This window comes from Anolis carolinensis, chromosome 2 (assembly GCF_035594765.1).
Source record: "Anolis carolinensis isolate JA03-04 chromosome 2, rAnoCar3.1.pri, whole genome shotgun sequence".
In the NCBI taxonomy this organism is placed as follows: Eukaryota; Metazoa; Chordata; class Lepidosauria; order Squamata; family Dactyloidae; genus Anolis; species Anolis carolinensis.
Genome location: NC_085842.1, coordinates 275,876,616 through 275,938,416, shown reverse-complemented (window position 1 = coordinate 275,938,416; position 61,801 = coordinate 275,876,616). Strand labels below are relative to the sequence as shown.

Genomic DNA, 61,801 nt, shown 5'->3' with positions numbered 1-61,801 from the left:
ACCTTTGGTGTCCACTAGTGTTTGGTTCCCTGGTACTCTGTGGATAACAAAATTCCTGGATACTGAAGTCCCATTATATTCAATTTCATAATTAAATTGTGTTCCTAATGCCTAAAATATCGAAACCAAGCTTTGCTTTTTGTAACTTATTTTTAGAAAAACATTTTTAAGTGTCAGCTGGCTGCATCCATGGATGTAGATTTTGTGGATACAGATGGGCAGATGCAAATATCAATACAATCCGCAGAGCAAATTATCCTGAGTCTTTCAACAGAGGCAACCCTTTTTAGTTCATTCTGCTGCTTCTAAACTATTTTGACATGTGCACACTTTATATTTTTAATTTTATTGACAAAGGCTTACTGTGTTTATAGACAAGTATACCTCACCTGTATACCACATGCAGAGCTGGAAAAATGCCACTATTTGGTCTACTACTGGTATTTCCAGAATTTCCCCGTATTCTATTCCAACCATGCAATAATGAAAAGTCAACCCCAAGCCAACTTTTGAAGCAGTAATTGCCCCCTCTTACACCATTTCTATGTTCCGGGAAGCAGGGGAACATATACAGATATTTCCTTTTTTCTATATTTCCTGATGCAAAATATTGGCCATGGTTTAAATGAGCCACAATACCGATGTTGAATGATTTCCTTCTATTTATTACCTTGGAAAGGGGGCAATTTTCCCTCCCTCTTTTATCCCATAGCAGGGCCAAATGCATGTGCATTGGTGCTCATCTTCCTTGACAGGCTTGCCGGCCTTTCTTGCAAGTGGGCACCAACAGTCCAAACTGCACAACCTCTTTAAGGTAACTTAATTGCTTGGATTTCTAACTTCACATTGATTTTTGAAGAGGTGTCCCAGAGTATTTTTTGCTGGGCACAGAAAAGAATCAGAGGCAGGTCACATATTTGTAACCATGATACTGAATTCCAACTGATAACCAAAATGAGCAAAGATTTCTTGTAGTAAAACAAATACATTGAGCTTGGTTCAATTGTCAGTCTCCAACAATAGGAGACTTACTGAGTCTATGAATCTCATAAAGGGTCTATTCTAGTAAGGACTAACAACTGAACATAGGCCAGATCTACACCAAAAACTTTGAAGGCTAACTATCTTTATCACCTATGGGCCAGGGATGCAGGGCCCTCATTAAATTAAACCTTTAAAATACTATTTTTTGGGTGTTCCCCTACTTAAATAGTAAGAGTCTTCTCTCAGGTGACTGGGAAAGACACAATGCCAGTTGTTGCAAATGATAGCTGCAATAATGCATGTTGGGCTCCTCTAGAGCTTCATAGCAGCTAAAATGAGATGTTGCAGCCGTTCAGGCTGTGGAGTGTGCCCATCCCTGCTTTAAATGAAGTGATAATTTATCCTCTCTTGAAGACTTGAAAATCATAGATGATTTATTGAGTCACGAAGACAGAACTTGTTGGGTGGGCAAAGTAACTTCGATATTGAATGGGATCATGGGCTAAGTGGTGAAATATATCCTAGGTGTTCTGGCTAGACAGTGATCAGATGGAGTATATGACTGGTTAATATATCAAATAAAAACAGAAACTTAGCAGGTTAAACAATGGCAAGGGGGATGGAAAAAATTGGAAAAAAGTCTGAGAGAAGGGCTGGTATTAGAGAAGGAATGAGGAAAGGAACTGCAACAAGAACTAGGAAGAAAGGAGGAAATATTCAATTAAAGCAATTTAAAACAATCTCTTTCTGGATGTTGAATTTCAAGAAAGCAGCAAATCAAGGCTGGTGAGCCCCTGGTTGAATGTGCCTTAAGGTTAAAAGGTAGAGCTGTCAATCATTCAAGCTTACTCCCCTAAGCATACCTTCCCATCATCTCAGCACATACAGAAAAATGAAAGGACATTATTTTTATTCTTCAAAGCAAATCATGAGCAATAATCTATTTTACAGTGGTGGAACATCAACTCTCCTCAGCATTCTTACATGGAGGTCTGGGAGAGCGCCAGTTGCCTGCTAGGCACTGGCACATGGGAGCTTTCCTGGCACACCTCCTCCAGCCGATCAATGTCTCTGTGGTTTGAGGGGATGGAGTTGCACCTGGGTACAATCCACCAGTCATTGCATAGCCTGGGGAAAACCAGTGCTTTAGGAGATATTGGAGATCTTCCATGCAGAACTTCACAAAAAGTACTAACATAATACCCCAGAAACATTACCAAGGATTCTAAACTCCTTTCTCTTTTCTCAAGCCTCAATCACTAATCAGAGTTCCCCTTGAGATTAGCTCTATAGTTCTGTATTCTAGGAACTATCATCCAACTAAGCAATTTTTCTGATTTCTGTTTTCACTAGACTATGCAGTTAAATGTACATTTAAGTACCTTTCCCAATCTACGGTTGGATGAAGATCTGCTTGCAAATTCAAACCCTGTTGACAGTAATGCAATTGGGACAGGCTGCCTCTAAGTTGTATACATCTGATACATGTTCACTGTTTCTGATACACAAGCACGAGCCTGCTTTGGATCAGGCATGTATTTTAAATGTGACATCATTGGCTCCAAAGATAACTCTCTTCATTTCCACAAAGCTTAGTGTTGTATATTGAAAGAGATACAAATTCATATAGTTTTATATTATATCCAGAGTTTCATTTGAACATTTTTGTGGAGTGGAAATTCTGTTTGCTAAGACAATCATCTTCAGATATACTATATTTTTATCCCCCTCTGTGGTAACCCATTCCCACATCAGGCAGCCCCAGAACCACCTGCAGTTTTAGAGCTCCTGTGGGGAGCGTCTTGGCAGTTTTACTTCTAATGCTTCTAGGATATATGCTCCATCTCAAAGGCAGCCTGGCAATTCCTGCAGGGTTTCTGAGAACCAGCAGCAGTATCAAGGGATGATGTTATTGAAAGATGATGTACAGATGTGAGGCATAGGGTCCCAAGCGGCAGAAAATGTGTGCACAAGCCAAGCAAAATGAAGACACACATTTGTTTTAGTTTATGAGCTGCTTGAGCTAGATTGTTCTGGAGAGACTGCTGCACATACAGCAGATGTAATGCACTGGCCATGTTTTCTAATTCTTTTGTTTTTAAAGAGCCATAATCTAACTGTAACAGAATAACAAGCTTGGTGTCTTTATTAATATTAGTTATATGTTTAAACCTCTGGCATGGCTATCTGCACAGTGTTCCCTAAATGACTAACAATGATAACATTTAATATTAAAATATAATTTTAAAACTTTAAAAAAACAAAAGGAGAAAAAAAAGCTAAAACTGTACTTTGATGACCCTGGAGAGCTACTTCCCTGAAAACCCAGATAAACACTGGCATCAATATTTTGTGAATATGGAATGGTACACAACAGCGGTCTTTGTTCTAGGTGTCTAGAGGTCAGCAGACTGTATAATGACAACTATCTGATGAAGGCAGTCTTGGAACTACAATGGCCATTATATTGTAAAATTAAATTCCAAAGCTTTGCAAGAATCAGAGTTTGCCAAGGCCATTGGTCCATCTAACCTAGTATTGTGAACTCTGACTAGCATCAATGATTATTCAAGGGCTTTGAGAATGATTCTTTCTTAGCTCTGCCAGGAAAGTTTGATATTATTATTATGGAATAGTAACACTACTGAGTTAGTATGAACAGGCCCATGATTGTCTCTCCCCATACAAATACTAAAGAAGCCTGTCCTGGCTTAGCTTCTAAAATCAGATAGATGTCTTCAAGGTGGGATGATTGTTTCCAAGGTGGGTGTTCTCAGTCTTCTACTGGACTTTTTAAGTCAATAGTCTACGTCTCCTGCAGATGCAACTATTCCTGAATCAGTTATGCCTCTAAGGATCTCATCACATTGATGAGGTCCTGTGGGCTGATTTGCCAGCCTCTGTGGTGAATTGGTGGGGCAACAGAGCAATCCTGGCACCCTGCGCGCCACCTCTCTGGCAGTAATATTTCCCCATTACATGTGGGGAAGCGACACCATGTGGCCTCCCCTGCACTGGCCCTGTGGTTTTCAATGGTACAATGGGAAGTCTCCTATGTTCTGGGAGCAGCATCGCAGGATGCTTGCGTCTCAGTTGGGCCATGAAGCCCCACCAGAAGTGAGCCTGCATCGTCTGATGGGTGACATGAGGTTCCGTGACTCAACTGGGGTGAAAGCATCCTACGACGCTGCTGAAGACCAGTGTGATGAAGCCACAAGAGTTCATTTACACTGTAGAATGAATGTATCAGATTTAATGTTTAACACCATTTTAACTGCCATGGCTCAAGTGTTCTGGTGCCTCACCAAACTACCACTCCCATGATTCCATAGCATTCATGGTGTAGATGCACTCTTAGATAGATTGGCAGTAGCCCATGATTATAGAACTCCTTGCTTTGATCCATTTGGGAGGCACCCTTCATTGTATGACTATTGTTGAAAGCATTCAAGTACCACTGTGCCCCATTACAACAATTTCTTGTGTTTTCTTTCTTGAATGTTCTGTATGGCTTCTCTAAAGACATAGGACAGAGGGAATTTATGGGATCGGCTACTTCCTACTACGTTTGTCAAGTTTGATGTCTTTTTTGAATAAATCATTATAATGTTTACATTTTAACATTTCTCCTTGCTGTCAAATTCATTATTTAAAATGCTCAAGTTCTGGTGGAAACCTAAAACAGTAAATTGCAATGCAGAATTAGTAATGTAAATGGGTTTTCCATAAACAGAGCAAACACCTTATTTTTCTTAATATAAAATGTGCTGTTTAAATTGCATTCTAAATTAATCCTTTTTAGCATATTTATTTATAAAACTGGGCTTTAATATATTAAACTTATTAAAGTTATGAATGACATCTGTTCCTAATTTCAAATTTGACACTGAATTAATTACATTATAGGCTTTGAATCAAAATTTTTCTACACTTAGATGTTAGTGCTTAAAATGGCATTGCCTGGTAACACAGCTTCATAATCCACAACCTGTTTCCCCATAGCTCCTAACAGAAAACATTTTTATTTAATGTTTCTTTGTTACATATTTATCCCATTTTCCCTTCAAAGGCCCCTTCTACACTGCCCTACATCCCATGATCTAATCCAAGATTATCTGCTTTAAACTGGATTATATGAGTCTCCACTGCCAGATAATTTGGGATAAGAAGAAATTCTAGACTCAGATCCTGGGATATGGGGCAGTGTGGGAGGGGCCAAAGAGGTTTCTTCTGCTGTTTTATCCTGAGAGGTTGACTTTCCCCAAGCTTAGTTAATCAAGTATAAACCACTTTTGCTCTTTGAACCAAACTTGCAGAAATTGAAGATTGCTGAGGGGAAAGGGGGTACATGAGAGCAGGTAGGAGAATGGGGGGCATTTAAAAAAGGATCTGTAAAATCAGGAATGCAGAGGATTAATCGGGTCCATCCATATGAAATTGGAATAGTTGGAGACTATGCTCAGGGAGCTTCATAGTCAAACATGAATTTAAATCCAAATTTCCCCAGTCCTCAATCTACAGTGCATCAGTAGTGTAGTTGATGTTTAGGATCAAGATGCATTTCTATTTACCATTGTTTTAAAATGAGTGTTCCTATTTCCTGCTTGCCACAGAATAAATGGGGCAAGTCAAACAACTGGATTACCCTAAGACATTTGTATTATTTAACAGCAGTTTACTTATGTGTGTGATATATCCATTGCAACTGGGAGCCATAGAAATAAGGTTAGCACATCTGTTATAGAGTAAGTGGCTTGTTGCTCATGGGACGAGTCCTTGATGAACTGTGGCAGATTCCTGGAAATGAAACTTTAAGAAGAAGAAAATTCAATAACTTCCTTAAACAGTATATAACTAGGGACACAGCAAGTTTGAAAGAAAATTCAGTCCATGTATCTCTTGACCTGCTTTGGCAATCTTGAAGACATTTTTTTTATTTCCAAGTATTTTTCCTTGTATGATGCTGGGATCTGAATAGCAGAAGGAAGGGGAATGAAACACATTGTCATCATGAACTTGTTTTATGAGCTTTGAGGACCTAGTCCGGAATTTGTGTCAGCAAAACTAAACAAAAACTGTTTTTTGTTCAGTTCTATTTCAGAGGATTTTTAGAAGAGCACATTTTATCACCCATCTGGTAATGCTTGTTGAGTTTTATGCTGCTATATATGTGGAATAAATTTCCCAGTTTAGCACCATGTATGATTTGCCTTGACATTTATTTCTCATTAGAAAAAGGGAAGTGACCATAGTGAGTTCTTGCAATGAACATAGCTCTATAAATTGCTTTCAAATTTGTTTTAAAGAGACATTCTCACTTTTAGTATGGTTGCCATGCACACAGTGGTTTCCACCTTACAAAAGAGTTTAATTAAATATCGAGCAAGTTCTAACACTGGAGAGATGCTGTAATGGCTAGAAGATTGGATTGAAACTTGGGTGATTCAAATGCATGTCTTCACTAAACTCTGCCATGAAACTCACAAGGTGACCCTGGGTCACATATTCTCCTTCAGCCTGATTTTCCTCAGATGTAGAATTCATGTAACTTAGACATCACTCTCACCACTATGGCACAATCTCATGGAATCATGAGATTTATGGTTTTATAAGGTCTTTAGCCTTCTCTGCCAAGGAGGGCTGATGCCTTACCCAACTACAAATCCGAGGATTCCATAGGATTGAGCCATGGTAGTAAAGGTATTTTCAAACTTCATGGATTCTACAATGTAGATATGCCCCTCACTGGTTTACTGTGTGGATAAACTGTTGAGGAGAACAGCTAAATGAGCTATCTTGAGCATTTGGGAGGAAAGCTGATAGCACAGAATCATAGAATCATATTATAAAGATTACCATAGATTTTATTACAGAACCATACAATCATAACAAAGTTGGATGGCGTCCCAAGAACCATAAAATCTACCCACCTCCCACACATGAATACCTAACTAAAATTTTCCTTAGAGATGGCTATTTAGATATCCAATGAAGGAGAGTCCACCATCCTCTCAGTCTGTTCACTGTTGAACAGCTCTTATTGTCAAGAAATTATTTCCTTTTTTTGCAATTTGAATATTGGTTAAGTTTCTAGTCTCTGGAACAAAACAGAACAATGACATATCTTCAAATATTTAAGGATGGCAACCATGTCAATTTTCAAGCAAAACATAGTCAGCTCCCTTTGTTGTTCCTCATAGGGCTCGGTTTCCAGCTCTTTTACCAGCTTTATCACATTCTTCTGGATATGTTCAGCTTTCCAATACCCTTCCCGACCTGCAGTGTTTAGAACTGCAGACGGTATTCCAAGTTCTAGAAAAGCTAGCCAACCAGTCAAGTCAATAAAGTTTTGTTTTACCACTAGTAGAAGTCAACTCAGTGTTGGCAGATGCTTCAGGAAAATTCCCGTTGGAGAAAAATATGATAATATATTGAAAGCAAGGAAACAATTAAAATGATATTGGGTCCAGATGTAGTGGTCACTGAAATCAATGAAGCACGTTAGTCATGACTTGCTTACTTCCTCTAACTTAGCTATGCCCTTAATCCAGTGTTTCTCAACCTGTGGGTCCCTAGATGTTTTGGCCTTCAGCTCTCAGAAATCCTAACAGCTGGTAAACTGGCTGGGATTTCTGGGAGTTGTAGGCCAAAACACCTGGGGACCCACAGGTTGAGAACCACTGCCTTAATTTAATGGCTACATCCAATTACAGCAGGCCTGTTGAATCAGCGACAATTACTATTCAGCATATAATTCCACAAATCTATTGTGGCTGTGAGCAGCTATTGGGTTTAATCTGGATGCATTTCATAATTCTAGTACTTTTTTTAGCTATAAACGTGAATGTAGAAAGTTAATAATCTGAAAATCAAACTTTGTTAGGAACATATCTGTTACTAAATAGATATATTTAAAAGTGTGGTTCCTTCAAGCAAGTTTCAAATCTGTGCAACAATGGATAAAGATTTTGCTGAGAGAGTGAAGAAAATGTTTGGAGTTGATTTGATCATACCCTCGACCAGAGAGCCTGACATGAAATTGCTACGTGCCAGAGTGGGAAGGATTAATAGATTTGTGGGCTGCACAGAGCTATGGTTAATGATAATAAAAACCCCTATTTGTGTTAATCAGTTTGCACTTAATGGATTGCAAAGTTAAACAGTTTGTTCTCTGGACAAATTATTAAGGAGATGAATGGATTGAGTCAGATTGTCATAGGTATGTGTTAGGCATGGAGGTAAGGGAGAAGTGGGAACCGAAGAAAGCCTATATTGTTCAGCCAGTAATATAGTGCTAGGAACGGTTCCTTGATTTTCCTCCCAGTGGACTTCAGTAGCATAAGTGTTTAGCAACTGAAGCTTACATTGGACATCATGACATACACATGCACATATGCACATCTAGGGCTTGGTATAGATTTCAGTTTTGCAATATTAGTTTTCTAGGGTAGATGGGGAAATCTCTCTATGCATAGAAAGACTAAATCAGTATTTTTATATCATTATTCAACCACCAAAAGATCACAAAAATGAGCAAGCACTGGAAATCACCATAGCTCTTCATCAGGCAAGATATTAAAATGTATTGACAGGAAAAAGAAACTGACTCAATATTCATCTGAGATCCTGTATCAGGAGACATATTATAATGTTCCACCCAGGCACAACTATATAATGTTTCCTTCTATCCTTTCTCAGGAGTCATCTTCCTCCTGTGGGCTCTCCTCTTCCCCCAAAATAACCCTTTCAAGCTTTGCTAAGCCTCCCTTCTACAGCTGCTTGATGCACACCAGATGACAGCATCTCTTCCCTACCTTTGATGCCCTAGCAAGGCCCAACCTCTTCTCTATGCTCAAGACTGACACAGAATGATGCATCCTATTCTCTCTTTCCCTTTATCAATTGTTCCATCTTTCTGTCTCTACATTTATCCCTTCTCCTTTGTATAACATCTGCTGCATTACCTTCTACTTTCTGTTTCTAGACCCCTGAACATTACTCCTGATGACACAACTTTTAATCCTCCAGTTCCAGCTTACTCTGCTTAATCTTTCTGCTGCCTTTGATACAGTTATTCATTCTTCTTTGATTGTCTTTATGCCCAACATTCCAGGATTCTGTTCACAGTTAGTTCTCCTACCCATTCTTTTACCATTGTTTTCATAAGTGGAAACTCTTTTTCTGCTTCACCCATTCTCTCTTGAGGTCCTGCTCCTGTTGTCTCTCAGTTATTTCTCTACATGTTGTCCCTGGGCATGAAAGTCCATAATTTTCATTACCATCTACAGTGAAAGGCTGTCATAAAGAAGAGGGAGCAGGATTATTTTCTGCAGCTCTGGAAACTGGGACTCGGAGCAATGGGTTCAAATTACAGGAAAAGAGATTCCACTTGAACATTAGACAGAACTTCCTGACTGTAAGAGCTGCATAGCAGTGGAACTCACTGCCTTGGAGTGTGGTGGAAGCTCCTTCCTTTGAGTTTTTTAAACAGAGACTGGATAGCCATCTGTTGGGGGTATTTTTTTGCTTTTCCTGCATGGCAGGGGGTTGGACTAGATGGCCCATGTGGTCTCTTCCAACTCTATTATTATGTGGTTCTATGATTCTATGACCACAATAATTCAATATGGCTCTTTATAGCCATTCCCCTGAGCAAGTATTCCTTGGCTTCTTTCTTTCATATTAAATTTTGTAGCATCCTCCATACCCCCTACCACTTTTTTAAAAAGTCTCTTAGTATGTTTTGATTTGATGATTGGCATGCCCAAGGAAGAAGATAATAAGATATTCATTGTTGATACACTTCTGGTTCTTCTGCAAAAACATGTTTCAGTTTCATATCTTTTCCATTTAGCTAAATAAAATGCCATTGTTAGATATAATATCCTGAGTTGTGAACAAAAGGAATGTCACAGAATGGCATTCCAAATTGGGCAGGATTATCTTATTGTTATTCTGTGTTTATGATTCATTTTGACATGATATTAATTGTGCCAGACTTTACTAGCGCTGTGGTACATCTGAGGCCTTCATGGATAGCTTAATTTATATAGCCTTTTATTCATTTTCAGCTGCTGCACTGTCTAGCAAATGTCCCACAGATAATTGAAGTCAGCCACTTTATGAGCATGTTGTTCAAAGCTTAGGCACACTTCCTTTATTAAACTCTGTGCTCTGCAGAGGGCAAATAACACAATGAGAACATCTTTTAGAGCTCATTTTATGAGGCTATTTATTCTGTGCCACAGCATAAGGGGACAGACTAACTGCTGTTGGAATCTCTTACAAATGTGTCTCCAAACTTCACACAGCAAATGCACCCTGTGTACTGTGATATTTCCAGAGCTTGGAAGTAATAGTTACTAATGAGAATTTAGTTTTAATAAATCCCTGCTCCTATCTCTGCAACATCAAGGGTATGACTGCATTACACTACAATGGTAACTTTACTCAAGCTTTATTCCTTATATAATATAACTGCAACTTTTAATCTTTCTTTTATAGTTATGGAATTATGGTCGTGGTGGATTAATATCACATAGTTTAAGCACTGGTTTATATTATGTTACTAGCTGTGCCCGGTCACGCGTTGCTGTGGCTTTTTTTTAGTGGTGTTGGTTAATCTACATTGGGTTTTATTTTTGTTGTGACCGTCAACAAAAATTATACAGTATTATTTATTCATTTATTATATTAAAGACATATGATAGGATATTACGCTATAACATATAATAGTATACGACTATTTCACAATGTTAGTAGATATATATATATATAATTATATTGTATTGTTATTAGTATTATATTGTAGTGTATTATAATATTATTAGTAGTATTATATGTATATACAATGTATTGTATTATTATATATATTAATATATTGCAAATTGGCCCTAGAGTACGGAATGGCCTTGTAGTTTCAAAGCCTGGATGGTTCCGTGTGTTAGAGGGGGGGAATGCTTTGTTGGGAGGTGCTAGGTGGTCCTGATTGTTTCCTGGATGGAATTCCAGTGTTTTCAGAGTGTTGCTCTTTATTTACTGTCCTGAGATGAGAGAGTGATGAGTATGGAATGGCCTTGTACCTTCAAAGCCTGGCTGCTTCCATGCCTGGGGGGGAGAATCGTTTGGTGGGAGGTGTTAGCTGGCCGTGATTGTTTCTTGGATGGAATTTGTGTGTTTTCAGACTGTTGTTGTTTATTTACTGTGCTGAGATGAGAGAGTGATGAGTATGGAATGGCCTTGTACCTTCAAAGCCTGGCTGCTTCCATGCCTGGGGGGGAGAATCGTTTGGTGGGAGGTGTTAGCTGGCCGTGATTGTTTCTTGGATGGAATTTGTGTGTTTTCAGACTGTTGTTGTTTATTTACTGTGCTGAGATGAGAGAGTGATGAGTATGGAATGGCCTTGTACCTTCAAAGCCTGGCTGCTTCCATGCCTGGGGGGGAGAATCGTTTGGTGGGAGGTGTTAGCTGGGTGTGATTGTTTCTTGGATGGAATTTATGTGTTTTCAGACTGTTGTTTATTTACTGTCCTGAGATGAGAGAGTGATGAGTACGGAATGGCCTTATACCTTCAAAGCCTGGCTGCTTCCATGCCTGGGGGGGAGAATCGTTTGGTGGGAGGTGTTAGCTGGGTGTGATTGTTTCTTGGATGGAATTTGTGTGTTTTCAGACTGTTGTTGTTTATTTACTGTGCTGAGATGAGAGAGTGATGAGTACGGAATGGCCTTGTAGGTTCAAAGCGTGGGTGGTTTCCTGTGTGAAGGGGGGAATCCTTTGGTGGGAAGTGTTAGATGGCCCTGATTGTTTCCTGGATGGAATAGCTGTGTTTTTAGAGTGTTGATCTTTATTTACTGTCCTGAGATGATATTGTTGTGTATTATTGTACCACAGTAATTATTTCATATTACAGTAGAATCTCACTTATCCAACATTCGTTTATGTAATGTTCTGGATTATGCAATGGAGTCTGCCTTTTAATAGTCAATGTTTTTGGAGTGAGTGTTTTTAATGTATTGTGATATTTTGGTGGTAAATTTGTAAATACAGTAATTACTACATAGCATTACTGCGCATGGAACCACTTTTTGTGTCAAATTTGTTGTATAACATGATGTTTTGGTGTTTAATTTGTATAATGATTACCTAATTCGATTACCTAATTGGTTTTCCTGAATCCCTTCTTATTATCCAACATATTTACTTATGCAACGTTCTGCCGGCTTGTTTATGTTGGATAAGTGAGGTTCTAGTGTATATTTATAATGTGATATTATTTGTTTAGAAGTGGATTATATGAGGCGCCTTCTGTTATAATAATAATTATTATTATAGTCTTGAATGATTATCATTGTGATAAAAATAATAACTTACTATTTATTATTAGTTATTATATTGTTGAATGATTATCAATGTTATAATAATAATTATTAATTTGTGAATGATTATCACTATAATAATAATAATAATAATAATTTTCTATTATTACGATTTGTTAATACATTGTTGAATGATTGTCAGTGTTATAATAATAAGAACTGACTATTATTATGAATTATTATGTTCTCGAATGATTATCAGTATTATAATAATAATAAATTAGTATTATTATTGGTGATTATTACATTCTTAACTGATGGCCAGTTATTATTATATTAATAATTATTACAGGGAAGGGAAAGGTGAGGGCGATAGGGTTTGAGAGGGGATAAAGGGGGCTTCTGAGGCATTGGAGGGGTTCTAATTTGTAGGTGAGAACAACAACAACAATAACAACAACAGAAAAGGGGGAAGCTCAGCCTGGGCCAACTGGGGCCTTTCCTTGACTTGTTTTGGGCGCCAACTTCCACCCTTCCTGGCCTGAGGCTCTTGACTTTTCCCCCCATCAGCCGTTTAACCGGGTGAGGGGGAAAAGGAAGGGTCCTGAGGCCGGGAAGGGCGGGGGTTGGCGCCCCAAACAACTCGAGGGGAGGTCCAGGCCTGCTCGAGGGCCATGCCCCCCTCTTCCCCCCTCACCTTGAAGAGCTTGAAGACCTCCGAGAAGAACCGAGAAGGGAGGAGGAGGAGAGAGGGTGAGGCGGGGGCTCCGCGGGGCCTTCCTCGCGCTGAGGGGAGGGGAGAGGGGCGGGAGGAGGGGGCCAGAACGACGACCGGGGCCCTCCCTGGGCCCTGAGGGGGGGGAGATTGAGGGGGAGAGGGCAGAGAGCGACGTGAGGCCCGCACCTCCCAGCGCGGCCTCCTCCATCCCGCGCCCACCAAGGAATCGGCCTTCCTGCCTTCCTTCCTTCAGCTCTGAGGCAAGGTGTGTGCGGTGTGTGCGCGCGCGCGGGAAGGGATGAGGGGGGTGCGCACAGGCGCACATCGCCTGTTGCAGTTTTTGGCCGTTTGTGCCCCGTGATTGTGTTTGTCATATAAATGTGTTGTATCTTACTGGAGCCGTGGATGATGGGTTGTGTGGTCAAATTTGGAGGTTGGGGGACCTGTAGATTTGCTGTTTTGTGCATCGCCGTGATGCCATCAGTCTTTTATATATATAGATATATGTTGAGGTAACAGTGAGGTACAAAAGAATAGTGTTTAGTACCACAGAATAGTGGTATTTAAAAAGTAGCCAAATGTAATTTTCATTATGTTTGATTAATTGAAAAACTGCAACAATAACAGCATCTAAGTACTGTAGGAGCCTTGGAATGTAATTGTATTTTTTACTGTATGCAAACAGTATATTCATGAATATATTTAAATAAATAAGAAAATCTAAGAAATAACCTGGCTTCCACTGAGGTTTCTTTTAACATATATAGAAATGTAAGTTCTTTTCCTGCATGTATGTGTCTTCTGTAGAAAACACCAAAGTTAACACTGGTATTTCCTAATATTATAACATGGGATACACATTTCTCTTATATCCAATCCTGAATTCATACATACTATTTTTCTTTATTGATAGAATAAATTTAGAAGTAAGAGCCACTGTGAACACCTGTAACAAATATCTCTATGATCATTTTATTATTGAAAGATCTTCATGAGAACTTACAGAATGATTGTTAGGAGCAACTGGAAATTAAAAAGTAATACACAATTTAGGCAATCACAATATTGAGGCTGTAAACTCTCTCAAGATGACTAAACCATAGCATTGTCTTATTGAATGCTTATGATCATATATAGGCCCACTGGGAAATTTAGTTTTAGACTTCTTTATATAGATGCTGACAAAGTTCTCCTATGTTCAGCTTAGGGAATAACTTTGGAGACCCATAAATGCCTGCCGCAAAAGAGAAGCGAATTTTACAAATCACACAGCTCTTCCCTGGTTCAAATCAAAATCCAAGTTGGAGAAGAAGTACTGGCATCCTTCACCACTAAATCTCTACTCTTCTGGATTTTTTTCTTTCCTTTTTGCATCAAACTAGTGGGAAAATGGAGGTATGTCTTTTGTAGCATGTTCCATATAAGATATGTTTCCCCTTCCCTGATCAGGTACAGAGCAAGACCATGATGCAAAATAAAGAACTGGGCCAAGAGGCGTGATGCAGTTCACTTTAATCACAAGATGCTCCTCATAATGAAGATGTTACCAGCAGAAATTTCTGGAGATGTTAGCAATAAGAGATGGTTGCAAAAAGAGTAATGCTGTAGCCAGGATCCTGTTGGTGACACATGCAAACTGTAAACTGTACTATGTATATGGAGTGATTTTTTTGGTCAATATAGAATACAGTCAGCCCACCACATTTACTGGGGTTAGGGGCATAGGACCCCCATTAATGTGAAAAAATATGAATAAATAAATAGTTATTTTCTTACCTAAGAGAACACTCTTTAGGATTTTCCAGTTCTTCCAGTATGACTCTATAGTCAAGTTCCACTGGAAGTTGGCCATAGAATTGCAGTGGACGACTTTATCTCTAGAAATTACAAACTCTTTGACATGATTAGAAGAACTTGATCATAAAGTTTTAATGAAGGACCAAGAGATTCCTAGAAAGAACATTTTAAATAAAAACTGTGAATGATCAAATGCACAAAATGAAAACTGCAAATATGGAGGTATGATTATAAATGCATCCAGGAGATGGTGGCAGGAGTAGAGTTTCACATGCAGCATTGTTGCACCACTAGGAGTGGTGTGTTAATGCACTTTGGCTCTAAAGCATTGCATACTGTCATTGTTCATTGCACAGTGAAGTGACAGTTTGCACATTCACAGTTTTTAATATATTCAGCTATAGAGGTATTCAGTTTAGGGATCTCACAATGTGAAAGCATAACATAACCTCCAGGAAGATATTAATGCTATGTTGACATGATATAGGGTCTTGGCCTATCTCTGAGCTGAAGTGGACAGATGCCACTTAGAGGTGCAGTGAGAGGGAAAGGGTAAGGTGAGGGGGGTGTTTTGTGTATGATCTTGACAGAATCAAAAGCTAGAATAGAAATCCCACCTGACCTAGGAGGTGCAGCTTGACTATAACTTTAATTCAGTGGATTCTTGCTAATCTGCAGCTAAGGGCTAATACAAAAACCTCACTTCAGAGCTTAGGAGGGATAATGTGGTGTTACAGAAATGGCTCTAAAGTCTCTCAAGCACAGTAATCTTGTAATACGTGTAGCAGGAAAAAGGAAATTGTGATTAATTGCTGCCTAAACTGCTTAGGATTATACTTTGAAAAATGTTTTAGATCTTCCCTAGCTTCTTTAAAATGCATTTTATTAATCTCTTAAACAATATTTTTCTATGGTTTGTACTGTACATTGCTTTCAATTGCTATCTCTCCTCATCTCTCTCTATATAGAGAATATTCTGCACATTGATTTTAATAACATTAAAAAATCTTCTAGAGCTCTGTTTTAGTTTCAGGAACTTGGAAAAATAAAGAGGGATAAAATACGACACATAACTCTTTCACTACTCAAATCAGTACTGTTCTTGTATATTGTGAATTGTTTAGAGTATAACAGAACAGTACAGCAGAGTGTTTATTATTCATATGCATACATAATCTGCAGAATATTTTTAGCGTACAATGTTCATTTCAATGTTTATTCATTTTCAGAATAACCTTGTTTTTCTTTCTCTAGTATTGCGGAGAATTGCCATTAAATTGAATTATATCAGTTGTACAATTTTCCACCATCATTAGGCATACATTTCTATTGAAAACTTTCTGTTTGTTTAGTGCAGCAATAATAATCCAGTTTCTCAAAGGATGCACAGAGTACAGTGTATAGGTGTACAATTTAAAGTTGAAGCTAAGCAGGACCTAGGGTCCATCCAGACAGATAAAAAAGGAATAATTTGTGACAACGCAGAAAACCCCCCATCTCGCACCCACAGACTGCTGCAACACCCAGAACAGTAGGAGACAGTAAGAGTGGCCATCCAGTGGAACAGAACTGGATTTCACTCCTGGGTAGTCAGGACTCCCTCTTATCTCTGCAGCAACCAAAGGCATGTGTGACTGTGAAAACCATTCCAGGAATTGTTGCACCCCTAGGCTGTGGAGGCACATCCAAACCACACTGGAGACCCAGAATATAAATAAAGCAAGCTGTTTATTGAAGATTATATGCAAGCAGTAGCAAATCAAAGTCCAAAGTCAATGAAATAAGGTTTAAATCCACTAGGAACAAAATACTTGAGAATCTTGAAGCAAGAGTCTATAAAAGTCACACAGAAGACCAGAGTCCAAACAGGATATCAAAATTAGTCCAAACAAGGTATCAAAATTAGTCCAAGGCATAGGATCAAACTGAAACGCAGGAGACAAAGCTCTAAGATTAGTCCAAGGAACAGGATCAATGCTGGAACACAAGGCAGGATCTTGACTGGAGCAGGAATCCAATCTGCAAACAACTGGAACACCAACTGGATACCCCAAAATCCCCAAAAGCAAGGGCAAGACTGGAAGACTCAAGACACAAGGCTGCATGAATTGACATGGAAGTTCACAGGAACATGGAGCATAAAGCAGGGATCTCACTCTCAATTAGCAAAGTTATCACCTCTAAATCTCTCACAGAAAACAGTTCCTCTTAAGGGTAAACTCAAGGCCTCTTTCCGTGGGAAGTCTGCTCATTATTTTTTCTCAGTAACAATTTCTGGCTGCGCCAAAAACCCTCCCTTTCTCTTCTCTGCTGATAAATCACTTTCTTTCTGTCAAGCTCATTAGCCTTATCACAACTAGAATACCCATCTAGCAAAAGAAGGTCCAACCTTGACTCTTTCAAGGAATGCGGTTCAAGCTGCCAGTTTGAAACCATTGTGTGCTTCCCCAGAATCCTCCAAACCAAACTCTGGCTGGCCTGGGACAGCAGTTTCCTCCAACTGTAGCTGGATAGGAATTTCAGGCTCAGACCCAGAGTCCTTTGACAAGTCAGGTGCAGGAGCAATCACAGAGTCAGGAGCAGGAACGATCACAGGTTGAACAGACCCAACCTCAGGCTAGGCTACAACAGGGATGATCTTACATAGACCATGCCAGATCAGTAAGGGCATAACCGGTTAGTGTAGATCCAGCCTAACTAACAGTGAGAGCCGGAATCCTAGTTATGCAATTATGCAGTGAATTCTGAATGCACAACCTAATCAACAATTATGAGGAAGAAGCTGGTGTGATTTATGGGGGTCTGCATTGGAGGAAGAGACACAGAAGACTGGAGGGATGAGAGATCACATCCCAATATTCTCTTTTGGACTAATCAAATCAAAGACACAGCTGATCCATTAGGCTCCCTGAATGCTTATCCTCTTGGCCACTATCCTTTGCTCAGGAATAGAGCTAAATTGACCGTTTGTGTAGGGATGGAGCGGACATTGAGAATATTCAAACAATGGTCACAAATGGGTTTCCCAAGGATTGGAAAATGAAAAGCACTGACAAGGAGAACCTTAGACAGATGAGGATTTTCACAGAACAAGACTTATTTTGTATGAAAAATGTTTATGCAGACTTCCGGTTGGTGGCTGCAGGATGGCTGACGTGCCTCTTTGGAGCTCTGAGAGGCAGCCAGGATACTGAGCTAGGGTGGTGTTTTCCCCCTCCTCTATGTGGCGGATCGAGGCCCAGGAGGTGCGACCCTCACCGCACGACTGGGGCGCCTCCCTCAAGGAGACGTCCCCAAGACGCCCGGCAACAGCGTGCAAAGAGGGGCAGCTTGGACCCTAGGCACAGGAGCCGACAGGCTCCCTTCAGAGCCACTTGCTACCAGCATAAGCATTCAGGAAGAATCCTTCTAAAGGAAAGGAGGCATCACAATCAAAACATTGACCTCGGAGGGAAAAACCCGGTTTTGCTGTCAGCCTTAAAGAAGCAAGGACACGTGTCGGATTTCAAGAGGAGAAGATATTTGCAAACCGGAGGTAAGGAGAGCGGTGGGCAGTGAAGAGGAGGAGAGGAGAGGAAGGTGGAAAGCAAAAGGGAGAGACACCCACCGCAAGAAGCTGCGGATCAATCTCACACCCGTGAATCGCCATTGTAGTGTCCTTGGAATCTTCTTTGTTTTGTCTAGAAGCTCTGTCTTTATAAACAACTGGCGCAACGAGAGGGGTGGCTAGAAAAACAGGAAGCCAGTGGATGCAGCAAGAGGGGAGGACAGAAAAACAGGAAGCTTGCGGATGCAGAAGAGGGCTGGAGGACTGGGATTATATGAGTGAAAAAAGGAGGAAGGGAGACGAGGAAAAGACGGAGAAGCTGGATGGGATGAGTTTGGAAGGGTGAGTAAAAGAGGAAGATTGCGGAGGCCTCGGGAGCCAAATGGAGAGAGCGGGAGAGAGAAAGGACGACAGAGAGGAGCGACGATGGCAGTGTGCTTGGGAAAACAGGAAGAGGTCAGCGAGGGATGAGACAAAGGTGAAACTTAGAGCTATGGAGTGCTACTAGAGGTATAAAGGGAAGAGCAAGCTGATGAAATAAGTCACCTCTACCCCTTTGAAGAGTGCAACCTTGTAAAGTTCTGAGCAAAGCAAATCACCCCCCCCCAAATTAAATAAAAAAAATCTTTTAAAACTGATTATCAAAAACTAATCTATAATCAATACACATACAATTCTACATTAAATCCTATAATCAATTTATGTCCTGATATTTATCAATTACTGCTATCTGGATAACCCCCCAATAATAATAAAATATCGGTTATACTGAATTGATTGTCAGATATAATCTAAAGGACCCATAGAATTACTTAAGAGTAAAAGGAAGGTCTATTGAAAATAAAAGAAAAGAGACTGAAAATGCAAGGTTCAAAGGGAAAGCCTTTACAAACCTCAAGACTTCAGACTAAGAGAGACTCACTTCCAGAGGAGATCGGGTTCAAAGAGATTCTACTTGAGATGCAAAAAATAGCACTCAGACAAGACACGCAATTTCAGGCCTTACATGAAGAAATTCAAAGTTTTAAACAAGAGTTAAAAGAGGAAATGAAATCGATAAAAGAAGACTTAGAAAACGTGAAGAAGGAAAATCAAAAAATGATTAAATTGCATGACAAGTTGGAGTTCAGGGTTGAGAAATTTGAAAATCTGAATCAAAAATCCCAGTTACAAATGGAAATGATAGAAAAAAGAGAATTAGTATATCAATTAAGATTCAGGAATTTAGAAGAGACAGCAAAGGAAAATTTAAAACAAATAATAACAGATATATTAGCAGAATTGATGAACACCAGTACGGAGGAGATTGATCAAAATTTGGATAGAGTATACCGAATTAATACAGGTTACTCTAAGAGAAACAAAACAAGAGATGTGATAATAACTTTTGGTAGGAAATGCATAAGAGATGAAATTCTAAGAGAAAATGCAAAAAGATCGATCTTCTACAAAGATAAAAGGGTGATTATCATGAAAGAAGTCTCGCAGCAAAGCCTGGCCAGACGTAGAAAGTATAATTTCCTGACTGAAGAACTGATTAAAAGAAAGATCAAATTTAGGTGGGAGAAAACAGAGGGTATTACAGTGACTCTTAACGATACAAGACACTGGCTCAATACTGAGGAGAAGGCTAGAGCCTTCTACACAGCACATATAAAAGAGAAATCACACACGCAATCGACAAAAAGTTACAAGACACATGGAAAAGGTAAACAAGCTAATATGCAAGATAGAAAACTGGCCGAGAAGGAGACAGTAGAAGAGGAAGATGATCTAGAAGAAGAAGAAGAGAAAACTAATAATGCCAAAAGTGAGAGAAACTTTTCCACTTGCAATCCCTTTCAGCCTGAGAGACGTTAATGTAAACTCTGGTATATAGGTATATAAAATAGGTATAAAAAAAAACAAGCATTTACTGATAATAATCAGCATTTGCCAGGCTTGCTAAACAGGTTGATTTTCTTTTTGTGAAGTACAGCTGAAGTATCTTTTGCAGAGTTTACTGTGAACATTGCACAACAGATTTGTGTAAATAGACAGCCACTAGGTGATATTCTGAAAACTTTTACTGTTGCCAAATTCTTCAGGACCCCGACATTGAGCTAAGAGGACCACATTTGGGTTTGGGACCCACAGTTTAAGAAGCAATGCAATAGAGGACAGTTTCCTCTCCTTTATTCAATCTACAATCAAACAGCAGTTTTCTTCTATATATGGAATGTGGACAGATCATTAGCTCCTACATTTCCTGGGTTGTGTAGATAGATGTAAAGAACATTCGTGAATAACTCAGAACATCATTTAGAGAAAATATTTTGAACAGTTATGAGATTTTATTGTCCCTAAACAAAAAAACCAGCATGTTTTTCATCTACTTCTAAAACAGCAAGAAATGCACAAAGCACAGGTTTATTTTATTAAAAATGCATTTCCCCCTGAATATATTTTACTCAGAAGACTTTTGGGAATTTTTTTTGGCAAAATGGCTCTAAAATGTGGGAAATCATTTAAAAATACACCCAAGTGAAAGAAACTTTTCAAATTTTTCATTCTCATAAGAATGTAATGAGCAAAAATCCACATCCTTAGTTCTGTAATGATGGAAATGGTATGATTGTAGTTTAGGTTCCACAAGGCCAGATCCATTACCTAGATTTTATTTATTTACATATTTATTTTAAGAATATCTTTCTTCTTGCCAATTTTTTATAGTTTTAATCTACAGATGGACAAAATGAAATGTCTTTGTCAAAAATTCCACTGAATAAAAAAGAAAAGTAAACACCCCTGAATCCCATGTCAGACACCAATAAGCTGAACTTGGACTGGACTGATTGGACTCATATCAAATTGCCTCATTTGGCTGAAAGGCAGGATGATAGGAAAATCATTGTATTTGGAGGGTGGGATGGAGTCTGCAAGCACTGAGACAAAGCGGAGTGTGACCTGGCATTTGTGCTTCTAATGTAAGTGCAGCAAAACAGGCCTGTTCATTATTTTTATGGCATGTACAGCTTTTAGTAATAAGCATGAGATCAGTCCATCTGTGCCTTTCCCCTATTGCTTCTGCTTAACTTTTTTTTTTTTTAAAAAAGAAGACATTTCTTACTGAAACATATAGCAGCATATGTTTCCATATTACTGAATGTCTTTGTCAAAGCTCTGCTGAGCCCACATGTTCAAATTCACATGTAAGAAGATCTGTTGCAATGAATGCTTTATGTTGTTTTTCGTCTCTCCCTCCCTCTCCCTCCTTCCCCCCCTCTCTCTCTCTCTCTTTTTCTTCTTCCATGTAAAATGGGCACTTGGCCACCATTCCCATGGTGATGGGCCATCTGGACTGAAAATCTGATTCTAGCGTTGAGGTTTACCTCATTGTCACAAGGAAAGAGGAAATAAATTTGAGAAACATCTGTTTTTCACCTTGGACAAATTTGTCAATTTGGATGCAATGATTCACAGCTGTTCTGACTTTGCTTAGGCAAACTCTGGTTTCCTCCCCTACTGCAGATATAGAGAACATAAGAGATATTTACCAACAGAAAATATCCTTGAAGATAAGAAATGGGTTGTATCTGATTCTGAGACTGTGCAGCATGGGAATTGCTTAACACATCTTAGAAAATATGTGGTTGTTTAATTGGGCCCTGAGAAAATACGGGAGACTTCAAACTTTTTAAAACAGGTATTGAATTAGCCTTGTTACTCATGTCTTCTCAGGAGTAAGTTAACATGGAGGGTTAAGATTATAGAACTGATAGCAATTGCAATTAGTAGATTTACTGAGATACAGTCTGCTAAGTCTTCATTTTCCATGTAAAGAATTAGAATAGTTGGAAAGGGATTTTAAAATCAAGGCTTGCAGACAGGGCTTGACCTTGAGGGGCCAATGTCTTGTAAGGGGACCTTTGGGACAAGATAGGCACCAATTCAGATGGGCCATTAATTTTAATGGTTCAAAGAATTGATCTCTGATGTAAGCAAGACAACGAATTTTGGGAGAGGACAACATTGTCGTTGGTCTCATCTTACCTGTTGAAATATACTTTTGTTTCTATCATCTCCTCCATATTCTCCTCCAAGTAGAATGACTCCAGATGAAAACAATATCCTGGAATAGTTTATTTACATAAATTGTATAGTATTGAGTGGACATAGCAAGACAACTACTTTCTTCCATTCCTAATTGGTCTTAAAGAGTTCTTTGAATTCCAAAACCATCAGATTCTAGCACAAAACACATTCAATAGCAATCTTCAACTGAAGATTGAAAGTACAGGTCCACAGATGAATTTCCTGTATATCATGGGGTTGTTCAAACAAGTAATTTATAGCCTTAGCCAACTCTATTTTTGTTTTATTTCAGACTTGGAACCATTATGTAGAAGTGAGAACTGTAGTGAAACCTAAGGATTTCTGCTATGTTTTATCACTATTTTATTTAACTAGTTTAAAAATGAGTGAGATGCCAAGATTAGTTTGACTAATAACTTTCACAGGTATAGAAATGAACAGAGGGAATTTCTGTTTTAAACCTTGGATAACTGCTCAGGAATGGAAATATCCTTCGTACTTCTTATTTTTTATCACCCAAAAAGTTGTGTTATGGCTGAAGAAAGGCATCTTAAAGCTTAAAACTCCCTTTGTGGGGCTGTTTCAAGATTTTAATAGGTTCTCTATCCTGAAAGAGTCACTTTCTTCCAAAACAACTAGATAGGTAACCAGCCATGATAAACATTTCTTTGATTGTCACACTTCATCGAAGTGATTATTATCCCTTTCGGTCAGCAAAATGGTGACTATGTTGGCATGGCTCTCTGGGACTTTGAAGGAGCCAAAATGTGATGATGTGGCCTTTTGGCATCTGGAGCATGCCCACTCATGTCCCAGAATGCTCCAAATTGGGTCCTACCATTGGCAGTACCATGACAATTACACTAACCTTCTATGGTGTCCTTTCCATGGAAATGTCAGTACTCCATTTCTTCTGCCAGTCCAAATAAACTTTCAGCCTGCCTTGGTATAGACTTGGTTTGACAGTCATCTTCCTAGCAATTGAAGTTGCTGAAGCTATCTGAAGAAGATGGTACACCAAAAGTTGCACAATGCCACCTGATTAGTAAATTGTTATAACTAATGCACACTTGCACATTTGGTGTTCACCAGTGTTCTTCAGTATGTTGCCTTTCTCAAACATGATGCAAAATACAAAGCTGGAAAATTAATATAGGTGCATAATAATTACCATAACAATATAGCATTGAAGTTTGTTTCTTTCAAATCCTTCAATCAAGGCCTTAAATCAAGAAGGCTTATCCATGGACCATCCGATAACATTTAATTTAAAAAGCATTCAGCTAAAAATATAAGCCATAGCAGAAGCAAGATAAATTCACTTTACAGTGCAATCCTATATATTTCCACTTTAAAGCCAATTGATTTCCCAGGAAACTGATAGGATTGCAAGTTTTAAAAAATACAGCTGCTTCAACCCTGCTGTCCATTAAAATAATGTGCCTTGTGGCTGTCATTAGGGAGGCTTGTTTCTTCCTATCTTTCTGGCATAAGGGCAGGCTTCTGCTCTCACTCTGATCATCTTTCCCCCTCCTTTCTTTGTTTATTAAAATACTAGCTTGGGAACACGGTGATGCCCGGGTTATTTGATAAAGGCATGATTTGTCTTTGTTTGTTAGGTATTCTCAGTGGGTGAACTACAATTCCCAGAATCGTGGGTCAAACCCTGCCAGTATTCAAAGTTGTCCATTTTGGGTCTGTGTACCAAATGTGGTCCAAATCTGTCGTTGGCTGGTCATCGCCTGGTTGCAGTGCTCTTTAGATGGGGGTGAACTACTACAACTCCCAGATTCCCGGGGCAATTGTCCCGAAATACCTGTCAGTATCCACAGCAGGCTATGTTGAGTCTGTGTGCCAAGTTTGATCCAGATCTGTCGTTGGCTGGGTTCAGTGCCTTTTGGATGCGAGTGAATTACATCTCCCAAAATCAAGGCCCATTCCTACAAACCCCTGCAGTATGTTCAGTTGGTCATGAGGCTTCTCTGTGCAAAGTTTGGTCCCGGTCCGTTGTCGGTGGGAGTCACTGTTTCTCTGGAGGCAGGTGAACTATAACTCAATTTCCCCCAAACTTGTCCAATATACTCTTTTGGTTACGGGGGCTCTGTGTGCCAAGTTTGGTCCTGGTCCATCATCGGTGGGATAAATCCCAGTACCTACTACTCCCAAATCTCCAGGCCAATTCCCCTCCAAACCTAACAGCATTCAAATCTGGGCATATCGGGGTATGCATGGCAAGTTTGGCCCAGACCCATCATTGTTTGGGTTCATAGCATTCTGGGTGTAGGTGAACTACAACTTCTCTACATTCCCCAGTAGGAGTCACAGTGCTCTGACTTGATGCAGGGTGAACTACAACTTCCACCATGGGGAGTCAATCCCCCAAACTCCTCCAGGAAGTGTAGTTGTGCTATGTTTGTTCTGCAGCCAGATTTGAAAGGGAAGGGCAGTGGGTGGGGTCATGAAATTTCACACCAATGGAGAACCCTGGGATGCCTGCCTGTGGTGGAGGACAATGCAAAATCTAGGATGAAATGGTCCCCGAATGAAAGCATTCCTTGGGTGGTGGACCGTAGTGTTTGGGAAAGACATTGGCAGGGGTTAGGATACATGTTGATGGAGCTCGCTGTAACCGCAATGTCAGTGAAAAAGAGTGACTTGGTGGCTCCTTAGCACTGGGAACTGTAGCCTGTTTGTGGAGGCCGGAGGCTGTCTGTATGAACAGACACCCATACCACATACACACATATGGGTTTTCACTTTTATTATGGATGGATATAGATATAGATTTACATCCTTTCCTATATTATGTGATCTTAGAGTGGCATATGATAAAATCAGTTTAACCAATTCAAATAATATAAAACAGTAAAAAACATAAACAGACCAAAAACATGCTAAACAATTTGACAAGTTAAAAGAAGACTGTTAAAATTGGTTATAACTCTTTAAAACAAATCAAAGCTTCAATCCATGTGTAGATTTGGATAGCATTAGTTAGGACCCCAAAATACAGAATTATGGAGTTAGACTGCAACTTTATTCTCACTGTGAGAATAGTAGAGTTGTAAGAGACCAAATGGGCATCTAGTCCAACTCTAATCAATGCAGCCACTTGCCAACTGTAACAATCACTTTGAGGTCTGAGTACCAGACCAAAGGAGCAATTTTAGGAGTAAAAGGGCAAAGGTTGGAACTAAGGGGTCAATGTGGATATAGAGAGCCCATCCCAGGGGACTGGACTGGACTGGAGGGGAGGGGGTGCAGAGAAAATTATACAAGTCTTGCTTCTCTAACTAGAAACAGAAGAGGACTATCTGAGGATCTAATCCTGAGTGTTCCTTCCAAGGTATCCTTTCTAACACCAGACTAGAGAAAAGACAGCAAAACAATTCTTCTGAACTTAAGATGAAAGAAGAGACACAAATTATCAAAATAATAGAAAGGATAGGGCTGAATTATCACACACATTTCCCTGAATATTCAATTTCCCATTTAGTCAGGATGCTTGTGCCTGCACTTCATGATGAAAATACATTGCCCTGGCTCAAGTCATTAATTCATTGTTTTTGAGCTACTTCTCAAGTTTTGTGAGAAAAATGCACAAGAGCATGAACTATGTGTTAACAGCTCAGAAGCAAACAGATGATGGCAAACTGTTTTTGAAGTGACACCATCATGAATTTGACAGAGGCCCCTTCTACGCAGCCATATGATATCCAGATTATCTTCTTTCAACTAGATTATATGACAGTGTAGACTCATATAATTCAGTTCAAAGCAGATAATGTGGATTATCTGTTTTGATAATCTGAATTATATAACAGTGTAGAGGGGGCCAGTCATTTAACTGATATGCTATCAGATTTTAAAATATAATTTTGTCTAGCACCAAAAACAATGTATTCTTGCTTATACTGTTTACAATTATCAGTATAAGTTTTTATTAAAACTTATTAAAAGAGGAAATGGGTGAGCAAATATACTGTTGCAATTTGAAAGAAGTGCAATTACATCAGGGATGAACTTGGCCTAGAAATTCATAGGAATGCTTCAAGGTGCCATTCTACACTTTATTAGCTATATTAGAAAAATCACTCCAAATTTGCTTTGCCAGTAAAATGTATGGGAACAATAAAATAGTGTTGAAAAAGTTATTATACATCAAGATGTAATCTGTTTTATATTGGTTTCCTATATCACGAAAAAGAAATTCTTACCTTCAGCCAAAATAATACTTCATTATGCTTAGAACTGTGCTTTGAAAGCTACAGGCTATTCATTTACAAAGTAATTTCTCTATTTTGTAAATCAGTGCCCTTGCAACCAGCATGTTGGTACAGCCAGACAAAACACTGCAATGAAATATGTGCTTAGTCTTGATTTGTAGTTGTGGATAATGGAAATGACATTTTAACATTTGGAAATGCATATTTTGGATGAAATGGTAGCATTGTAAATAGACTAAAATTAACATTTGGCTAGATTTTGCTCATCATGTATGCTGAGGCAAGGGTGCTTATTAGATAGATACTAGTTCTTATTAAAGGATCAAATTAAAAGTGTTTATTTCAAAAGTTCTGGTGACTTTAGTTTTAGTTAATTTCATCATTTGCTTCGCTTGAGACAATTAGGAATTAGAAAAACCATCCCAACAGACTTTTCGTTCTTCATTGAGATTGCTCCCATTTGTGCTCACACCATTATTAACCTAACTTAATACTTTTTTATTTTTAATTGACCCGCCATTGTTATTAAATTAAAAGCTAGTATACCCTTTCATTTCACTGACTTCATACTGAGTAAATCTAATAAGCACCCGAAAGAAAATATTAAATGAAATCTGTGATCCAGTCACCTGGTGAAATATTTTATAAACATAAACTATATTGATTTAAAATTGCAGGCACAACAATGAGTGTGGGGGTTTGCATTTAGTTAGAATGAACACAGACCATGTTATATTGGAACGGAAGACGATAAACCTTAATTGTGTATAGCTAAATAGTCTTGGCCTTCAGCAGTGGCCTATGTCTAGGTCCAGGTCCAGGTCCAGGTCCAGGTCCAAGCATTGGTTAACCTGCCTACTAGTTGATGACAACCCATTATTTGTTTGAGATGTCAGCCAGCCAGTGGAAACTCATTGACTCAGCCTACTTGCTGGATAGCACTGGAATTACAGCTGTGGGAATCCGTTAAAGTGAAAGTCAAGGCTTGGTTGTCTGCACAGAAAGAGCATATCAGGAGGTTATAACACTGGGCTACTTTGCCTCACACCAGTGATAGCCATTTCCTCTATAGCTTCCAGTGAATGTGTATTTGGCTGTTGGTTGAAGGGATTCTTATGTACTTACTAAGGAACACATACAGGAGTCTTCCATGTGAAGAGGAATCCTGGTTGACCCAGGATTAATGCCCTATGTATACATGGTGATATGTGCTTATGATGCCTTTATATCATTTCTCAGAGTGTCAAACATTCATATAATCATTACAGGGAAATGGGTTATAGAATCATAGAATCATAGAATAGTAGAGTTGGAAGAGACCACATGGGCCATCTAGTCCAACCCCCTGCTAAGAAGCAGGAAATCGCATTCAAAGCACCCCCGACAGATGGCCATCCAGCCTCTGTTTAAAAGCCTCCAAGGAAGGAGCCTCCACCACGGCCCCGGGGAGAGAGTTCCACTGTCGAACAGCTCTCACAGTGAGGAAGTTCTTCCTGATGTTCAGGTGGAATCTCCTTTCCTGCAGTTTGAAGCCATTGTTCCGTGTCCTAGTCTGCAGGGCAGCAGAAAACAAGCTTGCTCCCTCTTCCCTATGACTTCCCTTCACGTATTTGTACATGGCTATCATGTCTCCTCTCAGCCTTCTCTTCTGCAGGCTAAAGATGCCCAGCTCTTTAAGCCGCTCCTCATAGGGCTTGTTCTCCAGACCCTTAATCATTTTAGTCGCCCTCCTCTGGACGCTTTCCAGCTTGTCAACATCTCCCTTCAACTGTGGTGCCCAAAATTGGACACAGTATTCCAGGTGTGGTCTGACCAAGGCAGAATAGAGGGGGAGCATAACTTCCCTGGATCTAGACGCTATTCCCCTGGATCTAGACGCTATCTAGTGCAACATAAATAATTGAAAACACAAATAATCCTAACATAGAGTATAATGGTGCTGGGGCTCAGATTGATAAAAAATTTGAAATTAAGGTGGGATCTGCCACTTTAGAATACAATATAGGATGTCAATCTGAAGAACGCCACAACTGAAGGATAATCCAGACCAGAGAGGAAATTAGGAAGCAGTACTGAAGCAGTATTGAAAATAAGCCCCAGGACAGGAAGAAGGGGGAAATGACAGCAATGGATGGGAGTTAGGATAGTGAATCTATCATAGTTTAAAATGAAGTAACTGAAGTGCTGAACTCTTTATTTATTTATGAATTTGTTTTACTTATATCCTGCCTTTGTCTCAATATAAGGTACTCAAGGCACTTTGGATAACTCCTTTAGAATTTGTCAAGACCCAGGCTGCAGAGCACCAATAACCATACACAGAGGCCAGAATCTATCTAATATCTTTATTGAAGGAATATATAAAGTTAATAAAAACAAGTGTAGAAAATAGTTCAGGAGTAGACCTTTCAGGAAAGGTCAGAATTAGTCCAAAAAAGCAATGTCCAATAAGAAATATTAAGGTCCAAAGTTGTAATCCAATAACCGAAACACTCACTTTGCCAAGCAAAGTGAGGGGAGATGACAAGGTCCTTTAGTCCATGAAACTTGAGCGAGGCTAGGAAATAACTTGATACTTGAAACAAGGCTTGAACGTGGAACAAGGTAACTAAGAACAAGAACAAGGTCCGTGGAATAACTTGATAAAATCCGTGGAACAAGGCAAGGATTGATCCTGGGAAACAAGGCAAAGTCCGTGGATAGACAAGGCTGGGTAGCAAGGCGAAGGCTGGATAGCAAGGCAAGGCTTGAGCAGGAGCGAGGCTTGAATCGGAGCGCGCAGTCCAGACACAACTCGCTCCGTAGGCTGACGAATTGACTCCGCGAAGTTACTACGCGGGTAAAACACCTAAATAGAGTCTAGCTTTCCCGCCGAAGCAGTTCTCTGGGAATCAGAACCGAAAGCTAACTCTGAGACCAGATGTGAGACTCCCCAAAGATTCTCACGAGAAGCAGTCTTAATTGGCCACATTCTTAGCTGCAATCCTCGCACTCCTGCGCGAAGCTGAATCCAAACTTCTCTGTTGTTTACAAAACTCCCGGCGCAAGAATACGGGAGAAGTAGGCTCTGGGCTTGTTTGACATACTTCTGGGAGACAACTTTCTTGCAGGTGCAAGGTTCCCAGATCTGCCTGGGAAAGATCTGGCTGAGAGGAATCCAGTTCAGACTGGGAAGGTAAAAAACCCAAGTTTTCATCTTCATCAGGAATTTCAATGTCTTGAGCAGGACTACAAGGCCCATGGGTCATCACACTATCCCCCTCCTCAAGGCCCCTCCCAAACTGGGGCCCTCTCCCCGAGGCGCGAGGTCGTGGTTTGGTGGGATAGGTCTGATGAAAGCGACGGGTTAGATCAGGAGCATGGACTGTGGAGGCGTCTTCCCAAGAGCGTTCCTCAGGGCCAAAACCCACCCAGTCAATGAGATATTGTAGGCGGCGGCGGTGAAAGCGAGAATCCAAAATGTCCTCAACCTCGAACTCCTCCTCCCCATTCATCAAAACAGGAGGGGGGGCCGGTTGGTCTGTATCAGGTCGCACACCATCCGCCGGAAGGAGCAGGGAACGGTGAAACACTGGGTGAATGCGCATTGAACGCGGAAGTTGGAGTTTGAAAGTCACGGGGTTAAATTGCGCCACCACTGGATAGGGACCAATGAAACGGGCATCTAACTTCCGGCAAGGGCGGTGGGAGGGCAGAAAGCGAGTGGACAGGAAAACCCGATCTCCTACCTTGATTTCGGGGCCCGGCTGGCGATGTTTGTCAGCGTGGCGTTTATAGTCCTCCTTGGCTTGGTCCAGTTGCTGGAGCAAAAGTTGTTGTACCGCTGTGAGTTCCTGCAGCCAATCCTCTGCTGCGGGAACCTCTGAAGTTTCAATGACAGGGGGGAAGAAACGTGGATGGAAGCCGTAGTTTGCAAAGAACGGCGTTTCTTTTGTAGAAGCTTGAACTCCATTGTTGTAGGCAAACTCAGACAGTGGTAACAGAGAAGCCCAATTGTCCTGTTGATAGTTTACATAACAGCGAAGATACTGCTCCAAAGTGGCATTGGTGCGCTCCGTTTGCCCATCTGTTTGGGGATGATGAGCTGAAGATAAGCGAGAGTCTATGCCCAATAGTTTTTGTAGTGCCTTCCAAAAACGAGAGGTGAATTGAGATCCACGGTCTGTGACTAAACTCTTGGGCAATCCATGTAGTCTGAAAACATGTTGAAGAAATAGATCCGCAGTTTCCTTGGCCGTGGGGAGGCCTTCGCAGGGAATGAAATGGGCTAACTTGGTGAAAAGGTCCACCACCACTAAGATCGTGGTGAATCCACAGGAAGGTGGTAGGTCAGTGATGAAATCCGCGGAAATTATTTCCCATGGGCGAGATGGGGTAGGAAGGGGGTTTAAAAGCCCTGAGGGCTTCTCCCTTCGTATCTTGGAGCGCTGGCATACTGGGCAGGTGTTGACATATTTTTCCACATCCTTGCGGATCTTGGGCCACCAAAAATCCCTTAGGATCAAATGCATAGTTTTAAATAGTCCGAAGTGTCCTGCTGGTTTGCAGTCATGACACAGACGAAGCGTTTTTTCCCTGCCCGGTCCGGGTGGGATATAAACATGATTTCTATAGCAGAGCAGCCCATCTTTAAGCGAAAAGGGAAAGTGCAGACCTTGGCGAAGTTGGTCCTGCGCCCAGGCATCTGCTTGCTGACTAGCCCTGATTTCTTGAGCACAGATGGGTCCTGGAGTAGGGGAAGTTGAACCAATGGGAATGGATTTGGTGTTCCCCACCGTGAGCGTGGCAAAGTTCTCGGGTTGTAGCAGTTGGGATTCAAAGGTCTCCTTGCGTCCTGCAGCGTATTCCGGTTTACGTGACAGGGCGTCTGCTTGCTTGGTTTGGGCTGGGGTCACATAATGGATCTGGAAGTTGAAACGTTCAAAGAATAAAGCCCAACGTTGCTGCCTCTGATTTAGTTTGCGGGCAGTTCTTAGATGTTCTAGATTACGATGATCAGTGTGGACTTCAATGGGAAATTTGGCCCCTTCTAGCCAATGTCTCCAAGTTTCAAAGGCTGCCTTTATGGCCAGTAGTTCTTTTTCCCAAATGGTGTAATTCCTCTCTGGTGTGGTTAGTTGACGAGAATAAAAGGCACAGGGATGGAGGTGATCTCCCACCGGTTGTAAGAGTACAGCCCCAATTGCCACATCAGAGGCGTCCGCTTGCACCACAAAAGGGGTTCCAGGATCTGGGTGCTGTAGAATTGGCTGGGAGGTGAATAGTTTCTTTAGTTGCTGGAACCCTTTCTCTGCTTGATCAGTCCAGCGGAAAGGCTGCTTTCCACGAATGCAGCTAGTGATGGGGTCGGACCAGCGGGCAAAATCTGGAATGAACTTGCGGTAATAGTTCGCGAACCCCAAGAAACGCTGCACCTCTTTCTTGTTAGTTGGCGCCCGCCATTCCAATACTGCTGAGACCTTGGCTGGATCCATGGAAAGCCCTAGAGGCGAGATGCGGTAACCAAGGAAATCTACCTCTTGTAGATCAAAGGCGCATTTTTCTAGCTTGGCATAAAGTCCATGATCCCGCAATCGTTGTAACACCATTTTGACGTGGTTCTCATGTTCTGATTGTGATCTAGAAAACACCAAAAAATCGTCCAGGTAGATTATCAAGAACCTGTCTAGATAGTCCTGAAAGATGTCATTGACAAAATGCTGGAACGTTGCGGGGGCTCCGCATAAACCGAAATTCATAACTCGGGACTCGAATAATCCGAATTTGGTCTGGAAGGCGGTCTTCCACTCGTCCCCTTCCCTGATGCGAACTAAGTTGTAAGCCCCCCGAAGATCCAGCTTGGTGTAAACCTTGGCTCCTCGAAGCCGATCCAGTAGATCCGAGATTAAGGGCAGGGGATAGCTGTTTCGCTTGGTGATATTGTTCAATGCTCTGTAGTCCACCACCAAGCGTAGTTCCCCTGACTTCTTCTTCACAAACATCACTGGGGAGGCGGCTGGGGATTGAGAGGGTCTGATGAATCCCTTGCGAAGGTTTGTCTCTAGGAATTCCCTGAGAGCTTCTTGCTCTGGTTCAGTCAGGGAGTAGAGATGCCCTCGCGGGATCGGGGCCCCCTCCACCAAGTCAATGGCACAGTCATAAGGTCTATGTGGGGGTAATTTTTCGGCTTCTTTCTCATTGAATACATCCCAATACTCGGAGTACTTCTTTGGCAAGGTGATGATGGGCTCGGTGTCTGTGGCGTGGCATACCTTGGCTACGAGGCAATGGTTTTGGCAGTACGGTGAAGCAAACTGCAGTTCTCTGTTGGACCAGGAGATGTTAGGGTCGTGGAGAGTCAGCCATGGAATTCCCAAAATCACAGGGAAATGGGGAACCTCGGTAACAAAGAAGGAAATCTCTTCCATATGTTCCCTTATCCACATTCTGGTGGGTTCCGACCACTGACTTACGGGGCCCGTCTTGAGGGGGCGGCCGTCTATGGCTTGCACCACACGGGCATTCTTGAAATCATGATATTGTAATCCCAGAGAGTCGGCATACTCTCTATCGATGAAATTGTTGGTAGCTCCAGAGTCTATCATGGCGTGGATCATGACGGGTCCCCTTTTTGCTGACCATAATGTGACCACGAGAAGGAACAGGACCCCGGTTGGCGGCTCTTGGATGGATTTTTTGACCGGGTTGGCGAGCCTCTCTACACCCGGTCGTTGGCTTCCCCCGCCGGCTGTGTGCCAGTCGGCTCAGACGTCTTCGTCTCCGTGGAGGACGCCGCCGCAAGACGGGCGGCAGGCTTCCCTTTGGCTGGACACTCTCTGGCGAAGTGGCCCCCGTTCCCGCAGTACCAGCAGAGGTTTAAGCGTTGCCGACGGGCCTTCTCGGCGGCATCTAGTCTGGGACGCACATTGCCCAACTGCATCGGCACCTCCTCGCCTCCTCTGGGGTATGGGGTTGGTGGTGGGGGTCTCCAGACCGGACGTGGCTGAACGCTGGCGGGAGCGGGGGGTTTTGCCCCGGCTCTACCGCCCTGGCCTCGAACCCACTGTTTCCTGTTGGCAATCATGACTTCAGCCCGTAAACATTGATCAATGAGTGCCTCGAGGGTCTGGGGTGGGTCCACCTTGGAGATTTCTTCCAGCATTTCAATGTTGAGACCCTCCCGGAATTGTCCCCTGAGGGCTACATCGTTCCAGCCGGTGTTGTGGGCCAGCACTCGGAACTCGGCTATATACTGAGACATAGGTCTGTCTCCTTGGAAAAGGCGACGGAGTTTGTGACCGGCTGCCTCCAAATTGTCCTCGATTCCCCAAGTCTCCTTGAGGTGGTCCAAGAAGCGTTGCGCTGATCTTAGGTGTGGAGAGGCTTGGTCGTACAGTGCCGTCGCCCAGCTGGCCGCTGGCCCGTCTAGAAGACTGTAAACCCACGCCACTTTGATGTCTTCTTGGGGAAACTCGGCAGCACGGGCCTCTAGATAAGCTTGACATTGGCGACGGAAGACATGAACCTTAGAAGCTTCTCCAGTAAACTTGGTTGGCAACGCCATGGCCGGAAGACGAATTCCGCGTTCCTTCAAACCCCTTATTTCTCCATCCTGTGCATTAAGCTTATCACGGATTCGGTCCACCTCCTCCTTGTCGATGGTGTAGGTAATCGGCTGGCCGCTCGGCCCAGGTACGACTCCGGTAGACATTCTGGCCGAGGTTAATTGGTGCTTAGGGTGGCGGAGTCAAACTGTCAAGACCCAGGCTGCAGAGCACCAATAACCATACACAGAGGCCAGAATCTATCTAATATCTTTATTGAAGGAATATATAAAGTTAATAAAAACAAGTGTAGAAAATAGTTCAGGAGTAGACCTTTCAGGAAAGGTCAGAATTAGTCCAAAAAAGCAATGTCCAATAAGAAATATTAAGGTCCAAAGTTGTAATCCAATAACCGAAACACTCACTTTGCCAAGCAAAGTGAGGGGAGATGACAAGGTCCTTTAGTCCATGAAACTTGAGCGAGGCTAGGAAATAACTTGATACTTGAAACAAGGCTTGAACGTGGAACAAGGTAACTAAGAACAAGAACAAGGTCCGTGGAATAACTTGATAAAATCCGTGGAACAAGGCAAGGATTGATCCTGGGAAACAAGGCAAAGTCCGTGGATAGACAAGGCTGGGTAGCAAGGCGAAGGCTGGATAGCAAGGCAAGGCTTGAGCAGGAGCGAGGCTTGAATCGGAGCGCGCAGTCCAGACACAACTCGCTCCGTAGGCTGACGAATTGACTCCGCGAAGTTACTACGCGGGTAAAACACCTAAATAGAGTCTAGCTTTCCCGCCGAAGCAGTTCTCTGGGAATCAGAACCGAAAGCTAACTCTGAGACCAGATGTGAGACTCCCCAAAGATTCTCACGAGAAGCAGTCTTAATTGGCCACATTCTTAGCTGCAATCCTCGCACTCCTGCGCGAAGCTGAATCCAAACTTCTCTGTTGTTTACAAAACTCCCGGCGCAAGAATACGGGAGAAGTAGGCTCTGGGCTTGTTTGACATACTTCTGGGAGACAACTTTCTTGCAGGTGCAAGGTTCCCAGATCTGCCTGGGAAAGATCTGGCTGAGAGGAATCCAGTTCAGACTGGGAAGGTAAAAAACCCAAGTTTTCATCTTCATCAGGAATTTCAATGTCTTGAGCAGGACTACAAGGCCCATGGGTCATCACAGAATTTGGGCTAAAAAACCAGTGCCATGAAAGCCAACAGTTGCCACTGGCCAATTGGACTGGAGAGCAAATCAGGATTGCTGAACAAGGCCACAAACAGAAGATAACACATGTTATATCCCAGCTACCTTTGGCCCCTGTACCTGACCCTGGGTTCACCTTTGACCAGGATGAAGAATATGTTAATATTTCTCCGAGTCAGCAAGACCCGATGAATTTGCAACTGCCACTTGTTGATGATACACAGCCAGCTCTAATTGAAAGGGAGAGTGTTGTGGATAACTCTACTCCTTTGCCAGATATCTCTAGCTCACCGGAGTCTGTGTCCTTCAACCGGAGAGAGTATCTAAACAAGCAGAGATCTGAGAAACAAGCGTGGAGAAGTGCCCGCTTGGCTGAGTGTGGAGACTCTCTCTAGAAGCCTTTCCCTTGGGAACTTTGGGGAGGAAGGCCCCCCTTTTGGGGGGAGACTCTGCACTTCAATAAAAGTTTTGCTCGCAGTAGTTTCCCTTGCAGTGTCAACGTTGCTTACCACTAAGAAAGTGCATCGTCTCCAGTTTCCAGCTCCTTGACTCAAGTGGCCAGCAGGTGCCGCGACTCACGAGTAGACCCGGATTTAAGTCTACTTTCCTGTCTTTTCGCGAACCAAGATTTATTTCCACGATCTCAAGTTCCTGCCTTGCTTCTAAGAACTATTCTTGAACATTTGGACCTTGCTCCTCTGCCTAGCTTGCTGACTTAATTCCCCATTAAAGAGGAATTAAAAAAAGGCTATCATCAGCTTTGAGTGTGTTTCGGTTTCCTGACTTTGGACTCTAATACTGGACATATTCCTTGATATTTCTGGACTATCTTATACCTTTTCTTAAAGGGCTATTGCTTGCTCAACTTTTCTACCATTTCATTTTGGGATTATTATTTGCTTTAATAAAGATATTAAAAGATTATTGGTCTCTGGGCTGCAACAACACAGTTCAATCATGTGATATTTCTCCTCCACCATTTGGATTGGCTGTACCCCTGTCATGGTGAAAGTAATTAGGCAGTTACAGTTATACTACAAAAGGAGTGGAATTATCTGTCATTAAATGACAATTGCAATGGGACATTGTGATTTCTTAATTAGTGGGGGAAAGAACCAATGACATGTAGTTACCTATTCCTTCCAAGCTGTGTAGGATTAGTTGCAATAAGGCCTTGGTACTTTTCCTGTTCAAAGCATTCTGGTAACAATCTGTCTTAAAAAGAGATGATGGTTAAGAGCTCCATGACAACTAGACATTCAGCAAGTAAGGGTTTTCACAAAGAGGCCATGATATTGAATTTTCTTGAACAGAATGCGGAACCTGCAGTGTAATCTACAAAGACAAAATGAGTGGTAATCCTAGTATGCATTGTAACACTATGTAGGATGAAAGGCTGAATTGATAAAGTATACCTTGATTGCATATATATGCTCCAGGGTGTATGTATGTAAACTCAGAGAAACACCAGGGCTGAAGAATGAAGGTAAAAAATGAGCGCTCTTTCAAAGTGACATGAAATAATATATTGTGTAACAATCAGGCATTTGAGCCAACATGGGTAGGTTTGATAAAAATGACCTCAAATCCTTGCAGGAAGAACTGGTGACCTTGAGAAAAAACACAGCAGAAATGAGAACAATAGGTCTTAGTCCTGAGGTGAGATCTCACTGTGTAAAATTAATGACATCCAATTAGCTAGTAATTACAGTGTCACTCACACCTGCCTCCACTCAGGACTGCTGTCTAAGGATGTAACTGAGCAATGTCATGGGGACGCACAAGCCATTTGGTGAAAAGACAGGTTCAAGAGAAACTGGCAGGTGCAGGATCAAAGAAGGAGAAGGTTACTCTCTTTGTTATTATCCCTCTTGTACTTTCCTGGCATTATGTGTCAATTGTAATCATGTTGGGTGAAGTTAGAAAGGAGGAGGCATAGAGTGCACATACTACCCTCCATGGCTAAAGTTTCCTAAGGCCTTGAAGATTACAAGGGTTGAGCATCACTTGAGGAATGGAGAGGACATGTTCTCTATTTCCTCCACTGCATATCTGTTAGCCCAGGTCTGCATCCATCCATACAGTGGAGGCAATATGAAGAGGAAAGCTCACCTACATTGATAGAAACTATACCTTCCTTCAGACATTATTGCGCTGTAGCTCCCAGCATTTCCTGGCACTGAGTTTGCTGGCTTGGGTTGATGGGAATTATATAATATCTGGAGCACCTTATTCAACTACATCTGGACAACAAGATGATTCTTATATTTGCTTGACTTGCTCCCAGTGATCAATGATAATAATAATAATTCTTTCTATTTCTCCTTGTTGGATTTAAGATCCTGTCTTACAACTAACAAAGTTCAAATAACGTTTTTAAAAATAAATATGAATGTTTGCTAAAATGCAATGCAAGCTATACATATAACTGACAGTACAAGACAAATTAAATGTGTGGTTATCTCCTAAAGCATGTACAATCAGATGAATTATTAACAAGGAAGTGGGAGTCAACTTGGTCTCCCATGAAGGGGAATTTCATAAATAGGGTGCCGCTTGGGACACTGATTGTATGAGGAGTCAAGTCATCTAAAAAAATCTCCTGTCTCCAGGTCTTCTGTTCCAACATGTGGACAAGCTGGCAGTTCACATAGGGCTGTAATGAAGAGTGCAAAATCATAAACGTGGTCCTGTTCTGCCCTTCACAAAAAGGTGATTGTGAAAGGCATGAATGCCTGAGCTACGTATAAGTGGCCATATGTGGTCCATGAAGTTTACTTTCCCATTGCATTTTTTTGTTATTTTGACAAATTTTATTCTTTTTTATGATGGACTATCTATTAAAACAATACATAAAGGTAGTCAAAACATGAACATAATGGCCAATATTCTTGATCAGAGGTCTACCTATATTGTGGTAGCTAGCTACACACATCCTCTTGATCTGATCCAGAGCCATAGCCAGAAAAAAAAAATGGCGGGGTGGGGATGGGGGATTGAAACTTTTTTTTAGCAAATCATGAAGAGTAGTTTCATAATGCAAAATAATTTAGAATTCAGGCTCTATCAATAAACTTCAGTGGACACTCAAGACAGATAAACTTCAGTGGGCACTCTTGGGGATTTGGTTAATCAATTAAAATTCATGAGTAAACCATGTTTTTTTTTTAAAAAAAACCTTTAACTTTTTTTGGGGGGGGGTTTGAACCCCCAAACCTCTCCTTGGCTACAGCCCTGATCTGACCCTTGAAACTACCTTAAAGGGCACCCAGCGACACTGAGCAACAGCATTCTGAAGTGCTTGTAAGCAGGGTACTGCAAGAGGATGTGAATAACAAGACCCCATAGACATCGCTGCCTTTGTTTCCTGGACCATTGCTCACTGGTGGGAGTGGGTTGGACATATTCATCATGCCATGCCCTGCTTGTTAGCACTGCAGAACTTTTTTGCATAGCACAGCTGAGTGACTTTTAAGGTGCTTTCAGGGCAGTGGCACCATGTGCATAAATGTTAATAGGAATCAGTTAAGTGGTCATAAGTCTAACTTATGCTATTGGAGCTAACAAGATGCCAACCAATATTATGTATTTATATTATATTTAGGATATCATAATATTATATTTATATGTAGGCATGGTTAGGGAATACCATATTTACATCTCCTTTGTGTTTAAAAATCCCCAAAGTGTTTATAATAAAAACAAGTTGTGATAAAAATGAATAACTAAAATAGTTACAATACAAAGAATGTGTTTATAAGGTATTGCTTAAAGTTAAGCCATGTTTTAGAATCAGGTTCAAAATGGGTTAGGGGATCAGTGACAAAGAGCCTGATAATTAAAGTTTGCCCTTTGTATCCATATGTTCTGCATCCATGGGTTCAACCAACCATGGCTTAAAAATAGTCAGAAAAAACCCATGAAGCATGCCTTGAGTTTCCTGCAAGTTGAGAACTACATTGACGTGTAAGCATAGCCCACTGCCCCCTCTCTACAATTTCAAAAATGTCCAGGCTCTCCCTGGCATTTGTTTGAGTAGCTTGCCATTTTATATAAGGGATATCATTTTATTATTCCATTGTATACAATGAGATTTGATCATTCATAGATTTGTGTATCTATGGGGGATTCGGGAACCAAATTTTAGAGGATATTAAGAGCCCACCATACTGGAAATAGTACGTTAACAGGGTTTGAACATAAAAACCTCATGCTCCATGATTTTATGATAATAATGTTATCTACTGAAATAACAGACCTTGATTTTTCTTATGTAACATTTTTAGCACATACCTGCTTCATTTTGTTCACACAATGAACTCAACTTCTTCAGGACTGGCATTCATCACAATCACATACAGTTCACATAAGTGTCTTAGATGGACACTTTTGGTATTTATTATTGGTTCATTTTAATTCTCTTGGCTTGATTCTTAACCTCTGCCCTTTCTCTGTAGGAATAAACCCATCAGCATTCACATCTTTTTCTTGCAAGTCCTGAGGCAAGTAGAGCTGAGTATAGTTACGTGTCCATTCAATTATTAATCACAAATATAATTACAGATAAAGACTGTACATACCCATGCATATTTAAAATATAAATAATTAAACATCGTGCTTCAAAGCACTTCTACCAAAAGCTGCCAAGATCACAATACTGTGGCTGACTGAAGAAATAAAATAAGATTCCAGATGTTGGACACAGGCACTAATGATTTACTCAACTGTCAAACCCATTTCTGTACCATTTGCTTGTTATGGTTCCATCTTGCTTATAGGATACGTTTCTAAATATTTTTGTTAGTAATGTACCCTGCCCTTACCTATAATGAATGAGTCAACAACTTTTTCCAAAGGGAAATAAACCAACTGAATTAAACTGGAACTTTAATAGGACACTATGGAGGCTGTCTTCCTAATGAAGGACTCCTTTCTCTTGCAAAACATCTTCTGTGCTCTCTTTAAATTTTATTTACCATACCACAGCCAATACATGTAATAGGATGCAATCTATATCTGTAAGCCATGACTATAAATTGTTGCTTTTGTAATACATTTTTAAATTTGTTTTTATTGTTTTATAGTGTATATAAAAAACTGACAATGAGAAAAACAAAAAAAGAAAAAAAGAAAAAAGAGAAAAGAAAAAAGAAAAAAAAGAAAAAATACAACAGAATAAGCAAGTTTATAAAATAGTATACAGTCTGCACTCATTAAACTTGTGAAAAATCAAATTTGGCTGTATGGTTATTATACCTTAACTTTTTAATTTTTCTAACCCCACACCTGTGACCCCAACCCCCATGACCTCTGACACTGCTCAATATGGATCACATAACTAACCAGCAACTACCCATATGCCTTCTTTCACTAAATCCCCTTTATGGCAATCTTCAAATCTACTTTGTCTTCCTTTCCAGATACCCAAGTACCAGCCTCCATTTGCTTACAAATTCTTCATTATTTCCTCCTCTGCTGATATTTGTCAGTTTGGCCATTTGGATATAATCTACTAATTTATCTCTTCAATCTGTAATAGTTAACTCTTTCCCCCCCTTCCATGTTTTAGCTATTATTAGTCTCGCAGCAACAAAGCGATATTGACAAATTTCTTCATTGCCTGAACTAATACATCTTCTAAATAGTCCTAATCACATTTCTGGGTTTTTCTTGGCCTTTTTGTTTATCATATTGTCAGTTTCTTTCACCACTTTTTTTCCAGAATTCTTGAACAATATTACAGGTCCACCATACGTGGAAAAAAGATCCTTTCAGTTTCCTACACCTTCAGCAAGTCCCTCGTCCTGTTTTCTCTATTTTGGCCAGTAGCTCTGGAGTTATGTAAGTTCTAGAAAACATTTTAAACATATTTTCTCTAATTGAGCCAGCCACTGAAAATTTAAACCCCTTTTTCCAAAGAAGTTCCCACTCTTCCAAATAAATATTTCTACCTACATCTTTGACTCAAGTAATCATAGCAGTTTTTATCTGATTGTCTACTAAGTTGTATACATGCCAGATTCAATGTGTGTAGCCGGTCTCTGGATTGCTTCCAGTGGGTGCAGCCAAAAGGGTTTTTTTTTTTTTTGCTCTATCCCCTTCTTGTACCTTTTCCATGTTGCTAAAAGGCTGGCTCTTATTATATTTCCATGTAGGCAATTCTGGCTTTTTTTGCCTTTCCAAATGAATTTGACCAGATGTCTCTTTCATTTTTCAAACACCTTTACTCCCTTAATAATTGGTAAATTTTGAAACAGGAACAACATTTTGGGTAATACCATCATTTTTATTACTGCTATCCTCCCTAACCAGATAAGTTGAAGTCTTTGCTAATTTTCAAGATCTCCTTTGATCTCCTTCCACGTTTTGTCATAATTATTTTGGTACTTTTGTATGTACATGGTGGGATTGAAAACAATGTCACCATTAATATAAATATTTTTAGTCCAATGGAATTCAGACCAGTGAAGACACAGAATAAAAGTTCTAAAAGCAAAAATTCAGACTAATCTCAGCCATCATCATCTATTGTCATTGGGAAGTAAAGGTTTTGTTCAGTCTCCTTTGGAAAGTAGACATATTAGGTTCAGCACCTTGGTTAGCTCCTTGAAAGTTCAGACTCTCAAGAAAAAGTATTCATTTCTCTCTCAGTTAAGATGGATCCACACTGCCACACCATGCAGTTTCATAATGAGGATTAACTGCAATGAACTGTATCATATGGCAGTTTAGATCCAGCCTTTCTTGATACTATTGTTATTATGTGCCTTCAAGTGATTTATAGTGATCCTATTACAGGTTTTGAGAGCCATTGTTTTATAGTATTTTGAGTGTTGGAGTAGTACAATGAGAGACCAGGGTCCCAATACCTACTCAGCTGTGAAACCTTACTGGGTGACCTCAGCAAGTCACACTCTCTCAGCCTTAGAGGAAGGCAAGGGCAATCTCCTCTGAACAAATTCTCCCAAGAAAAAAACCATGATAGGTTTTCTTTAGGATCATAGTAAGGTAAAAATTGCTTGAATGCACACCACCACCACAACAACAACAACAACAACAAAAACAACAACAAATCATTGGATTTAGTGGCAAGGTTTATTCACAGAAATTTTCCAGTTGCCTTCCCCTTAGTTAGAAAGAAAGTAATTTGACCAAAATTACCCAGATGGTTCCTGTGACTGAGTCAAATGCTTATTTCCCAAACTTCTGTACACTAGTCCTATAGCTTGGTGCTGACCAGAAGTTGATCCTCCACAGTCAGGTGACACCCAGGGACCCCCAACCTGTAATGTGGGGTAAAACTAGTTAACCTGGTTTGACCCCACATTAGCAGAAGTCAGTGGACATGCAAGCTGGGAAATCCCTTAATCACTTTTCCAAATTCAACTTGCTCTTAATATTTGTGTTGATTTCAGTCCTAATGCGATCATGGACACAGAGAATGACACCATGTACCAGTCCTGTAAAAATATTCAACAAAGAGGTTTAGAAATACTTTGTTAAACAAAAGCAAACATCACAATTCAACTGTTGTTTAGGCTTGATTTGTAATGTAGGCCTGTGTTTGTGTATGAAGCTCAGTACATGGTGCTTGGACAGCCAATTTATCAGCAAACAGCAATACAACTGTCAGGTTAATTTGTGCACAAATGGCCCAAACACTGCTTCCAATTACAACCCAGTCCCTCCAGTGTACTCGGTTGGAGTTGTCCAGATGTAATGAAAGACACCATTTGGTCCTTTGCATCTCTCTTCTAAATACACTTACAGCAATGCTCAACCTCCTTGTTGGCTCTGTTCTTTGATATTGAGTCATTATATTAATTTGTTTATCATGTTGTGTGTTCTGATAACAGTTTCCCTTCATCCTGAGCAGCTGCCCAAATGGACAACAGATGCCAAGTGTGGGAACTAGCTGTTATGAGCAGATGGCCAGTATGAAATGTCGCCTGCCTCTGTAGGGTTTTTATGAATTTTTCTTATAGGAAGTGGCTTGGAAAAAAAACACTTTTCTCTTTTGTACAAAAGAGCTTCTAGGATAATACTCAGTGACCAATCCAGAGGTGACTGAAAACTGGATTATCCAACTTAATTATATTATAAACCAGAAGAATGTATTTTAAAAAAGAGTACATAGTTAATACTGGAAGATTCTGGAATATTTCTTTGCCCCTAGAACGATATCTGCTCCTTCATTGCATCATTGTTAATATATAACATTATAATGAATTTCTATAATCCAGTGAAAATCGGAATTCACTGACTAAACTGAATTTTCTGAATGTCTCAAAAGTGATGTTTATACTTCTGCTTTTCAGGCACTCATGAATAAATACTGATGATCACATTTGGTCGATAGGCAGCACTTCTCAGTTTCAGGGATTAGCATTCTTTTAAAGCATTCTTTTAAAGACTTAAAGATGACTTAGGGTTTTGTGTAATAATGTAATAATGCCATCTTTTCAAAATGTGGAAAACATTACCCTATATCAGGAGATATACATATGTATATGAGTGTGCATGGGTGTGGGAGATGTAAGGAACAAGGCCCAAACATTATAAATTGTGATAAATCCATGATGTCTTAGACAAAATTCAAAAGTACCCAACCTAACCACATTCAAAATATGTTGTCATTATTACTGGCAACACTATTGGTAAAGTATCAAGACATTGTCATAGCAACTATGCTTTGTATTCACAATCGTGGCACTTGCCATGATCATACGTGCCCCTGAAATGGGACACTTCAAGATGAGCCAGCACCTTATTTATCGTATCAGAAGCAAATTGAGAATACAGTTATAATGTATAAAAAACCACAAACAAAGTCAAAAACTTGGCATTATACTAAATTTCCTTTTGCCAAAAACTGGCTACTTGGAGTGCCTCTGGTGTCTTTGTAAGAAGGTTCTCCATTGTGCATGTGGCAGGGCTTAAGCTGCATTATAGTAAGTGGTCTGTGGTTTACTCTTCTCCACACTCACATGTCATGGACTCCACTTTGTAGGCTCATTTCTTAAGACTGACTCTGCATCTCGTGGTGCCAAAGTGCAGTCTGTTCAGTGCTTTCCAAGTTGCCCAGCCTTTTATGTGCCCAAGAGGGAGTTTCTCATCCGGTATCAGCCACTGATTGAGATTCCAAGTTTTAGCATGTTACTTTTTTACTCTTGCTTGCTGAGGTGTTCCTGTGAGCAGGCATCCATTCTCAGGATGGTCCGCGAGAAGGCCTTACTGGTACTGGTTATGTTTATTCATATCATGATCTGATCACCATGCTCAATATATCCCATATGCATGGGAGTATTGGGATAACGATACAAAAGGTTTGCTAGGGTAGATCCTCTCTCCCTCAGACTCAGCCCCCTCCTCCCCTGAATCAAAATCCTGGCTATGGGCCTGCCTGTGAGTATCTCTGAAGATCTTAGAAAGCTATTTCTTGATTTAAGGCAATGAGAAAACACAAGATTCTGTTGACCCCTTAGGTTATTTGTAGCTACATTTACTTAGCTGTGATGCAGGTTCTTGGCCATTCTTTGTATAGATGTGACTTTTGAAAAGAGATACTTTTCAACTGGTTATCTCCTATACATGGGGATCTTTTATTCCTTCCATATCTCTCAAATGTATTTTTGACAGACCTGCCTTGCCTAGTTTTATAAAAAAAAAAGGAGTGAGGCCACAAGTGGGAGAATGATTAAAATCTGTCAAAATCTGGAGGATGAAAAATTCCTTCTCAAGCTAGTTCTTTAGTTGTATGATCGGAAGTATTAAAAAAAGGTTCTTACAGCCCCACAAGACATAACAAAACTTGATGTAAACATCTATCACTGAGGATATCAGATGTTCTAAAATCAGAATTATAAGTAGATTGAAAATGACATTATTTCATTCTAAGCACTTTGAAATGCATTGCTTAACTAACTGCTCATCTTATCTCTTTTGACAACTAGGAAACTGAATGACATAAGTTGTTATCAAAACAAATCCACATTCAAGACAGTGGTGCCTCCAATTTTAAAGATCTTTTCTTGTGAGAATACGCATTTGTTTTGAAATTTCTGTAGGAGGTACATCTGGTGACACAGTTAAACTGCTTTGAAGGAGACAGGAAATTGCACATATCTTTTAATACACTTGGTAGATGCCTATCCTTTTATTTTCCTGATGGTTTCATATAAATTGGAATAATCTGATTCCACATACTCATCAGGGGCCTAAAATTAAAATCTAGGCCAGTCAGAATGGCTTTTGGTGTAACATATTTAGATCAGGTGGGAGACAAATAAGTACTTTTCACTCTAATCAATTTTGTTTAGGGCAGCATTTCTGACAGATGATTGAGTCAGTCAGCAGTAGTTTATAAATAGCAGATTAAGTTTAGCACATAGACAGATTCTTTTGGGATGTGTGTCTCATTCATTTTCTTCTAAATCCATTTGTAGTCATACTTTGTCCCATTCCTTTTTGAAGCAACATTACTGGTTTGTTCCCCCGTAATCCCTAGATGTGTGTTTGTGCTTATTGTCTTATATTATTAAGCAATAAATATATTATTTTCCTCCAGATTTTTTTTATGTTTTCATTTGCAAAAAGGAACTGAGATGCTTAGGAGAATCACTTTTGATTTGACCCCTGATTTTCTTTGTCTGGCTAAATACAGTTATTGTCCCTGAATAAACTTCTTACAGAAACAATAGGGAACAAAAGCACAGAGCAGTCTATGAAAGCTGATGTACAATAGTGCTAAGAGAATGACCTGCACATCAGAAATCCCTTGTGTGATGAACCACAATCTAGATTGACCTCACACTTACAGGCCTTGTGCTTCTATCATTGACTTTACTCATTTATCCATACAACCATTTCTTTGATATGGTGATTTTAAGGTTACATTTATCATGGATAAGCAGATGTTTTGATCACTGGGTTCAGTGTAGTAATGTGTGGCTAGTCTTTCTTATTAACTCTTAAACCTGGCAGGTTCATTATCTAAGAAGCAAGTTAAACATTTAGCCAGCTGCTGGTTTCATACACAGTGTAAAGTAGCTCCTTGGATTAAAATAAAGCGACAATTTAAAACACTTTCTCCTAGATCTCCCAGCTCTCACGAAACTGAAGTTCCCTCTCTCCCTTACTAACCTAGTGCCTCATCACACTAGAGCATGAATCCACTTTAAATCCAGTTTCTGCCTCCTGGAAAAGAGAAGGTTAAGAAGGGACATGATGACATTGTTTAAATATTTGAAAGGATGTTATATTGAGGAGCGGGCTTGTTTTCTGCTGCTTTAGAGATTAAAAGTTCAGGAAAAGAGATTCCACCTAAACATTAGGAAGAACTTCCTGATGGTAAGAGCTGATCAGTGGTGATGTATGCTGCCTCAAGGGTGGTGGTGTTTCCTTTTCTGGAGGCTTTTAAGCAGGAACTGGATGGCCATCTGTTGGGGTGCTTTGATAGTGTGTTCCTGTGTGGCAGGGGATTGGGTGGGATGGCCCTTGTGGTCTCTTCCAATTCCATGATTCTAATTTTTCAAGATTTAATCCATTCCTACCTGACCCTGGAGGTGGCAGTGAAACCAATGGACGGAGCTTTTGCCTACTCTTGGCCTTTCAGAACTACAAGTATAAGCACTGCACTGGATGAGTGAAAAGAAATTGAAACCAAATACAGATAAAACAGAGGTGCTTACCACCTCTAATTCTAATCTGGGGATGAAGGTGTGTCAACCAGTTCTGGTTGGAGCTACACTTCCCCCGAAAGACTGTGTTTGCAGGTTGGGAGTGCTCCTGGACCTGTCTCCAAATTTCAGCCCAGGTAGATGTAATGGTCAAGAGTACTTACTATCAGCTGCATCCCTTCCTAGATCTGGAGAACCTTAAGATGGTAGTGCATGTACTAGTAACCTCAAGGTTGGACTTCTGCAATGCGCTTTACATTGGGCTACCTTTGTACCAAGTTTGGAAACTCCAGTTGGTTCAAAATACAGCAGCCAGATTGGTTATGGGAACATCCAGGAGTGAACATATCACACCTATCCTAAAGTCACTCCATTGGTTGCCAATTAGTTTCCAGGTAAAGCACAAAGTGTTGGTTTTGACCTTTAAAACTCTGCATGGTTTGGGTCCAGGTTACCTACAGGATTGCCTTCTCTCATACAATCCACCCCAGACACTGAGGTGGCATCTGCTCCAGATTGCCAGAACCCAACTGGCAACCACCATCCAGAGGACATTTTCATTGGCTGCCCCACAACTGTGGAACAAACTGCTGGTGGAGCTTCAACAGCCAGATCAACTGTCTCAAAGTAAAGACCTATCTCTTCTGGCAGGCCTACCCAGACAGTTTTAATTATGAATTTATACTTGCATCTCATGTTTAATCTCTGTTTTGTGTATTTTAATATATATTATGTGGAAATATATTTTAATATGTTTATTTTAAAGAATGTTTTTAGGTGAATGTGTGTTTTACAATGTTGTAATCTGCCTCGAGCTGTGAGGAGAGGTGGGCAAGAAATAAATGATGATGATGATGATGATGATGATGCTGATGATTAATCTGTTGTGTTCACTGTGTGAAATCCATATCACCAGGTTCTTTCCGTACATCCCCATCTGCTGACCAAGCCCTCCCCCTTTTTGGATAAGTAATATTGACTAAGATGCACTACTTTTAGTAATCTTTGCTGGTAAGATCTGGAGCATATGACCTGTGCAACCATATTCTTCTGTTGGCTGTTCTTGCTATAATTTGGGTGAAGAAACACATCATAGACATGTATGCTGTTCCTTTGGATCAGAAACCTGCAGTGCGTCCTAAGAGCAGCTGCCACACAGCATTTAAATTGAAAATGGCAAGTGGAAACTGAGCAGGCGTTGAATGGTTGCTGCATCTGCTTGTTTGTTGACTAACCAAATTAGGTTTTGCTCATGTCTAAACTAAATTGCATTTGTAATTCCCCTAAAAGATTATAAACATTTGAACTTGCATCCCACATAAATTACAATCATACCTCATGTTGCTCTTCTCTTAAAGAAACAAAAGGCACACCAGGCTAAGTTCAATAATTCCAGTTATGCTCACACATCACTCCTGGTTTTCTCTGACTTTCAGTAGTATCACACATGAGGGTGCACACATCTATATGTCCCATTCCACTTTTTAAAGATTTTAAATTAACATTATCAATATAATTATCTCAGATTATGACTTTTAAAAATGCAAATGTTCATCTCAAAAATATCAGTTAATGAAAATGTTTAAGATTAGCTCAGTAAGCTCAGTAATCTTATATAATCAATATACTCTGTGTTTATTTCCTGGTTAATTACATTGCAAGAGGCATGCTGACATAAAGGAACTGGTGAATGGCTCTCTTATGATTCCAAGAGTATAACCAGAAATCACAGACTTTTGGTATATCTATACTGTAGAATTAATGCTATCAAATCCTGGGATTTGCAGTTTGGTGAGTCACCAGCACTGAATACTAAAACACTTTAAAAACCTTTTCCCCATGATAACTCTTTTAAGAGTGAATTCCCCTTCCTAGTGGTAGATTTCTCTCACTTCCCCGTTCTTAACTATGAGTCATTTGTAAGTCAGATGTTTGTAACTTGAGGACTGCCTGTATTATGGACTTTACTAAACAATAAGGACAGCTCCGAATGATTTGTAGTCCCCTACAATGACAAAATTGACTTGGGATTTGAAAACTACTAAAGTATATGATTTTGAATATTCATTTCACTTGTATTTGTTTGATATATGTGTCTGGAATTTCTAATAAAATAATAATGGATACGCAGATTTTTAAATTGGAAGCTGTTTTAGGCAGATATTTGGGACAGACATGGTTCAAATAAAATAAATAACAGATTATTGTCCTCTAGGTATGAACAGAAATTGCTACAGCTAAATTAGGGTTTTTATTATCTTAATGCTAGCATCTTCTTACCAATTTCTACAGTATGTAATATTTCTAATATAATAACTCTGCCTAGCTTTAAAGAAATTCAGGTGAGGGCTTTCTCTCTGCTTCACCGCGATCACAGGTATATTTCTTGAGGATAGAGAAGATCCTGTTCAGCAAATGCTCTCAAATTAGCATGGGGTTCAGTTCACCATGTCTGTTTTTAGTTTTTATCATCTGGCAAAGGCTTTTTATTTAGACAAGGTTTTGGCTTTTACCTTACTTTGGCAAAAGGATTTTTAATTGGTTTGTTAAGCTTTTATCCTTTTTTTAAAACTATGTTTCAATGTGTGTCTAATATAATTTTTAAAAATTCTTTCAAATTCTTTAGTTGTACTTTGTTTTAATTTGTCCCGTATTAGGACAAAGGTAGGATATAAATAAAATTAATAAAATGAATATAAATAAAGACAATAAGCATGGTTTTACTCAGTGTAGAACAGAACTACAAATCTAGAAATCAGGTTTTGACTCCTTGCTTGATCATGGAAACCCACGTGGTTTTCTTGGGGAAACACTGCCTGAAATAATCTTGCCAATAATCCTGCCAAGAAAGTCCTGTTAGAGGTTCACTATAGAGTACTCCAAAGTCAGAAATGATCAGAAGACACAACAACAATAACAACAACAACAACAACAACAACAACAACAACAACAACAATGAAAGAAGGATCGGAAGGGGAAGGGAAAGGGAAAGGGAAAGAGAAAGGGGAAAGGAAAGAAGCCTGTAAATCATATTCAGCATCAATACAATTTTGGCAGTCACTGAGTTGTCCTAATGGCACTTGTGGCAGAATATTTTCCTTCTAGTTCTTTTTTAAAAACTACTTCTACAGTCTCTTAAAAGTGGGGTTTTGAATAAAAACATAATTTACCCCCCTCCAGTCCCAGGAAAGTGAAAAAACCTACACAAAACAAACACTCAAAATAGGTTTCCCAGATTCAGCGCCATAAGCAGATGTGAACCCCATCCATTGCATTTGTTTAGGGCTTTAAAAACAAAACAAAACAAAAACAGGCATTTCTGGGCCATGTGTGGTCCATTGTGTGCTTTAAGAATAAAAATTGACCTCTGGACTATTGGAGGCTGCACTTACCTGCTTTAGCAGTAAGCATATACATCATAAATAGAGGACTGGATTCAGAAATCCTATGCATGTTTCATTCACAAAATATTCCACTCACGAAAGGAGAGATGGCAGTTTTCATCCATTTCTTGCAATACTGTATTCTCTACTTCTCAAATGTGCTCTTCGAAAACGGCCATTCCTTGCATTAACGGTAGCATATGAAAGGTCTACACAGGATCCAAATCCAGTTGATTAATATAAATGTATTGAAAGTATTTAATTTTTACTCTATATCTAAAGATCTCGGGGCAGGACAAACTACTTGAAGCAATTTGAAACAAATTAAAACAATTCAACAATAGCCCAAAGGAAAACAAAACCAAGACATAGCTACTGAACCTGAGATTCTTGGGTAAACAGCCAGTTTTAATGTGGTGCTAAAATGAGGCCAACAGTAGGGCCAACTGAACCTCGACTCTGAACAGTCGTGTGCGTTTTTATAAAACCAGTTTTAAGGAAAAGGCTATAAAATAAATATGGTCTGGCAATGAGAATTGCCAGGCTAGTCAGAAAACAGACAGTAGTACTAACTTTACACATGCGTATAAACACATTAGTACTATTCTCTATTGCTACTATTTCTTAATATCTATTTATTACTAAAAGCATCAGTGTCGTTGCCTATTGAGAGAAAATGGTATCTCTGCCCAATTTTATGAGAAACAGTCCTATCTGTTCACTCTCAGATTATTTTGATGTTTATTTACAGCACTGAAATAGTATCTTAATCAGTTTCCTCGCTTGTTTCTTTCTTTGTATTTTAAAAATATTATTTAACTGCATGGTCCAACCAACATAAAGACCGATTAACATATCAAGCATGAATGTTATTTACCATTATGCCCTTTTGTGTATCTATGAGAACAATCATACTGACCAAGTAACATGGGATGAAAGCGACAGAGGCAGAAGCAAAGTGAATGTGCTGCTGACCACATGTAAAGTGCAGGGATTGTGTCAAGGTAGTGCTTATATGTACTGGAGAGTCCGGCTTTGACCCAGTTCCATGATCTGGGCTTCAATGGAAGGACTGATTTCCTCCTCTATTTTGACCCGTAGCCTATTTCAGCCCATTCTCCCTTCTTTTTCCAAATAGGCTTTTCAAACCTCCCAGCCACCCATACTACTGCTGTGCTGATGCGACAAAACACTGCTCTAAAATAATAGTTATTTTATTAAACGAAAAAGATTGCTAATTGGTTTTGCATTGTATAGTAACCATTAGGTTCATCATCAACCTCTTTCTGATGGGATTTTGTTGACAGAACACTGAAGACAGAAACAGAAACAGATGTTAACACAATAGTTTATGCTCAAAAGGTAAATAGCTTTTTGTAGCAGTTCAGATATGAAACACATTGCAATATGAAGATAAAATGTCTTTTTTCAAGAGAAGAAAAGAAATGAGAAAGATATCTCAGCCTGGTGCCAAACTGAGACTTCAATCCAAACTATAACTGAATTTAGAAAAATCAAGAAAATAAATATAATTCTACATGTTCATAGAACTCTTTCTGCCTATGAATCATTACCTTGTGCTTTGTTAAGGTTACACTGCTTTAGTTAGAATTTGAGTGATTAAAGCTTTTGATGGCAAAGTTTAGTTCGGAAAGCATATGTGTTTGTTTTTTCCTAAGATGTTTAGATAACTTTTCTAATTATGCCATCCTTCAGGCATTTAGTGGAATAGGACTGAAAAACTTTAAAAGATTTGTAGGCTAGAAAAAATTGATCAGTCAATATGCACAAACAAAATGCCTCTCGTTTCTCTAAAATGAGATAATTATGTGCAAAGTGTGATGCCTTACACTCATCCTTTAATGCTATCTTTATTTGTGTTATAAACAGGAAGGAGAAAGACAGCTTCTACTTTCTACATAAAGAGACCTGCATTATACATTTAATGAAAATTAGTCTCATTTTTATTCTATTAACTGACAAGGCAAAACATTTCTGCCAGCCTTCTGGCATGCATACAACTGTATGCCTAGAAACTGACAGTCTTTGCAGATCTTTATACTATACATGATGTGGAGAGTCTTCCTGCTGGTGGGAGAGATATATTTGGGAAATGGTGGAGAAATGAAGGGAACCAAAGAACAATCAGCTTAAGAGAAGAAAATAAAAAGGCTTATATAAGTGGGAAGCTCTTGATTTGTTAAAGAGGAAGAATATACAAAAATATTGGTTGTTCATTTGCTATATCTCCATTCTTATAACCTTAGTAATAAGGTTACAAAGTAATAAGGTTATAAGTGAGACTCAAAGTGTCTCACAAGTAAAACCACATGTAGTTTTGTATGCTTCATAGGACACACAATATATTACATGTCTGACACTATCTAGATTCTGGAGGCAAGGAAATCTTTCTGTCGCAGTATGTTTGGTAGATAATTAGTGGATAACTAGGACAGCAGATAAGAGGATCCATGCCTGGTGAACGTATGCTAAAACAGATAGGACAGGACAGAGAAACCAACTCACCAGGTTGAAGCCAAGCCACAAAGATTTATTACAGTTTGGCCAAAAAAGATGCAAGTACAGCAATTTGCTTAAGAATGTACAAGCATGAACATACAGTAGAGTCTCACTTATCCAACACTCGCTTATCCAACATTCTGGATTATCCAACGCATTTTTGTAGTCAATGTTTTCAATATATTATGATATTTTGGTGCTAAATTCATAAATACAGTAATGACTACATAGCATTACTGCGTATTGTACTACTTTTTCTGCCAAATTTGTTGTATAACATGATGTTTTGGTGTTTCATTTGTAAAATCATAACCTAATTTGATATTTAATAAGCTTTTCCTCAATGCCTCCTTATTATCCAACATATTCGCTTATCCAACATTCTGCCGGCCCGTTTATGTTGGATAAGTGAGACTCTACTGTACTAAGAAATACAAGACATATAACACAGTTCTGACAGCTATTCAGACTTCCCAGTCCCTCCTGATTGGCCAGAAAAGAGGCTGGCTAGGATCTATGCCGTGATTGGCTGGGAATGAAAATAGCATCCAGGATTAATCATAGTGAAGGACCAATCAGCTGCAGAAATACCCCCTGGGAGGACAACAGTCTGGGAAAAAGAAATTGTAAAGATATGTTGATGGGTTTCTGATGAGCTCATGTGTCCTGTTCCATACCAAACAAAGATGGGAGTTTCAGAAAACAAAGGCGTGGGGCTCTTGATAGAAAAGCTGATGATCTTGGGCAATCAAAGACTTGGATGCCAATAAAGAGGTTTAACAAATGCTCATACCCTAAGTCTCTGTTTCTGTGGGTAGCAATCTCTCAGCTTCAAGTGAATCATATAACTAGACAAACAGGTTTGGGTTTATCTGGGCTGACAGGGAAGTCACCTATCTCTGCATATATGCAAACAATGGATTTTGGTAATTAGCTGGTCTGGGAAATGGCCAGAGGGATTTGCCCTACCTTCCTGCTCTTAAGAGAAGATTTCATCAGAAGTCATTATCTTTGGGCTACATCTTGTTACATTTTATAAAGAAGTTTTATATATTTTATATATACAGTACACAGACAGATAAAAGTTACACAGAAAGTAATGGAAAATTGATACAATTTATTAAAGGGGTCAGATATGATAGAGTTTAGGGGTTTGCAGCTGCTGGTGGTTTGGTCTTGATCTTCTGATGCTTCAATTTGTGCAAGTCCGGAAAGGGTCTTTTTTTTTTTTTAAGGAAAAATCATGTTTATTTCTGAGCCCTTGGTGAACTAGAATCTATCTTCCGGGGGAGGGGGATTGATGTTATTGTGTCTCAACAACAGTATGGAAACAATATTTTCAGTGAATCTGAAAACCTCCAACAATTTTCCATCACTAGTCACATCCCTAAATTCCTTGGGTGAGGTGGGCAGGCTACACATCAAGAGGATGAAAAATATTTGTCTTCCCCATGGTTGATTCAGTGGTGATGCTAGAGGTGAACCCTTAACTCTCATTCACCTCTGCCATTTGAATATACACAAGTGAAAAGATTTATACACTTTTCACATGGTAATTTGTCTCATGACATGCCCTCTCCCTTTCAGGTAGTTAATGAAGTTTAGTGGAAATCAGAGCAAATGGGTTATATAAGCTGCTCCTGCTGGTGAAATGGATTTGGACGGATGCTTTATGGCACCAGAGCATCAAATAAAAAAGAACTTATTGAAGTTATTAATCTTATGAAAAGCAAGCAGGTTTCTTGGCACAAAAGACAAGATCGGCATGGGTGGGCAGGTGTGGGAACTATAAATAATGCTCAAGGCTCTAAATTTGCTTATAGTGGTTTAATTTTATTCTAATTACAATAATTGATGTCAAGGAGCACATGGCCTGCCTAATGATAGCTTTCTTCTCTTGGTTGAAATATCGATTGAGGTCTCAGCTGGGATGAAGGTTCCTTCCATAAGAAAGGCTTGTGTGCATCATGTAATAACTGCTCCGTATACAGCCCTGCTAACTATATTTACTTTTGCCTTAACTTCAGGTACGACCTAAGATTTGTTAGTTGGCAGATGTTTTGTAAGAGTTAATTAGTATTGATTTAACCTTCAGTATTTATCACTTTCAATTTAAATTAAATGTGCAGTGGAATGTACTTAGCAGATTTTATTGAAAGTGCTACACTGTTAATTAGCATTGTAAGCTCTCTTTATTATAAAATAACATTGTGCGGCTCAGGTTGAACTGAAACAGGCCCCACTAATGTTATGTATAATCATATCTAACTTTAAAAATGTTAGATAAATTAGCATATCAATTTTCATTCTGTGTATTTTATTACAGGAACATGAAATAAGGCTACCATATCTGTGTACAGGATGGATGGAGAACATAATCTGTAATTGAAAAAGACTTCATTTACATTTTCACTCTAAAATCATGTAGAATAACATACTGCTTTCCATTAAAAGAAAAATTACCATGGTGCAGGCTTTTGTAGCATTTCTTCAAAAAGGGGGTCTATTTTAATGTAGATATGCTTCTGCCCTTTGAATAATAAATTAAATAAAAATCTGGGTTTATACCTTTCCTACAAAAGATTCTATCAACTTTACTGATAAAATTTCTGCATTTGTCACCAGAAATATTTTTCAAAGCTAGACCTTTGAAATACTCAATGTTAAATAAAATCATGCTTTGACTTTTTGTTTCAAAAATGATACTGGCCAGGCTCCACACAGCTGTAACCTAAGGGTGAATTTGTACTCTGAATTGTAAATAGCTAGTAGGTGCAGATGGAAGGTTCATTTAGGAAACAGAGCTAATTTATTGCCCTAGGTACATAGAAAAATCCTTGTTTTGGAATAGAATGAAAAATATTGCCTTACACCCTGGTGGAGCTAAAGGAGTTTCCCATTAGCCCAAACTTTTAGTTCAGTGATGAATAACTCTGAGTTGTCTAGAGGGTCTACAAATGGAGACCATATCCTCACTTCACTGTCCTAATCTACAAGTAAAAGGCCTCCTATTTCCTCTAGGGGTTATGAGGAAAATTTATTATGACTTACAATGTTCTTGTTTCTTCTGGTTTTGAAAAGGACCACAGAAGACCTGAAAAGAGCTTGTGTGAAATTAACCTCACATTTCCTGCTTGGGTGTGGAGATGTAGAGGGCTTTCGTGAGGTGCAAAAAAAAAGCCTTGAGTCTCATCAATTCAATTCATTTTAAAGGCTTTTATAAGCAAGTCAAGATTGTTCTATAAAGAGTCCCTTAAAGATTCCCTTTGGTGACCTTCATTATTCGATAGTATGAAATATAAGTAACCTCCTATCCCCTCTAGCACCAGACACCTAACTAGGAGCATATCTGTAATGAAGGTACAAAATCAAGCTGAAGCTTTTCCAGAAGTGCCTGAAAAATGGTTCTCACATCTGAGTTGTTGAAGAAAAAAGCACAACTCTACCTCTCCTTGTAGTAGTATTCACAGTGTCAGCAAAGTTAGTTGTTTTATCACCCTTTTAGCCTTCCTGGAAAGAAGAAATGTCTAGAAGACGTTTCTATAGTCTCATTCCATTTTATCTGATTTCTTCTTTCTAGTTAGCCACAATGGTATTATGGGATTCCTTTGTGTCTTCTCCTATATGTTCTATATGTAAGATGTGGCCAATATCTTTTCCTATTTAGTTTCTTTTCTCCTGGCTCTTTGACTTAAACCAGGCTTTCCAATATTTCATAGATGAAAGCCAGGACATATGAGGCCAAGCAACTTCAGAATGTGGCCAAGATGTCAAAAAGTTATTAATGAGGAAGAACATACAAGTGAAGAGAAGCTGCCGCGGTTTGCTTAGACCTCTCCTTTGCTGAGTTAATTGGATGCAATTAACATTAAGCACTTTGAACTCAGTTTGCAACAATTGAAATAAGAGGAAAACAGCCGGGGAAGTGAGAAGAGCAGAGAAAAACTGTGATGTTTTTAAAGCATCATAAAAAGTAAGAGAACAGAAGATGAATCAAGTTTCATCCTGCCAAACTGGGACCATCGAAGAATGTGAAATTTTTGGAAGGATTTTCAAAAATGTGCTGTTTGATAGTGGAACTGAGTATTGTGACGGTCATGGACTCTTCTTCACTGGAGATTTTAAAGGAAAGGTTTCGTATTCATCTCAAAGGGAAGCTTTAGGACTTTGTTCCTGCATTTGCAAGTGGTTGGGCTAGATGGCCACTGGAGTCCCTGCCATCTCTTCAGAGGATTAATCATGATTGAATTTGCCCATATGGAGCAAGAAAATGAATAACACATGGAAGCTTTCCTCGTATTCACCATTCATCATCTGTGTACATTTGGCTGCCATCATGTTATTGGTTGCTTTGATTTTTAAATGTTTAAATGAAAGAAAGAGTCTCCATTTTCAGGGAACCTGTCCTCCTTTCTTCCCCTCTCTTCCTTGGTGCCCTCTTATACCAGCAAGCAGTGGAATAACTACAGAATCATAGTGTTGGAAGAGACCACACAGGCCATCCAGTTCTAACCCCCTACCATGCAGGAAAAAGCACAGTGCCTTCATTTGTCTCCCCACGCCGCTTCTTTTTCCCTTCCTAGTAAATATAACTGCCATATTGAGTGAGAACCAGTGTAGTCCAGGGTTCAAATCCCCACCTGGCCATGGAATGACTTTAGACAAGCACACTGTCTTCACTTGAGAAGAAGGCAACGACAAACCCTCTCTGAACAAATATTTTTGATCAAACCTTATGTTAGGTCTGTTGCTGAATGAAAATCATGCGTACTTCACATTTGACCAGTTCACACACTGTCTTGCCGGAGAAAAGATATGCTGTGCAGATGATGATTAAAGAACAAGAAGTTTACTCTTCAAATTTCAGAGTAACCTATATGCAATCATATGAACAGTTGCATTGACTCACACAATGTCCTTTGAGAAAGATTTATTTATTTATTTACAGTATTTATATTCCGCCCTTCTCACCCCGAAGGGGACTCAGGGCGGATCACATTATGTACATATAGGGCAAACATTCAATGCCCATAAACACATCGAACTGAGACAGAGACAACAGACAGACAGACACAGAGACAATTTAACCTTCTCCTGAGGGGATGTTTCATTCTGGCCACAGGGGGGAGCAGCTGCTTCATCATCCATTCTGATGGCACTTCCTCACTTCCTCATTCCAATGTTGTAAATTAGTTAAACTTGCCTCCCCACTTTTATAAGTGGTACCTTATTTCCTACTTGATAGATGCAACTATCTTTCAGGTTGCTAGGTCAGCAACGAGCAGGGGCTATATTTTATTTTTAATTGACGGGTGCTCACCCCGCCACGGGCTGGCCTCGAACTCATGACCTCATGGTCAGAGTGATTTATTGCAGCAGCTGTTTACCAGCCTGCACCACAGCCCGGCTGGTAAGATCCAAATAGTCCTTAGGTGTCCATGAAAATGGTCTTCTTCCAGCAGCCTAGAAGCACACTCTTGGTAAGCTCTTGCACAGAAAACTATATGTAACTGACTGTTGCCAAAAACTCCTAAGCTCAGTTAGCTCCTTGGGTGTAACCTAACTAATCAGCTTCATGCTTTGCATTTTCAGTTAACACATTCACCAACTGATTTTACATGCTCTAACAAGGTCCACCTTTGGCTTGCCATAAATTTGGAGCAGCTTAAAAGCGACAACAACAACAACAACAACAACAACAACAACAACAACAACATACTGAGAAGACAGGACATATACAAGGAGGAATTTATAAAAAGAAAGCTTTATTTTCCATGAGACAGTTGAATAACATTGTGAAATCATGAGATACACAGCACTCTCCCTCTGGTGCATTATACAAATTTGTAGTTACAAAATACTTATATTGATTCAGGATAAAACATACAGAGAATCCTACTGCAATCTTCTTTGCATATCTACTGCATGCAGAAGCTGGTAATGTGGCCCCACAATGTCTTTTAGGTTTTAGTGTTTGGCAGGGGGTTCTGCCCCAGTTTCAGTCCCACTGGCTGCTTTTATACGTAAATAAGTTATTTTGAAACTTTGGGGTTAATTCTTTCTGTTTTTATTTTCAAATAAATGTAAACATTGCAATATTGTTCTTTAAATTTTTATTATATTGTTAAATTGTGACTCTTGGGCATCTTAGGGGTATTCTTTTTTGGTCAAACATTGAGGTAGGAATGAATTAGATAGAATACAGAAATGAACTACATGTGATATAGAAATGTCTTGTTATGCATGGCATAACAACAGTGGCTATTCATGCTCTGTTGCCCACTGCATGCATGGAGCCTTTTCTTCTTACAACAGAAAGCACATATCCGTCAATGTGCCATATTCTAGCATCACTTCCATTGCATGGTTTTAAAAAGTGTCTAGGTCCATCTAACCAATTAAAATAAAGTATTTATTACATGGGAAATATTGCTAGCATTGATTATTGAAATATTTTCTTAGACATGCTTCCATTATTTTATTTCTTCTCTGTCCTCTTTCTTCTTTCCCTGTACTTCTCCTTCACCTTTTTTTCTTGGTTTTTTAAAAACTTTCTTTCTTTTTAGATTATCTCCCTTTCTTTTTAGATTTGCTGTTTGTTCCCTCAAGAACCAGAAACCATTTCATCCCTCATTAGCTTCAATTAAAATGATCTAACACTGCCATTTAGTGGAGTCACTCGTTTTGCAGCTGACTTCTGGAATAATTAGTGCATTCTTCTTCTTCTTCTTGCATTCCCCTTTATTTAGTTTATGCCTAGTGATTTCCCTTGCTTCCTAAACCTTTCGATAAGGTTTGGATGAATTGCTCCATTATCATTTGGCATCACTTTGGCATGCTTAAGCTGCATACTTAAAAATATACTTTCTTTCAAACTAAGTCTGCTTTGCCTTCATCCTACAAAATCGGACATTTTAATGTCCTTGGATCAGTGATATTTTGTTGCAGTCTTCACACATAGAACACATACTACAAGGTAGGCATTCCATCAAAAGTGTTGCAAGAGTCTAGACACATATGGAAAAGTCTGATTCCATCAAAAGTGTTGCAAGAGTCTAGACTCAGATCCAATCCTCAATTGGACCTCAATAATTCTGATGTCTATTAAAAATAATTTGGGATGGAGTTTTCAAAGCAGATCCCGGGTCATTTAGAATGGTTAAAGACTAAAGAAGCATTTTTCTTCTTTTTTCAGAAGGACACCTGTAACCAACTCTGATTTTAATCTAATAAAATCTGTGAACCTCATTTAACAATTTGGCAGCCATGTTCAGAACTAGCAGAATTGTCCATTAGCCATCTTATCATGAATGGCTTCATCATGTATTTCTGGCTGATCATCAACATTTGGCGTTATGTCATTTGGCATATTAACCATCCAGATGGATGATGAACCTGCTCATCATAAGATGAGATCTCACATGAATGTCATAGTGATAATGCATGATATCATTTTTAACTTCTCTTGCAAGCCACCAGCTTGTAACAGAGCTTAAAATAATTTTTAAAATGGTTTGCTTCCTTGTTTGTCTGCCTGCCTGCCTGCTTGTTTTTGGCTACATTTGAAGGAAGGTGAAGAACAAGGAAGTAGTATGTCCCTTAGGGAAAGAGCAATACTAAGAGGTGACAGAAAGAAGGCAGAGCTGCTTTTCATTGACTGACTCCCAAATGGAAAACAAAGATCACCATGGTGGAAAGAGAAAAAGTAATATAATTTGGGTCTCTAGCCTAAAATCCATAGAGTTGCTATGGGAACACCTAGCCACTTTTAATAGATCCAAATCCCCAGAGTCTAGTAAGGATATTAAAGAATTTTCAAACATAATTTTGGAGATTCAGTCTATATTCTTAAAGAATTCTTGGTGAACAGACTGAATCTGGACCAAAAAAAAGGACCTGGTTCACTATTGACAGACATCAGTACCTATACAGGATTACTGTACATTCAGCATTTTTATAAATATAAGGGAATAGAAGACAGAATTTGCAGATGACACCAAACAGAGAAAGGTAGCCAAAATTTCAGATGAAATGCAATTCAAGATGAACTTAATAATTTGGAATTTGGGCCAAAAGTTAAAATGTGGTTTTTAACAGGGAAAAATTTAGACAAGAAAAATCGGATGCACAAGTAGAGTATTAGTGATGCCAGACTCAATAATAGTGTAGTTCCAACTACCAGGGAAATTGACAAGCTGAAATATGTACCAAGAAGGTGACAAAGAAATGTGTGCCAAGAAGGTGACAAAGGTGACATCAGATGGAGATCCATAAACCGGGGAACACCGTGGGAATTCATGGGGCAGTGAGGGAAACCATTGGGCAGCACCCCGCATCACCCCCTTACCATCACACGATGTTTCCCGTCTGCTCGCAGCTTTGCCCTGCACTGTCCCTGGTTTCTTGAATGAGAACATGAGAAATCGCCTGTGTTCTCAGGGTAGCCTCTGAACACGCTGCTGAGATGCAGCCAGGATGGAGTCCCACTGGAAGTAGCACTGCATCTTGTGATGGGCTCCATCCTTGCTGTGTCTCAGCAGCATCCTAGGACGGGGGGAAAGACCCATGTAATGAGGCCGTATAAGATGCAAAAACTACCCTATAAGGAATAATTGAGAGCATTAGATACATTTAACTTGGAAGCACTTTCCAATTCTATGTACAACCTTTTTTGCATCAAGTTCCCCACCTCTCTGCAACACTGCCTCATAAGCCATAGGAAGCATTGTGGACTAAGACTTTTAAAAGGGGTCAACATTACTGAATGCCCCATTGGTCTCTTGTTTCCTTACATTTCACAATTAATGTGTGTATGTAAAATTGAGAAGGATACT

At 39.7% G+C, this 61,801-nt stretch overlaps 1 protein-coding gene across 1 annotated transcript; it reads left to right on the top strand.

Moving 5' to 3' along the window:
- Positions 1 to 17,469: 17,469 nt before the first annotated feature.
- On the top strand, positions 17,470 to 28,944 carry LOC134296698 (uncharacterized). The gene is made up of 2 exons (XM_062972235.1): positions 17,470 to 21,327; positions 28,908 to 28,944. Exon 1 carries the CDS (start codon positions 19,223 to 19,225, stop codon positions 20,219 to 20,221), a length of 999 nt encoding a protein of 332 aa, XP_062828305.1. The 5' UTR covers positions 17,470 to 19,222; the 3' UTR covers positions 20,222 to 21,327; positions 28,908 to 28,944.
- Positions 28,945 to 61,801: the final 32,857 nt, after the last annotated feature.

Excerpts from the sequence above, each read along its gene's own strand:
- LOC134296698 (XM_062972235.1), top strand. The coding sequence starts at position 19,223 with ATGCAAGGTTCAAAGGGAAAGCCTTTACAAACCTCAAGACTTCAGACT.